The sequence below is a fragment of the Fonsecaea pedrosoi genome (genome assembly GCF_000835455.1).
Source record: "Fonsecaea pedrosoi CBS 271.37 unplaced genomic scaffold supercont1.6, whole genome shotgun sequence".
Lineage (NCBI taxonomy): Eukaryota > Fungi > Ascomycota > Eurotiomycetes > Chaetothyriales > Herpotrichiellaceae > Fonsecaea > Fonsecaea pedrosoi.
This window is the reverse complement of record NW_013550610.1, coordinates 1,183,778-1,250,648: the sequence shown is the minus strand read 5'-3', so window position 1 is coordinate 1,250,648 and position 66,871 is coordinate 1,183,778. Positions and strand designations below refer to the sequence as shown.

At 53.0% G+C, this 66,871-nt stretch overlaps 24 protein-coding genes across 24 annotated transcripts in view; 11 read left to right on the top strand and 13 right to left on the bottom strand.

Annotated features, from left to right (window-relative positions):
• Positions 1-216, top strand: part of Z517_09331 (uncharacterized protein) — a gene marked incomplete at both ends in the record, with an annotated part of 729 nt that extends 513 nt beyond the window's left edge. Inside the window, one exon of the mRNA XM_013425241.1 lies at positions 1-216. This exon is cut by the window's left edge and continues 513 nt beyond it. Coding sequence (XP_013280695.1) covers positions 1-216 — 216 coding nt within the window.
• A 2,345-nt stretch (positions 217-2,561) lies between these two features.
• Z517_09330 (uncharacterized protein) lies at positions 2,562-2,786 on the bottom strand (the record flags this gene model as incomplete). Its single annotated transcript, XM_013425240.1, has 1 exon — positions 2,562-2,786. One exon carries the CDS (start codon positions 2,784-2,786, stop codon positions 2,562-2,564), a length of 225 nt encoding a protein of 74 aa, XP_013280694.1.
• A 143-nt stretch (positions 2,787-2,929) lies between these two features.
• Positions 2,930-3,166, bottom strand: Z517_09329 (uncharacterized protein; the record flags this gene model as incomplete). Its single annotated transcript, XM_013425239.1, has 1 exon — positions 2,930-3,166. One exon carries the CDS (start codon positions 3,164-3,166, stop codon positions 2,930-2,932), a length of 237 nt encoding a protein of 78 aa, XP_013280693.1.
• Positions 3,167-3,198: 32 nt separating this feature from the next.
• On the top strand, positions 3,199-3,946 carry Z517_09328 (uncharacterized protein; the record flags this gene model as incomplete). The annotated part of the gene is made up of 2 exons (XM_013425238.1): positions 3,199-3,513; positions 3,620-3,946. 2 exons carry the CDS (start codon positions 3,199-3,201, stop codon positions 3,944-3,946), a joined length of 642 nt encoding a protein of 213 aa, XP_013280692.1.
• A 5,835-nt stretch (positions 3,947-9,781) lies between these two features.
• Positions 9,782-10,063, top strand: Z517_09327 (uncharacterized protein; the record flags this gene model as incomplete). Its single annotated transcript, XM_013425237.1, has 1 exon — positions 9,782-10,063. The coding sequence occupies one exon, from the start codon at positions 9,782-9,784 to the stop codon at positions 10,061-10,063; it is 282 nt and encodes a 93-aa protein (XP_013280691.1).
• Positions 10,064-11,632: 1,569 nt separating this feature from the next.
• Positions 11,633-12,665, bottom strand: Z517_09326 (S-adenosylmethionine synthase; the record flags this gene model as incomplete). Its single annotated transcript, XM_013425236.1, has 3 exons — positions 11,633-11,942; positions 12,209-12,374; positions 12,443-12,665. The coding sequence occupies 3 exons, from the start codon at positions 12,663-12,665 to the stop codon at positions 11,633-11,635; spliced, it is 699 nt and encodes a 232-aa protein (XP_013280690.1).
• Positions 12,666-12,952: 287 nt separating this feature from the next.
• On the top strand, positions 12,953-13,347 carry Z517_09325 (uncharacterized protein; the record flags this gene model as incomplete). Its single annotated transcript, XM_013425235.1, has 2 exons — positions 12,953-13,010; positions 13,043-13,347. 2 exons carry the CDS (start codon positions 12,953-12,955, stop codon positions 13,345-13,347), a joined length of 363 nt encoding a protein of 120 aa, XP_013280689.1.
• An 8,644-nt stretch (positions 13,348-21,991) lies between these two features.
• Z517_09324 (uncharacterized protein) lies at positions 21,992-22,468 on the top strand (the record flags this gene model as incomplete). The annotated part of the gene is made up of 1 exon (XM_013425234.1): positions 21,992-22,468. One exon carries the CDS (start codon positions 21,992-21,994, stop codon positions 22,466-22,468), a length of 477 nt encoding a protein of 158 aa, XP_013280688.1.
• Positions 22,469-22,661: 193 nt separating this feature from the next.
• On the bottom strand, positions 22,662-23,388 carry Z517_09323 (uncharacterized protein; the record flags this gene model as incomplete). The annotated part of the gene is made up of 3 exons (XM_013425233.1): positions 22,662-23,018; positions 23,067-23,226; positions 23,285-23,388. 3 exons carry the CDS (start codon positions 23,386-23,388, stop codon positions 22,662-22,664), a joined length of 621 nt encoding a protein of 206 aa, XP_013280687.1.
• A 5,637-nt stretch (positions 23,389-29,025) lies between these two features.
• Positions 29,026-30,062, top strand: Z517_09322 (uncharacterized protein; the record flags this gene model as incomplete). Its single annotated transcript, XM_013425232.1, has 2 exons — positions 29,026-29,747; positions 29,816-30,062. 2 exons carry the CDS (start codon positions 29,026-29,028, stop codon positions 30,060-30,062), a joined length of 969 nt encoding a protein of 322 aa, XP_013280686.1.
• A 704-nt stretch (positions 30,063-30,766) lies between these two features.
• On the top strand, positions 30,767-32,216 carry Z517_09321 (uncharacterized protein; the record flags this gene model as incomplete). The annotated part of the gene is made up of 2 exons (XM_013425231.1): positions 30,767-31,908; positions 31,955-32,216. 2 exons carry the CDS (start codon positions 30,767-30,769, stop codon positions 32,214-32,216), a joined length of 1,404 nt encoding a protein of 467 aa, XP_013280685.1.
• Positions 32,217-34,619: 2,403 nt separating this feature from the next.
• Z517_09320 (uncharacterized protein) lies at positions 34,620-35,186 on the bottom strand (the record flags this gene model as incomplete). Its single annotated transcript, XM_013425230.1, has 2 exons — positions 34,620-34,788; positions 34,846-35,186. 2 exons carry the CDS (start codon positions 35,184-35,186, stop codon positions 34,620-34,622), a joined length of 510 nt encoding a protein of 169 aa, XP_013280684.1.
• A 2,262-nt stretch (positions 35,187-37,448) lies between these two features.
• Z517_09319 (uncharacterized protein) lies at positions 37,449-38,341 on the bottom strand (the record flags this gene model as incomplete). The annotated part of the gene is made up of 2 exons (XM_013425229.1): positions 37,449-37,883; positions 37,943-38,341. The coding sequence occupies 2 exons, from the start codon at positions 38,339-38,341 to the stop codon at positions 37,449-37,451; spliced, it is 834 nt and encodes a 277-aa protein (XP_013280683.1).
• Positions 38,342-39,407: 1,066 nt separating this feature from the next.
• Positions 39,408-40,011, top strand: Z517_09318 (uncharacterized protein; the record flags this gene model as incomplete). Its single annotated transcript, XM_013425228.1, has 2 exons — positions 39,408-39,437; positions 39,466-40,011. 2 exons carry the CDS (start codon positions 39,408-39,410, stop codon positions 40,009-40,011), a joined length of 576 nt encoding a protein of 191 aa, XP_013280682.1.
• Positions 40,012-47,251: 7,240 nt separating this feature from the next.
• On the bottom strand, positions 47,252-47,633 carry Z517_09317 (uncharacterized protein; the record flags this gene model as incomplete). The annotated part of the gene is made up of 2 exons (XM_013425227.1): positions 47,252-47,405; positions 47,497-47,633. The coding sequence occupies 2 exons, from the start codon at positions 47,631-47,633 to the stop codon at positions 47,252-47,254; spliced, it is 291 nt and encodes a 96-aa protein (XP_013280681.1).
• A 654-nt stretch (positions 47,634-48,287) lies between these two features.
• On the top strand, positions 48,288-52,465 carry Z517_09316 (uncharacterized protein; the record flags this gene model as incomplete). The annotated part of the gene is made up of 6 exons (XM_013425226.1): positions 48,288-48,596; positions 48,649-49,013; positions 51,153-51,306; positions 51,335-51,525; positions 51,778-51,925; positions 52,004-52,465. 6 exons carry the CDS (start codon positions 48,288-48,290, stop codon positions 52,463-52,465), a joined length of 1,629 nt encoding a protein of 542 aa, XP_013280680.1.
• A 679-nt stretch (positions 52,466-53,144) lies between these two features.
• Z517_09315 (uncharacterized protein) lies at positions 53,145-54,166 on the bottom strand (the record flags this gene model as incomplete). Its single annotated transcript, XM_013425225.1, has 4 exons — positions 53,145-53,208; positions 53,292-53,395; positions 53,449-53,616; positions 53,684-54,166. The coding sequence occupies 4 exons, from the start codon at positions 54,164-54,166 to the stop codon at positions 53,145-53,147; spliced, it is 819 nt and encodes a 272-aa protein (XP_013280679.1).
• Positions 54,167-54,209: 43 nt separating this feature from the next.
• On the top strand, positions 54,210-54,623 carry Z517_09314 (uncharacterized protein; the record flags this gene model as incomplete). The annotated part of the gene is made up of 1 exon (XM_013425224.1): positions 54,210-54,623. One exon carries the CDS (start codon positions 54,210-54,212, stop codon positions 54,621-54,623), a length of 414 nt encoding a protein of 137 aa, XP_013280678.1.
• Positions 54,624-55,381: 758 nt separating this feature from the next.
• Z517_09313 (uncharacterized protein) lies at positions 55,382-56,855 on the bottom strand (the record flags this gene model as incomplete). The annotated part of the gene is made up of 4 exons (XM_013425223.1): positions 55,382-55,534; positions 56,211-56,550; positions 56,649-56,741; positions 56,794-56,855. 4 exons carry the CDS (start codon positions 56,853-56,855, stop codon positions 55,382-55,384), a joined length of 648 nt encoding a protein of 215 aa, XP_013280677.1.
• Positions 56,856-56,909: 54 nt separating this feature from the next.
• Positions 56,910-57,236, bottom strand: Z517_09312 (uncharacterized protein; the record flags this gene model as incomplete). The annotated part of the gene is made up of 1 exon (XM_013425222.1): positions 56,910-57,236. The coding sequence occupies one exon, from the start codon at positions 57,234-57,236 to the stop codon at positions 56,910-56,912; it is 327 nt and encodes a 108-aa protein (XP_013280676.1).
• Positions 57,237-57,279: 43 nt separating this feature from the next.
• Positions 57,280-58,193, top strand: Z517_09311 (uncharacterized protein; the record flags this gene model as incomplete). The annotated part of the gene is made up of 3 exons (XM_013425221.1): positions 57,280-57,333; positions 57,402-57,875; positions 57,966-58,193. 3 exons carry the CDS (start codon positions 57,280-57,282, stop codon positions 58,191-58,193), a joined length of 756 nt encoding a protein of 251 aa, XP_013280675.1.
• Positions 58,194-58,276: 83 nt separating this feature from the next.
• Z517_09310 (uncharacterized protein) lies at positions 58,277-59,598 on the bottom strand (the record flags this gene model as incomplete). Its single annotated transcript, XM_013425220.1, has 2 exons — positions 58,277-58,815; positions 58,920-59,598. The coding sequence occupies 2 exons, from the start codon at positions 59,596-59,598 to the stop codon at positions 58,277-58,279; spliced, it is 1,218 nt and encodes a 405-aa protein (XP_013280674.1).
• Positions 59,599-61,271: 1,673 nt separating this feature from the next.
• Positions 61,272-61,457, bottom strand: Z517_09309 (uncharacterized protein; the record flags this gene model as incomplete). The annotated part of the gene is made up of 1 exon (XM_013425219.1): positions 61,272-61,457. One exon carries the CDS (start codon positions 61,455-61,457, stop codon positions 61,272-61,274), a length of 186 nt encoding a protein of 61 aa, XP_013280673.1.
• A 3,704-nt stretch (positions 61,458-65,161) lies between these two features.
• On the bottom strand, positions 65,162-65,908 carry Z517_09308 (uncharacterized protein; the record flags this gene model as incomplete). Its single annotated transcript, XM_013425218.1, has 1 exon — positions 65,162-65,908. One exon carries the CDS (start codon positions 65,906-65,908, stop codon positions 65,162-65,164), a length of 747 nt encoding a protein of 248 aa, XP_013280672.1.
• Positions 65,909-66,871: the final 963 nt, after the last annotated feature.

The following is a 66,871-nucleotide window of genomic DNA, read 5'->3' as shown; positions in this document are numbered from 1 at the left end:
GGCGACAAGGAGACCGGGCTCCGGCGTCTGCATTTCATCTTTGTACAAGGCCTGTGTTTGGTTAAATGGTCATCTTCACAGAATCTGGTACATTGCATTGACGCCACGAGAATGGACAATGGTGGCAGCCTGAGGGAGAGACGACGAATCATTGTTCATTGTGATCTTCTGGTGGCGTGCCAACGAATAGATCAGACGTGCGGTTCGTACGGCTAACCGCGCACCTCGAAAACTTGCGCCTGAGCAGCGCCTCGCCAACATTACACTCTCCCAACTGAAGGGGATATCAGAGCATTGCATGATATTTGTTCACCAGATCAACATCACTCGTGCCAATTGACAAGTTTCCAGACTCTGTGCTTCGGCTATCTAGCGGGTATCCCCTATCGCAACCTAGAAGAGGAGCCTCGATACCCCGTCCTAGCAGCCATTTGAACGTGGCCACTGCATCCTCGATCTGTGTGGGAAAACGAAACTGGGATGCCAGGTGGAAGTCGGTCAACAACAATTGGGCGCCGGCTGCTTTGGCCAGATGGGCAGCCATTTTCCGGTGGCTCTGCGGCGACCCGGCAAAGCAACCTCCCCCCGTGCAGGTACAGAATGACAACACCAGATGGCCGGTCCCACGGTGTCAGGACAGAGAACCTTTCTCGTAGGTCAGCAAGGCATCATATCCTGAGACCCTGGCACTGCTTTGACGCCTTGTCGTCTCTACTTCGGCTCTAGATCAATGCACGATGGAATGTGGCTCGCGATGGAATGTGCCATGGCGTTGTTGCGGAGTGATGACGACCTGTGGCGAGTGATATGAAAAATGAAGCTCACGGCACCACTAGGAGCAGCAACACGGGTCCACTGAAGAGCTCCAAAACTGTTGGTGCTCCCATTTGGAGACTGCCATCATTGGACCCCGTCATGAATCCTCTGGCGGCTCGAAGTTTCAAGATTGGCTGCCTGGCCTCCAGCTCAGCCCGTCCTCTTCCCACCCAACTGCCTTGCGCCCCGAGAACCATGCCTGAAGCATTGACGCTCGATCGAGATACATTGTCATGACCGGACATACTGGATGAGTGGCTCTTTGATGCGGGTTGGCCAGGTATCAAAATATTTTGCCACCGCAATGTCGCCAACATCCTGGTCAACACAAACACCAACTCCCCTCTCGGCCATTCAATATGCCGTCCAATACCTGAAGGTTAAGCACAGCATTTCGAGACTGAAAGCTTCCGTGCAGGCAGCGGTGGCAGGTAACATTTACAATTATTAGCCACAATGAGCGCACGCTGGGAACTTGGAGGTTTCTGCGGCAATTCGAAATCGCAGCAGAGCAACAGCGATGAAACGGACGGACGCTCAAGGCGATACCGGTGGTCCAGAAGCATTCTGTTCGACTCCCTTACAGACGGGGTCATGCATTCCCGACGGAGGGTCTGTGACGGACTCAACGATATGTATCTCATTCTTGAATCCTGGGTTGTTCCATTCTCTCATTCACAGTCCGCGTCGGGAATTTGTCAAAGTCTGTTTGGAGAAGCAAAGAGGAACATGGGTTGCAAGTCCTTGTCCTTCAAAGTCTTGCAGTCCTGCTCGTGACCTCTCTTGGTCCAGCCATCACTCCGGCAAGTCTCATGACGGAGTCAGCAGTTGAAGTGGCGAATAGAGATTGGGAGAATATTTAGTCTGAGACCTGTCAGAAAGGGCCTCTTCAAGATCGGCAACGTGGGCAGCTTCACGACCGAGACGACTCAACCCAGAAGTCTCCGCCTTCCGCACCCACAGAAGCGGCAGACAGAACCTGTTTCTTCAACGGCGACCATGGCAGTGCGTATTTCCCGATGATGTTGAGCGACCGCTTGAACAACATCGATCTACCTTGCTGCAGTATCAGAAGAGGGAGCACTTGCTACATTTTCGCAACGACTTTCTCCGTCCACTACACCCATGATACCTCCGTTCTCCATTGACTTCGGCAAAGTACCGCTGGACTCGGTAGTTCAAATGAAGTGGATCAGTGAGAGGGACCGGAAGATCTGCTTGTCAAGGAGTCAGAGACCGACGGAAAGGCAGCGAATATGAACCGGCAGACGTTACATTTACACCACTGCAATCTTCCAAGCTAATCCTCATGGTCATGTCCGGGAAACCATGCTGCATCGCTTACAAGACTGCCATGGCCTCGCCGAGCTTCACCTGGTGCCAATGGCATGTTTCTACTCCCGGCTCTGCAGATAAAGACTATTCTGGACCAGATTACGAAGGCAGATGTCAGGCCAGCATTACTTCATCTCTCAACTGATTTGACTCATGCCTTCCAATTAACCATTCAGAGATGTCTTACCCTATCCAAGGCAAGACGCGACCTTGCGTTCAGAACATTGATGTGGGTGTCCCACGCTAAGAGACCGATGACTGTGCGGGAGTTACAGTATGCTGTGGCATTACGGCCCGGGGACCGTGATCTCGAAAGGGACAATCTCTCCTCTGTGAAGATGCTTATCGACTGCTGCTGCGGGCTAGTCAAGGTGGACTATGAGAGTTCAATTATACGGTTGGTGCATCACTCACTTGAGGAATATCTTCGTGAGCACGACCACGGTCTCATCACTGATGCTAACCTCGTCATTACCAAGATCTATCTCCATTGCGGATTGTTGACCATCATTTCGTCCAAGCATGATGAGACTCGCCTGTTGCACACCCCAGCCTCTGCGTGGCTTCTCCTCATCCTCAGACGCCCCTCCGACAGACTGCGTGTCAGCATCAACTCTGACCAGTTGAGTTGACATTTTTCGATCCTAAAATTCCTCGACGAGACTCAAGATACTGGGCGAAACACCTTGGACGAGATCAACTTTCAAAACAAACGACCCTGTCACGATCCATGGATGAGGTTCGGCGTAATAGTGACACTCTGAGCGCAGCCAAGGATCTACGCACTCAAGGAGGGTCTGATCAACGCCCTCGCTCGACCCTCCACAGCGTGGATGTAGAGAACGTACAAGCCTGGGTAGGACATATGAATTGGCCCTTGGTTACCGTGGCTTGCCAGGTCGAAAGTGATGGCAGCCTCTTGTTCAATGGAAGCATCGACAGGCGGGCGGAATGTCTCACTCTTCTTCGTCGCGGCGAACATGGAGTCCCAAGACCAATCGTCGGCGCCGTCCATATCAGCCAGCGCACGGGACGGGTCGTTTGACCATGTCCACGCCATATATTGAACGCGGAACGAGCGAGTTTGCTGCTCTGGCCGGTGCCAACAAAGCCGAGGACGCAGCTGGAGCAGAGGAAGAAGACGCCTCTTTCGGCCTGAAAGATAGCCGCCCAGAGGTGTCTACGGACCAGGGACCGGGCACGAACAGCCCGCGCGAGCCCGATGATAGTTCCTCGCTCATGTCGACTGCGACAACAGGAATACGGTTAACGGCCAGCATGGAGGCGACGGCCTATACTGCGGAATGTCCTGCCAGTCCGCAGCATACTTCGGAAGATGTTGTCCACGAATCTTCCTGGACAGTGAAACATTAGTCTCTTCCCACTTACCAATATTCCCATTCATCTCTTCTCTCTTCCTCGCCCCTCGTCGCGCCCTACGCAAGAAAGGCACCTTCGCGCGGTGCAGGGCATAAGTGCCCAGCCTAGCTGGGGAAACCAAGACCTCTCTACCGTTACGAGACGCGACATCGTGGCGAACTCGCCTGAAAAGGTAGAGTTTCTACGACTGATAGAAGAACCACCAGAAGACGATGATGCCGAGGAAGATCTGTACACTCTCATTTCAGATGCTTGCATTGCAATGTTACGGGCTCACCATTCGCTCTCGATCGATCCACGTCAATTTTCTCTTCAACAATTCTACGTGTCCGAGACACTTTACTTTATGTTGGCGGAAGATGCGGGCAGCCTCACATACTTAAAGGCATCACCTACTGAAGCACGCCCTCTATAACAATCAACTAGACAAACTCCTCCAGCCCCGACAAACCCGGCGCCTGACCCGCAAACTGAACGCAGAGTTGAGCCTGATAAGAAGTCGCTCGAGGCGTCGGACCAATCTCAACAAGTACAGGTCAATCGTTTCTCTTCACTTACCGAAAGGAAGACAGTGTATTCACTCGTCACGACGGCTCTAAAGCCTACTCCGTCGATGAGTCTAGATGGCGGATCACTGGTCAAGCCGGTTTATACAAAGCGGTCAATAGATCGCGCTACGATCGATGAAGTGATTCAGAAACAGACGACAAGACTCCAAAAGTGGACGAGCGAGTCCACTAGAGTGTTTCTCCCGTTGCAGAGTCAGATACCAGCCGCCCCCTTTATTCTGCCTGAGCTCCGCCTAGCGAGCCAATGCCGGAGCCTATTCATCCAAAATTCCACCAATTCGACCGTGGTGTGCATGGGGATTTGGTCCTGAAGTGTGAATGCCAGCTACTTCTCCCCCCCCCTTCTTGGTCCAGCTTTGTTTTCTTTTTTGAAAATGAGTGCTTCTTGAAAGCTGCGAGACCACTCCAAAGGGTTTGTCGGCGCCCAACTCACGAAAACAGCAAACAGTATATGACGCAGATATCTCCCAGCTCTTTGGCTATTGTCCATCGTCGGAAAACTAAAACCTTCGGGCGTTCACCCCAGTCAGCTCCGTGTGAGATCGAAATCTAAGTTTCTCTGTCGAATTGTCTTTCCTCGCCGTCGATCGTCTGGGGGAATAATATGGAGGAATAACATATAGGGGACAAGAGAAGGCCGTGCAGATACACCAAGTGCCACGCAGTCGATGTTCTCATCTCGACGCTCGCTCGGATAGTGGATAATTTAATGTTAAAAGGCGCAGTCCAGAAAGACAAACGCATCGAGCCAAAAGTCGTTGGCCGTCTCGATCACAATTGAGTTTCAGGCCTCAGTGTCTTCTCTGAGACAGGGCGTCCCAGGTAGTCCGAGAGTCATGGCGCATTGCGCTCGGATGCCACTGCTGTTGACTACGTCGCTGGTAATGGTCTGATCGCACGCATTTGATCGTCGGAAATTGTACGACTTGCAACATTATTCTTGCCCTTGATAATGACGGTCGGAGTGCCATTCAGCTGAGATCCAAGACGGATGCAACCAAAGCAGAAGAAGTCGAGACATCTGAAGAAGTTTGAGGGAAACCAGTGCGCGCGCAAAAGGCAAAGAGCCTCTTGTCAAAGCCAATACGGTAGAGGAGATGAAAATTGCGGTTGAGTTGGGCGCGCCTGATCAAAGAACCCTTGAAGGTCCTCCGCAATCTCGAACTTGCCTTTTGCGCGGATGGATTTTGGTTTTCTGTGATCAGGAGGCTCCGAAAGGAGAATGCCGTCGAAAGTGTCGGCACTGTGGTTGATCAACGTTGCGTACCTACGTGCCTTACCAAGACCTGGAGAACAAGGTGCTGATGGATGGCCTGCTGGACACCGCTGAGTTCGGAGGACATGGGCTTGACCGTGGTGGTGCTGGTTGGGGCCAAATGGGTTCAAGTACAGGCTTGTCGACTTTTCGGGAACATGCTTGTTGTGACCAGGTGGCGGGCGACATCTTTGGGCTCATTTGCAGTTTCAACGGCGATTTCAACAGCGTTTTCGACTCGAATCCTCGCTGCAACCCGACATTAGTGCGGTCTTTGATCTGAGCAACGACAAAGTCACGCTTCAGTGGCAAGATCTTCAGCTTCATTTGCCAGAGCCTTGAGATTTCTTGTACGCGTGTGGGTTCTTACAGAGGTGATAGAACAGCGCCCTGATACATCCGGTGATACTCTTCCTACGACCGAGCAAAGAGAAGAAGGATCCTGAGAAAGATCCCAAGAAGCCTTGTCTTCGTGCATGTGTTTCTTCGCCAAGCCGTTCTGCTCGGCAGACCTTTCCGCTCCTGGTCACCTGCAAGGTCATTTCTGACAGGTTGCCGAGAATATCGTTGTTTACGGTCTTTGGTCTTTTGCTACCTGGCATCGCTCTTGCAGAAGAGTGAAGGCTGCGCATAAAGCGATTTGGAGGAGGCCGACCCCCTGGTGGAGGTAACCCCTGTCACGAACACCCACGTGACACTGGACACTCGGCTAAGGCCACCAACTAAGGAGTCAGGCCGCCAGCCAAGTAGCTGGCGTACCGCATGTATATAGCAAGAGGGGTCATACCTGTCAACCTTGAAGCCTTCTTCAAGCGTTGACATCTCTATCTATAGGCTAGTTATCTATCATTATTGATCCCATAGTACACACATTCACCCTCCAGTTAGATAACGGGTCGGATAACCCCGTCATGACGCCGCCCGCTCTATCGCACTTCTGCCGATCTTCACTACGGCTCTCGCCAATGCAGATCGTCGGTTGTGCCTTTGAACCTGACACTCTCCTGTTAATCACCTTTACGGCGCCATCTCATTGCAGGCACCCCCTGCACCCAATCCCCCCTGTCCCCCGCCCCACTCAACCACCTCATTGTTGAGCCTTTGTTGCACTTTCCGGTTGCAACCAGCCCGTCTCCAACCCTACACGACATCCAGAACCTTGGCCACCTGCGACGTCAAGAGGCAACTGGAAATCCATCCAGTACGGAAATACACGAGTCCGCTCGAGGTCCCAAGTGGACATTCGATGACGATTGTCAGCCCCTGAAGCGTTGCCGCTCGACACGCCACCACCCAATAGAGCTAGCGCAACACCTTGAGGGCCTGGATCCGACTATATTTTGTCCAGCAGCGCACATCTAAACACGGACTCAACCAGGAGACGTTGTGTTGTCTTCCCAGTACCAAAAGGATAACAACAAGACCAACACCGCCCGGGCTGGTCCAGAGGTTTTCTCTGCTCGTGCTTCTGCTCCTGATCGTCTACTACCACCACTGTTCAGCACGCGCAGCCTGGCTTCTCGCGGTCGTACGGATCTATTCCACCGAGCCTGTACGCCGAGAGCTTTCTCACCGGGACTGCCATGTGGCCCTCCTCGACTCTCCGGGGTCGAGCTCCGCTCCAACACGTCTGGGACTGACGATGGCAGGTCTCACGTTCAGCAGCGGAACCCCTCGTACCATGTCTACTTATCTAGGCGCCGATGTACCCCCTGTACAGCCATTGCCACGACAATACCAATCTTTCACTCCAACAGTACATTGACAGCTATGTATAATACCACCACCTCAACAGCAACAGTAACAGCAGCAGTAATAACAACGACCACCACCACCACAACCACAACGACTACCACTACTACCACAACACCAACGCCAACACCAACAGTAACAACCGCGCGCCAGTGTATGTTGGAGAGATCCAAGTACCAGCCTGTCTTGCGACCGTTGTAAAAGGCGAAACTGAGCCAGCGCAACTTTGTCTGCGGGCGGAGGTCGGCTTCTTGCTTCTCCTTCGTGGCCTAGCTACTCGGTCGGTGTAGACCAAGTGGCGAACCTCGCGTCGAGCGGAGTTGGCTGGTGGCAGTCGCCAAGATCTGAGTCTCCCTGCCTGATTGTATTTAAAGAGCTGCCTTCTGACGAAGTACTTAATCTTTCCAGTCCCGGCTTGAGACCTGCGAGCCAAGTGAGCAAGCAGACGAACTAGGTTGTTCCTGTCGCTTAAGTCGACGTCAGGGTGGATTGTTTCCTGGCACAACGACTTAGGTTCGAGGTGTTTGAGATTCAGAGAGCATCATCATCATCTTGACCGATGGGTCAGTAGGACATGTGGGCAGCAATGAAGTCGAAGTTTTACCATTTATTGATCGTGGGAGAACATCCGCGCCAACGCCGACTGTGATGTCCTTGACACCAACCACAACACCAACCACAACACCAACCACAACACCAACAGCAACAACACCGAATGATCGAGGCCTCCTGTAACCAGGTACCGGCCGGAATTGTGCCACGAAACTGACAGCACGCCAGCCCTGTGCCCGTCTACTCCCCCTCCACAAATTATGATGGGAGACGCCCTGCGCGGCGAGAAGCATGGCCGCAGATCCCATACTCGAACTTGGCCGTCCTGTGAGGCGGTGGCGAAAATCCATGGGTAGCAAGGATGGACTGCGATGTCGTTGATGTTTGCATTGACATGCTGGATCTGAAAAGGAACATATCAATATCGACACAGAAATGTGGATAGTCGCATGTCCATGCCCACCTCATAGGATATCATATCTTAGGTCTCTTTCACGCGATATGGTAAGTTCTGACGAATAGATTAGTCGATTTCGAGGATGATCCAAGCACGGCTTTGCAAAGAACCAACATATTGGTCGGTCCTTTTGTTGGGTGAAGCCAGAGGAAGCTCTGGTGGAGGCTCGCAGTGGTTCTGACGTGCAAATCGATCGTCCCCCCCTAAGTCCACCCCATCTCCACCCGTGCCGACTGAGAGATTGGGCCACGGGATAGCCATAGGCACTATCTAGAGACGCGATCAGCACACCGGAAATCCGTGGGGAGTGTCAGCTCCAGGCCAAAGTCGGGGGTACTGTACCAACAGCAACAGCAACAACGATAACGACAGTAACAGCAACAGTAACAACACTAACAACACTAACAACAACAACAGCAATAACAGCAACACCGCCCGGGCTGGGCCTGGTTCTTTCTCTACTGCTGCCACTGCTGCAATCACGACCACCACGACCACCACAAAAACCACTGGGAAGGTGGCAGGGTCGCCTGCGAAAAAGTGTCCAGCTCATCTTCTCTTGCACAATCGAGAGCGACAATACGTCAGTGACGGTCAACGATCATTTGAGCTTTTCTTAACCCGTCGACATGCTTACCACTCAAATTGCCAACGTCGTCACGTTCTTCTATCCGCTCGGGTTTAATAACGCGTCAAGACTCAAGTCAAGTCCCCGTTCATTGCTTGGCCACTTTTCCTTTTTAACTCGCGTTTGTCGCTTCTCCTCTAGTTTGATTCCTCCACAAATGCAGGAAATGGCCACTTCCGCCGCCGATACCGTTCGAACCATTGGAAATTCAGCCGCCGAGTGTGCGTGGAGCCCGTTCCTCGTCGCATCCTCTATCGCATTCCCTACACCGCCCCCCCCCCCCCCCCCCCCCCCCCGGGGGGCCGAAATTCGCACAAAGAGAATGCATCTGCCTTTGAAGATGAAAAAACTGTTGGGGACTCGGATGACGATGCCCCAAAGGAAATGGTTCTTGCGCAGCCGCAACAGGGACGGACCCTTCTGCCTGCGCCCACGGCCACGATTGTCAGTGGCGTTACCGGCCTGACTTCGTTCTCGTTCCTTGAAGATCAGGTCACCCCAGCCGTATGTCTGACTTAAAATCTACCCCCGTAGAAACAAGAGGATGTCCTCCTTCTCGGTAGTGGGCACCTCCGTCATGTTCTGTTCACAATTCATACGAATGGTCGGTTTCATACTTTCTACCATACATCGGCAAGATATGTCTCGCTCGTCATTGACGACTTCGAAGGCACAGGGAATACTCTGATTTAGAATACCTACCATCACTCCCGGATCGACGAAATTCCACTTTAACTGCTGCAGAATCAGGTACGGAAGCTGTACGCTCTAGCTGTTTCTCTCGGAACCTGGTACAAGAGCAAATATGGCGGCTGATCAAACTCTGTGACCACGAATGTCTCGAAAAGATCCACGAGATGTAGGAGTTCTACGGGATCGAAAGAGGGGGAAGAGAGCTCTCCCGGTTTGGATAACACCTTGACGCCTGCGTCCGGAAATCAAACCAACACAAGACCCGGCTAGGAAAGGGTATAAATCTCACAGGGTTGAGATCTTCGTGTCCTGCGTCTCTGCGCTCAATTGCCGAGCTGGACACCATGCACAAGCCCTACTGGCAGTATGGCTCTACCGATCTCAGTCGTTCAACTCGGTCGCTCGCCACCCATGCCAACCTAATGTTCGTTTCTTTAGTAGACAACGTTATCATGCATTATGTGACCGATCCGCTACTGGGCTTCCTCTTAGCCACTACCCACGTGCCCACACCACCACCATTGCCCTTGTTTCTATCTCGGGCAGGTTCAAGTCCTCAAGAGCACGCGGACGAGGCGGCGGTTCAAAGCCCGAGCTACCACAGCGCCCGTCACATTGTTCATTGAAAGAAGAACCAGACACTAAGAATTGGACAAGCCATCTCCCCCGCAATGACTGAGACGGTGGCCGGTAGATGCTGGTTCTGTCGGGATCTGACAACCTGTCATTCTATAGTCTCTCTGCTTCCCTCGCAAATTCATCACCTCCAATTTCGATAGACTGATATTGAGAGTCCGATGGTAGGCTGGGTACCACCCTGGGACGTCAAAGCTGGTCTCAAAATTGCTGTTTCGTCATTCGTTCACCACATAAAACGATGATGCTTCTGTTCGCGCCAACCCTTTTAGCCACTTCGGTGTATGCAGTCAACAATGGTCTGGGGGGGGGCTCTCAATTTACTTGTCGCAACCGCACCACTTCTGGCACACGATGATTCTGCCACTCTTCACACCGAAAAGCTTGTGCGGTTGAATAGTACGTACAGTAGCTTATTTGATGGCCTCCTTTGTGGCTCTTTACCAATAGCCTCGATGCTGCTCGATTTGACCCAGTGGATTCCGTGACGAATACGTCTGCGCTCTCTAACGGCGACGAGCTCCTGCTCGATGCAATGATTGAACGCTCAGGAGCGAACTCGTCCGAATCTACGCAGTTATTTGCCAGGATTGCATGGAAGCTGCCAGTATGTATGTACGACGAATCAACACAGAGGAAAGCTCAGAGCGAATACATGTCGACCCCACCGGCCTGGCAACGATCCTCTACCATGCTTGCTTAGCTTGCCTAGCAAAAGTCCTTCTATCCCCTCAAGAAACTGGACGACGAATCGACTGTCAGGACTTTGCCGAGCTTCCAGGGGAGGTTCACTGGTGTGGAAGAGCTCGATGGAGAATACAAGCTCACGTTTCGCGGAAACAGGTGAGGAAAGTCACCTCACAGGCGGCAATGTTTAAGAATGAAGATGTGACACAGATGATGTCGAACACAACAACGTTCAAACTACCAAGACCCTCACCGTCAAGTCACCAACGTGTCACCAACGTGTCAGCTTCGTTGTCTTTGTCGGTTTTGTCAGAACCAGGATGAGTGCGAACTGAGAGAAGACTGTCGAATGTCTCCTCAGTCTCATCGAAACCAACGCCAATCACTTGATGACGAAGAAGTACATTCAGAAACTGTATGTTTGGCTCCGTCTGCTCGACGTCTACTCTAGGGAGGCCCCAAGATCTCTCTTCAATTCCCTTGGTGGCGACGCTGACCAAAGACTTGCGTAATTTGAAGGACATACCTTTCGTCATCAGTGTGACGTTAAAGGTGCCCCGAGAGGCTGCCAGTTTTCACTGATGGACATGTCGCCAAGCGTGGGCCTCGACACCACCAGTGCGTTGTCTTATCCAAGGCTGCTCCGCCACACGACCATGGCAAAATGTTTTCGGAGCTACCCAAATGGCCTTCGGCGAGGTGGAGTGCCATGACACTCGATTCAGCGCTTCTTTCGAAGTGGACATCATTGATGACAAGTCTGCATGGAGCGGAAAATTGCCGTTGCTGAGGTCAGAGGCTTGGGCTGTTCCCAGGTGAAAGTCTGATCGGTGAATGACCGTTTTTGCCGGTCTTGAAGTAAATGGGGTTGGTCAGGTTGAGTTCCTGACAATGACGCCGGGTCTTAGGTGGAAGTTCTTGTTGATAATGTCGACTAGCTCGGCACTAGTTCTGGTGCTGGTGCCGTAAATCTCGATGAAGAGCGAGAGTGGCTTAGTAACACCGATGGCATATAAGAGTTGGACTAAGAGACTACGAGCGAGTCCTGCGGCGACGAGCGATTTCGCGATCCAGCGGGCCAGATAAGCGGCCGAGCGATCGATCTTGCTATAGTCCTTGCCGGAAAAGGCACCACCACCGTGAGCACCCCAGCCGCAATAAGTATCCACAATGATCTTGCGGCTGGTGAGACCAGCGTCTCCTCTCACAACAACGGACAGCTTCTGTGGAGTTCGGCATTCAAAGCACTCCCCAGGACACAGCAAAAAGGCTCATTGCTGAGGGTTCCTGCCAGCCACCGAACAAACCTCGTGATCGTGGCTTCGTTCACAACACATGGACCGCATGACAACACACCATCGGCAACACCTCTATCGGCATTGGAGGTCGTTGGAGCACTTTCCATGTGGTCTACATGTGGCCTACCACTTATCCAGCGAGTCACCTACTACGCTTTGAACACAGTCTTGGTCTTGAGCTCATTGTCTACCGAACCATCCTTTCCGATGCCGAGCATTTCTACATGCGCAAAGGTCTGCCCAACAAGTCCAGCGTTTTCTCCTTCTGTAAATCTCCGGAGCCCATGTCGGAAGAAGGGCCAGCCTTGAAGGCAAACTTGACAAACTAGCTCTTAGAGTCGTCACACTTCTACACTGCGTCGCCTCCTACCCGCATAGACTTACCTGCAAACGCGACCGTCACCGCTACCGTCGACTCGAGGACAGCCACCACACAAATCTCGCGAATGGCATTCAATCCCGCCGCGGCTACCTCTCCAGCAGCGGCCCCAGATACAAATTCGTTAGCGATCTTCTGTATCAAGGGCTCCAGAATATCCGGCGGCGAAAGATTATGCGTGGACTGCGCTAGCGATGGCCAAATACAAGCCTCGGACGAAAGCGCCATAACGAAACAACTTCGGAGTATAATAGATCAACTACGGGAATTGAGGCCCCCAGAACCGTCGTTCTATGGTAGCTTAGAACGTGGTCCAATCCCCTACTTCTTGTTCGATTCGATGGAGCCCAATCCTACAATAGACGGACCATTCGTCAACGAGCATGCCTTCATCTAAGCCCTCGTACACAATTGGAGGACTATCGATGAACTTTATTACCGAGACAATTCCAAACCAGATTTCTATGAGCAGAATCTCCTGTCCTGCTTGCGCCTTGAACGGCCAAAGCTAACTCATGGCGACATTCAGAGAAAGAATACAATGGTTCAGCAAACGGGTCTTTAGGTCGATGGGTGTGAACCCGCTTTGAGTCTCATAATCATAGATCGGGAAGACTCCGATTGGTATCCTGCCTACTGGGAAGTCTTCGTTACGTTCATATCCGTCCGCTGGGACGATGATTGGGGTTCAATGATTCACGAGGGTTGGACCGACCAGACCGACCAGACCGTTCGGATCCTGGCTTTGACGATTACGAGCGACATGCCTGGAGGTATGAACGGCTGGATGGCTCAGGCCATGGCACCCGTAACGAGCGAGGGTGCTGTCGAGAGCACGACAGGAGAACTCCATACGATCGATCTCCTGCGCATGAGAGAGATCGTCCACCCGTGCGCCCTCCCCAAATAGAACGTAAGCGGGAAGGCCATGGAGCCGCTCCAAGACGAAGACCTCCATCAGCTCTGGAATCCTCTAGACCAGAACCACAACGTCCTCAGAAGAAGGACATTGTCTCGGAGCCTCCACAGACGATAGTTAATCCACCGCGCACTTCGTTGATTGGGGACAGCAATAGTGACCGAAGATTGCTTCCAGGTCCACGACTTTCTTGTATAGTCGCGTGGACATCGTTTCCACCGATTGCAAAAATGTACTACGAGCGGGTGGACAGGTCAACTCCGTCTCAAAAACACCCTTCAACTTTGCTGTATACCTTCAACCGGGATCCGAATTCACGACGAATACATTCACGTGCTGGAGTCAGGCCTCAAGATCACAGTCGCACCGAAGTCTTCATACACCGAACTGGTTTGTCCAGTCGCCGATGGCGCCGACTGGCCCTCATTCCAATCCTTCGTGTACCCTACCCTCATCGACACGGAGATTGTCACCCTGTGAGCCGGAACGATATGTATTAGTTAACAGTGTGGTCACAAGGAAAGTGTTGGTGCTAAATCCAAATCAATCTTTCCAACACCATTCTCAACCCACCTCTTTCACAGGATACAACCATTCCGGTAACGGGACACCACCATGGCTGCGGCTCACAACTGCGAGGTTCCGGCTGGGTACAGTGTCCGTGTGCGGGTTATCGACACCACATCGCAGATTGAAACGAGGATTCGCAGGGTCAGTTTCGGCTCACAGTCGTCACAAGCAGAAAGATTCAAGAGGCTGCCGCACAAAGCAACTTGAAACGCGTCACCTTGGAGCTTGGAGGCAAGAGTCCAGCCGTGATCTTCGAGGATGCAAATCTCGAGAATACGCTCACATGGACAATAAACGCTATCTTGACGCGCAGTGGGCAGCTTTGCGTTACCGCATCGCGGGTTGGGCACTGGAGCTGCTAGTTGGGGCTGAGATCCCCCGTTCCCTCCAAGCCTGCGAATGATCGTCCCTATGTCAATATGTCTACCGTTTGACGCTGAAATGGGCATGAGCATCTCCTAGTGGTGGCGGTGACAGGAACCCACAAATCCTCGCAGGGATACAACAAAGTATGGTCCTCCCGTTTGGGGCATCAATGGACGAGATGCAGATACTGTCGACTTTTTCTTCAACAACGTGGTTGATGTTCCCAGGCGCAGTGCGGATTGTCATACGTGTTTGAAAAGAAGGGTCAAGTGCGGTACGCGAACCGTGCATATCTTATTCTTTGTGTCCTTCTCTTCGACTCGATCTATCAAACCGAACAGTCGTACTGGACACGGCGGTATTGATACTTCACGACACCCTGATGTTTCGCATCGTCTCGTTTCTGAGGGCACTGACAAACAACGCTGGCTTTGTGTCAGATCCGCGCCACGGAAGCCGAGATGCGCGTCTGGAAACAGGTACCTCCAGTGCTCGTCGAGCGTGGCAGGACGTGGTCTCACAAGACTGAATGCGAGTATCTGACCGACCTAACGACGAGTACCGCTCTCCGTCGACAAGGGACAAAAGCTATCATGTCCATGTGGTGACGGCATCATACCTCCTGGCCGTTTGACGCTAGTCTCAGATGAAAAGACTGGCCACCTGAGTCTTCCACCTTTTCACTGTTCTAATGGTACTGGAACTTGACATCGTTCAGCTTCCTCAAGTACTTATCCACCCTCTGGTCGGCACAGCGACTTCACAACGCCGCTTGGTTATCCCCCTGGATCTCCGTCGTTGGAACCTGTTTGCGTCCGGGTTCACGCTGGAACTAGCTCAAGTACTCGGTTAACGGTCAACGGCCTCTTTCGTCACATTATACCAGCGGATGTACTCCGCCTCTGTCGACACGCAATTAGCGTTCGCCAGCGTCAATAGATACCCTGACCGTTGACTTCGTTGTCCGTTATCCGCCGAGTATCTATAGCCCTCGTATTGGCCATCGATCTACCTGCCGGTAACCGGCTCGGTTTCCTCTTCCTTTGTCTAGAATATCGACAGGAGAAACTTTCAGAACTCATGAAAGACCGACCTTTTATAATCTTCTATGGTTTACTCATTGTTTTCTCACTTCCACGCGTGAGATTCTATTCTCGAACATCAACAGGACACAGTTTCAGACCAAGGAGTCGGTGGCACGAAGAGCATTGTGTCGGCGTCGGGCGGAACGATAAAGCTCCAGGAGACCTCCCACTCCATCGACCGAGGACTCGGTGGCACAAAGACCATCGGGTTGGCGCCGTTTCCATCGACCCAGGACTCGGGAGCACAAGGAGGTACTCGAGCCCCAAAGTCCATTGCTGAATTTGACACGGAGGTCAGAGAACCTTTCCCTGAGGGCTCCACAGCTTCCAGATTTACTCTCAGTTGAGATGGACCATTGCCGGAAAAAGCACAAAGCGGTTTGCAAGGCAACTCAGACCACCGCGTCTGAGTCTTGAGTCATCTACGCGAATCTGAAAGAGAACCTGGAAGCCTGAAGTTCAATCCAGGAGGAGGCAGCGGTTATACCACTCCTTTCTTGAGGACATCTACCAGACGTACCAGGATAACCTTTATCCTGTGAAAGCATCAAGGGTGGTCTTCGTTTTCCTCGTCTCGTAGGGGTTACCCCAGGTTCTGAGTCCGTCCAGAAGAGACGCCCCAACGCCTTGCTCACTGGAAGTTGCTGGAAATGACTGAGACCTGTCAGTCGTCATCGGTGCCGGATTCGTCGTCGTCATCATCAGTCGAGTCTCTTTCCGTTGGCGTTGAAGTCTCAACGGCGTTTCCGGCCCCATGGAAAGCGAAGCAGAGTGTCGGCCCAGACCTTCGAATACTAGCATCCCCAGACAAAAACAAGAATGCCAAATGCCAAACGTCAAAGGTTGTGCCGTACCCCGACACGAATCTCTTCTACAGCGCTACGACAGATCCGAGTACGAGTGCTGGCTGTTCTTGTTCCTCCGCTCGGCCTGGTCTGGACGCACTTGTTCGAGCCGTGTTGGTGATAGTTAAGCCAGAAGTATACGATCACTCTTTGGTTACAAGCTACGAGGTATCAGAAACAGACTTGGACAATACTGACCAGAGGATGAATGCATTAGGGCCAAGAGAACCCGAAGCACAACGTATCGCTATCAACTGCATCCCTCACTTCTTCAGCGCCGTCACACTGGGTCCATGCGGCGGTCAAGCAGACTGTACACAGAAAGTAGATCTGTGGAACTGTGGAATGAATGATACATCATCCTCGCTAGTAAAGCTACGCAGCTGTTGAGCTATAATTACAGACATCTTCTAAAGTCTACCTCCAGACAGATGAGCCGTCCTGGTCAGATTTGCTTGACCCCTACCTCCACTCAGGCGCACGGAAATCTTCGCCTCTGCTCTATATATGGGTTATGAGTATTGTATCAGACGGCCGAAAAGGTTCTGCGACACGGGACCCATGACAATGAATGACACGGCAATTCTGACCGCCAACTTCATGTCCCTTTGTTTCTCACGACTGACGAGGCCTTCTCAGGGCATCTTTAATTTGCCTCCGCAGGGCTGAACAAAGTCATCAGCCAAAGGTTCAAACCAACCAGGCGATCTTGACGCGGGACTGCACAGCCACACGATAAGTGGTCAACAGCAAGCCACAACGGACACTCTTGACTCGTGCTTACATCTGAGGTCAAGGGCCCTTTTTGAGAGTTGCTCCTGCTCTGGAAAAGACTCGCCCCTGCCAATCTATCATGAACAGGCTGTCCCGATTTCCTTTTCCACCTTTTCAAGGCAAACTTGGGCTCCTGTGTTATCCTGGGACTTCATTCACGATATCGTCTCACAATTGTAGGGGTTCAGACCCTAACCTGTGCCGAGCCGACCATGCCAACGGAGTAACCACTAGGTGATTGAGAGACCTCCTCCTTCTAAGCTGAACTACCTCGATCGAGGATCGAAAGACGAAAAAGACAATTCTCAGACGTCGACCACCTTACGTCGAACGTGTGGCTCAAGTCACTCGAGTGCATTCTTTCCAAATACAAGTCGGAGCCCGCGTCATCTTACGACTCTTGCTACCCGAGTCCATTCGTCTGTATTTGACCACAAACCTTCCATATCTGGTATCACAAAAGAGCAGGAAGCTGAGGTGAACCTCATGAAAGGATCGTGCTACTTATGGAGGAGAAGCACCCTCCTACGCCGCCTCAAGAAAAGGGAGTCGAAACGCTAGTCGGGATAACCCCGAGGTAGACAGGCCTAAGTCACCTTAGGCCGCTGGCACACCGAAAGAGAAAAGTAACACAGTTTCAGACCAAGGAGTCGGTGGCACGAAGAGCATTGTGTCGGCGTCGTGCGGAATATGGAGATCCGCATTGTGACGAAAACTACCAACCAGCATTCCGTGGCGTTCAACAGGCTCACTCTCAGTGGGAATTACCTTCGTTTAATTTTAGACCACTGTCCTTCGGTTCTTACTCGTCTGGGTTAAAGGAACGACCAAAGACATCTGGCGACATTCGTTCGAAAGATCACCCCGAGATCTTGTCGCCAATGCCCGAGCGGCCAATGTCATCGCAGAGTAGGAAGCGATTCAGTCGCATTCTTGAAATTTCTGATGGCTATATACCTGACCAGGGAAAACCGGCTCATGATCCATACGCTACCGAGGAAAAGCACTGGGACCTGTATGAAGGTGTCGACACCGACCTCCCCCCCTCCTCGGCTGGATGCCGTTGAAGAGCATCCGGTCTTGAAGTCCCTTGGGGCGCTGGACGCCGCCGACACCCAGACTTATTACTCGAGGCGCTGGACGCCATCGACAATTAAACCTATAGTTACTCAAGGCGCTGGACGCCGTTGAGGAGTATCCAGATTTTCAGTCCGTCGTGGCGCTGGACGTCATCGACAATCAATCTATGGTTACTCAAGGCGCTGGACGCCGTTGAAGAGCATCTGGACTTGAAGTCCTTGGGGCGCTGGACGCCACCAAACACCAACTTATAGTCACTCAAGGCGCTGGACGCCGTTGAGGAGCATCCAGACTTAGAGATACTTGAAAGAGTTGAAAGAGTTCTGTCACCACTGCGAGATAGGTCAGAATTAGGCGCTGTCGAGGAGCAGAGCCAGTGGGAGGCTGAGCAAGCACTCCCCAGCACTAACGCAGACGACAGTCAGATTACCATGCATGGAAGGTTCACCATCGAGTCTCTTCTCGAAAGACGAAAAAGATAATTCGCAGACGTCGACCACCTCACGTCGAACGTGTGGCTCAAGTCACTCGAGTGCATTCTTTCCAAATACAAGTCGAAGCCCGCATGATCTTACAACTCTTACTGCCCGAGTCCATTCGCCTGTATTTGACCATAAGCCTTCTAGAAATATCTGGGTTGATGGAATGTGGAGATCCGCAGATCGCTTCCTACTCTGCCACACCATTGGCCGCTCGGGCGCTGGCGACATCTCAGGGTGATCGAGGAGAAGTATTGGGATTCGTATGAAGGTGTCGACATGAAGTTGCAAAAGAGGGGAATTCACAAACAAGGAGACCTCGCAATCATGTATGGTGGCATGGAGAGCTACCATCACATGTGTCGCTTCTACTCGGGATTCTTCTACAAACACGAGCTGTTGGACAAGTACGAATGGTACTGGTGGCTGGAACCCGAAATCAAATACTTCTTCGATAGCCCGTCTCTCGGCTGGATGCCGTTGAAGAGCATCCAGACTTGAAGTCCCTTGGGGCGCTGGACGCCATCAACACCAACCTATGGTTACTCAAGGCGCTGGACGCCGCCGACAACCAGACTTACAATTACTCAAGGCGCTGGGCGCCATCGAGAATATCCAGACTTGCAGTTACTCGAAAGAGTTCTGTCACCACAACTGCGAGATGGGTTAAAGTCAGGCGCTGTTGAGGAGCAGAACCAGTGGGAGAAATGGCCACTGAGCAAGCACTCCTAACGCAGACGGCAGTCAAATTACTATGCATGAAAGGTCCAACATCGAGTCCCTTCTCGATAGACATATTGAATGTCTAGGACTGAATGATGACGGGACCGAATGGACTGCTTCATCCTTCTGGACTGGCTGCTTTGGTAGGGGAGCTGATAGCAGGTTGGTAACACAAGTCATTTGCGGCGGAGGGGTCGCATGCGGCGGAGGGTACGGCATTTGAGCCGGATGCTGAGCTCCACGAGAAGATGGAGGATGCAGGGGGTAGGAATTGCCTCGAGTCGCCGGTCTGGCCATATCCCGCGAACCTGATCTGGGCGGTGCTTCTCATCCATTGATCCCCGGAATGAGATGGAAGCGTTACTGAGACATGAGAATATGGACTCTGTTGGAATTCATGTTCGTCAGAAATTACGAGGTTGAGTTAAGGGTCAATGGACCGTGATCCCCTGGATCACTCAAGTCGACAGGTGAATTCTTTCAGCTCCGTACGATAGCGAGGATCTACAGAAACTATCCCAAATATTTCTTCCCATGGGGGAACTCTCGTTTAGAGTCTTGCCCTGATATCATCTCTGGATGTTGCCCGGACTGATCATTCCGCACAGTCCAGGAAACCTCGCGAGGAAGCCTCCCTTTCCAGATCCCATCAAAGGCCCGGGCGTCTGGACCCTTCTGTCTCGGGAATACGATGGATCGAGTGTACATTGGACGTAATTGATGGTCTTCCCTGCCATCTGATTGACATATTTGCGGTATCGAGACGCCGCTTTTCTCTCTCCATATTTTTCCGTCAGAGATCATCCAGACGACAATACAGCATTGTAACAAGCCTGCGATGCTACCCGATGACTGGGTCCAACCTTCGTGACGCTTTAACCAGCAGGGGAAAGCCATTGTCTGCACAGCGTAGACTACGGGCGACCCCCTCTTTCTCTTCTTGTGGTGCGAGGTACTGTTGACGGATGGCCTTCTTCCGTCTTGCCGATGTCTTCTCATTCGAACCGCCAGAGTGGACGTGGGGAGGTTGCTCGATAAGGGCAGGGAGGGACCGATCGACCGTCGCCTGTAGTGCTCGTTAGAGTCATCGTTGGCAGTCAAGAAAGGCTTGAACAATACGTCGGGGTTGACGCAGCGTCGCCTGCAAGCCGAGGGCCGGGGTATTTTCCGTGCTTTCGTACCTTATACCTCTCGGCAGTTGAGGGCACTGCGCAGCTGAGCTTGGTGCACCCTCTCACCCATAATCGTGATTGGGAGTTTGGTGGGGATTTGGGTTGTGTACAGTGTTTTTGGCGCTGTTCGAGATCCCCTGCGGTCACTGCCTGGTCGTCTGGCGTTTGCAGTCATCTCGTCTTGATAAATGGCGGTCAAAAGCCGGGGGCCACTCCAGCAACATTGAGCATCGTTTGTGTGTTACAACCAGCATTTTGGCCACCGAGCGAGCTGCAAAGAAGTCGCTCACAGAACAATGGCCCAATTGGAAGGCTTGCTCACAGGTCATAACTACGCTACCACCCTCCAGACGCGAAGTAGCAAAGGGAACGTTTGCATAATAAGGAACTCTTGTCGGGACGGAACAACGTTGACCCAACTGCGCCCTCCAGCCGCCCTGCGCGACCGACAAAAAGGCCCTCAACTCGCCTGTGCGCACACTCTGTGATATGTCCCGTTGATTCCTGCAATAACGTCACGCGTCGAAGCCAGCGAGCAGACCTCAACCCACTATCCGTCGCCGCAAGTGTCGCCTGCTTACTATCTCTCGGCCTGCAGAGCACAGAATACCTTTACACATTCTACACCGCATGCTGAGATCAACACCGGTACCTCGCCCAGATCGCAGACCAACTCGGCGTCCTTCTCCAATATCTCCCCAGTTTCTCAAACAAACCGTACGTACTCACACGTGGCGGCCCGCCGAGCAATCAACTATACAAAACATTGAAAGATCCACCACTCGGAGTGAGGACGCTCTATACGTGTTATACTCTCACGAACGACTCCATCTTTGCATAGAGTCCGCCACCTCGGCCAGACAGCTTCAACCAGATCTGGCGGATCCCGTGTTGGACATCGGAGATCAAGTTCCGGGCATCAGTTCGCTTTTGGCCGCATCGCTCGACCGATTTCAGTGTGCCCAAAACATTGAACGTCTGAATTCAAGCTTCCGCAGGTCGCCCCTCCGGTCAATGACTCATCGCGGCGTCAATACCACTTCGCACGGTCATATCGAACACGCAACCTCACCGCAATACACGGTTAGTACAGTCTCTCGAAACTACCCCAGGCACGGGCACGAGAGTTTGACGATCACAATTGGGAGTCAAACCAGGGCTAAAGATCTGTCATCTGCATTCGAAAAGAGATTGGATGTACAAGAATGTGCAAGACTGTACATGAATATACAAGAACAACCAGGAATGTATGCGAACAAGCATGAATCTACAAGAACAAACTCTGTCACTTGGAATCTATTCTTCAAGAGTGTCGGAGACGAGAAATGCTTCGAGCCATCAGACTTTTGGTCACCAGCCTTCCTCCAACAAGCGGAACTCGGCCCATGGGCAGTACAAGGTCATTGTGAACTTCGAGCGGCGGCTGCTCTGTCACCGCATTCGGTTTCGCTCCGGCGTGCTTCATGTGGCCTGGCGACGGTCTGCCTGATCGCTTCCTTACGCTGGCAATGGTCATCAACGAGCGTGGATGTGAGGTCCCCATGGCAACGAAGCCTTCGAATATCACTGAACATTCCAACACCACTGAACATTCCAACACCACTGAACATTCCAACACCACTGAACATTCCAACACCACTGAACATTCCAACACCACTGAACATTCCAACAACATTGAGAGTACCAACATCAACATCACTGAGAGTTCCAACACAACCGAAGGGAATCACAATAATAGCGCAGTCAGTCCCGGAAGCCGTGTTGTCAGAAGAGGGTATACTGAAGTCATGAAGACTCGAAACGCTCGACACGGTCACACCTCTGAAGCCAGATTGTTCATGTACCGCCAGTTCATATTCAATTCATACCCGAGACTCTGGATTAACTCAGAGATGTTCAATGCAGAAAGGGACACAACGATTTCAACTCCCGGCTCCTCGGGGACTACTGTCCATGGTTTTCATTCCAAGGATGGCGATTACTTTGCACTGATCATTTATCAGGGCTTCTCTCTCTAGCTGCCATGTTGATGTCGCGCATTCGATGTCTTCTCTGCGCTGGAAGCTTCTAACCAAGGCCCTCATTCACTATTCAGTCCGGAAACTACTCTAGTCTTTGAGCACCAGATCCTTCCGGTCCGCCTCACTGATCTCCTTTGTTTGAACGACCGAGTCCATCAGAAACGTACAAGACGTTCCGAATATGGAGCTTCTACAGCGCAGAGAAATTGTAAGAGATGGAGCTTTGATTAGCCATCGCCAAAGACTCCTGTCCTCCCGCGATCAGCACCTCCTCATCCTGTCTGGGCGCAAGGCTGATGTGCTCAGCAAGTTCCAGTCCGATAACCCAGATCGAGTCATAACGAGGGCGGGAGACATGGCTGACCTTGAATTCGTCCAAGGGATGCTGCGAGACATGCAGTTTGACGGCCGACTCGACGGGCTCATTCTGAACGACGGTATCTCGTGGAAAGCGAACGCCGATCAGAGTCTTGGTGAAGGACGTCGAAAGCTGCAGTAGGTGGACGTCTCGGGTTCGTGACCGAATCAGCAAGACCAGCTCGTCGGACTGTGGTCTGAGCGTGCATGGACGCTGTAAGATGGACTTCTATCCAACCGGATTTTGTGTTACTCGTCCCATCAGGTCGCCTGGAAATGTTGCAGCGTTGTTGAATATGACCGATGTCAGCAGCATCCGCGCGGCCAAGGCGATGACGACAACGATGATGTCCGGCGACGACCAGATCTCAGAAATGCTCCGATTCTCCTCCTCGATTCTGTTTCGGTTCCTATCTGTCTCTCTCCGAAGACTCCCGAGTTCATGGTGACGGCGACATCTCTCCCTTCTCCTTCTCCTTCTCTTTCACGGTGTCTCCGTTCGCCTGAACAATCTGTTCCAGCTCGGCGACTCTTCTCAACAACGCCGCCTCGGTCTTCATTGCTGCGGCCTTATCCTCAAGAAGTTCCCCGATGCGGTCCACAAACGCAGCCTTCTCGCCGCGCAGATCCGGACGGTGTTGCTGAGGGCGTCGATTCTGTCATTCCGGCCGCCACCCAATTTGGATGAGCTCGCCGGCGCATTTGGCCCAGACCGTTGGCGGAAAACCCCTCCACGGCGCTCTGAAAGGAGCTGTCTCAAACTGCGCGCAGGATCGTCAGCAGCATCTTCCTTTGGTCGAATTTGGCCTCAGCATTGCAGACGAACCTGGTGGCAGGCCTTTTGCTTTTCTCAGCTCTACCACCCGACTAGCGTCCACCGCAGAATGGACTTTCAGCGTTTGAGCGCCATCTTTCTCGTGTAATTGAGCTCGACCGTAGCGAACAGGCAAACGGTTTCTTCATCGAGGGTTATTTCTGCGCCATAATGTTGGTGCAGAAATTGCCATCAACCGACCATCGTCTTGAAGTCCTATGCTTAACAAATTCGGCCCCTCAGAAGAACTACAAAGCGTGTTCTTTTTGAACGTCTTGGACTTCTGAAATTGAGCTACTACAGCATCTCATGTTCTTCTTCAGTACTCGCCATGCAGGGTGAAGGTGAGCTGACAGACTCCACAAATTTTCGGACGGCACCATCCCTCAGCCTGAGTCAATGGGACATTTACAACTCCTCCTGACCACCCGCGGATGCTGCTGCAGGCGCATTGTGATACCGTCCGCATTGAGCATGGATGTCCACTCCGCGCTCGAGGGGAGATCTACACCACCTCCTCGTAATCACTAGCTGATGCCGCGCAGAGTCCATTACCATCTTGTCCTCCTTCGGCATTAAAATTCGCTTCATTCGCAAAGAGCATCTGTACCACCTTCTCGTGAGTATAGAATGATGCTACTTGGACCGCCTCGCTGCATACCGCCGTTTGAAGTGCTTTCTCACAACTTCCCACTTTGGACTACCAACTTCGTCCGCTATCGAGGAGCTGTTTTTGAATTCCAACTCACCTTGGATCCAGAGTGTATCTGCTTTCGATTATTATGCTCTCGAGCATGTTAGAACATCAACTTTGCTCCACAGAACCAAAAACGCCAGACACGAAAGAGAGAGGTACGGAGCTGTTCCGCCGAGCAAATGTCGCACACTAGACCTGAAAGAAAGAGGGACCATTTCCTATCACCTTGGGTGTGCTCTGGCCTGGAAGAAGGGCTTCCTGACTCCGAAGCAGTGATAAAGGCCACGACCAGACCATTTGGTTTGAGTTTCACACGAAATTCCCGTCCTTGTCATTGAGCCCAAGACAGATCAATGACAAAGAACGCCGGAAAGCGATCTGCTCGCTAAACCCTACCTCGAGATTCACTATTTGGTCCGGAAACTACTCTAGTCTTAAGGTCTGAGAGCATAACCCCATCTGATTATGTCTTTGGAGATGGCTGTAGCCACCGCCAGTGTCGACATTCAAGCGACATCGGAAGACGCTCGTCAGTTCGATATGAGAAAGCAGAAGGACACTGATGCGCTCACTTGGAACTCAAATTCCACAGAAACCATGATCATGGTGACTTGAGCTATTTTCTCTTTGATGGTTGCCCTTGCTGCTACCTAAACTTACTTCGGGACATTACCTTTGGGCTCGGCAATGTTGTCCTCGAAACCAAGGTAAATGATGCCGTGCCAGAGAAACGACCGAATCCCCGGTTATCACAAACAGAGCAGGAAGCCGAAGTGAATCGCACGAGAGGAGCATGCTACTCAGAGTGGAGAAGCATCCTCCTACGTAGCCTTCAGTAAGAGAGGTTAAAAGGCCACTCGGGAGGACACCGAGCCGGACAGGCCCAAACCACTTTAGGCCACTTACAAACCGAAGGAGCAAGGCATACTCCTCGCACCCGAGAAAAACTCTTCTCTCATCCTTCTCTCATCCTTCTCTCATCCTTCTCTCATTCATCTCTCATTCATCTTTCATCCTTCACTCATCCTTCAAGTCTTGTCACTACTATACGCAAAGGGATACTTATTACTACAGAATCTATCTATTGCTGAGTACTGCCTATCTCTAATAAGGCATTCCTGATACCGGTCCAAAGGATATCTCTGCAGTGGACTCGACATTTATCCGACACATGAACCGTGCGCGTGCTACTCGATGGCTATGATTGTAAGGGTTTGGAAAGAGTTCTGCAACTAGCTAGCCAACCTAGTAACAAGGAGGATAAATCTGAGGAGAGATGAAGAAGGTACGTCCTCTCCCTCTCTCCTTCTATCGTACGTTCCTCCGTAAGAGATACCAATTATCCTTCCCTTTCTCCCTTTCCCTTCCTCTTCCATATCTGCCCTACATTTCTCCTTACTCCTTGTCTCTCTCTCCCTTACCTTCCCTTACGTACGGTGTCTCAGTTACCAGGATCCTGTATCCCTTGCACCGCGCGAGTCTTGTCTAATCTTGAGGCGGCGTTAGTCCCGGCGTTAGTCTTGGTGCTGGTTCGCCAGAACCGAGCCTTCTCCTGGGTTCAACCTATCCTAATGATCCATTCTAGATTCCGAGTCTTGTTTTCGCTCGCAAGATGCCAGGCAACCGACTGGCATACGGGGGTTGTTCTAGCGTCGAGAGCTCAACTGGCGAGTCATGACATTCCAGCACACGCAAGTGGCTGCTGTCGAAGGCGAAGAAGGCCCAACGGACAAGGGAACATTCCAAACTTAGGAAGTCAATTACTGGGAATATCGCACAACATCAACATCATCCTCAGGCAAAGCCGGCCATTTTGGTCCAGTCGCCATCACCGTCTTGCCTACGGAATTCGACGCCTAGTAGCCAGCATCACTCCATTGTTTCATGGTATGGCCATCGAAGGGCCGCCCGTTTATTGCCCCACCATCCCTAGCGATCGGCCTTACTCTCTCCTCGACTGACCAATATCCGGTTGAGACGATGAAGCGGCACGTCCTCGTCGACCTGTTCGATGTCGAGGTCGAAGCTGAAGCATATCACACATGGCACATAGAAAAATGGCGGACATCGTTCCTTGGGGCGACACGAGCTAGAGATGGAGCCACTGGAAGACGCCTGCACCATTGATACTGGGTGTCGTTGTGCTCGGACCCATCCACACCGCCATCCCTGAGCGCTACGGGGTTAAAGGGGGCGTCTCCCTCCTCCCTATGATGGCCTCCTCACCTTGACTCCAGCGTCCGATTGGAAGATCTCTGTCAGGGCAGTTGCCTCTTCAGCGGGTTGCGAAGCGTTGTTGGAATCCATGCTTGAGCTGAACTGGAGAGATGATTCTGAGTGACTGGAGGTATTTGAGAGATTTGGGTATGCGCCTCTGCGTGTGTTTGCGTGTTTGTGTGGGCGAATTTTGTCTTGAGTTAACCAGAGAAAAAAGTCACAGAGCGATTCGTTGTCCTTTAACGTGTGACCGCGACCTTTTTAACATGAACGTTCATTCACCGACGATTTGGAAGTGATTGTCTACTGCACTCGGCCTCGTGTCGGCCGTGGTGGCTATTCATCCAGGCGATTTCCCATAAGAAACCGTTCTACTACACGACATAGATAAAGCGGGCTATTGTGTCGGCGTCGCTTAGTTGTTGCGCGTTGAAATGTTGGCGCACAGCGCTGGCGAGACGTGAGGGTAGCTCACGAGGACCGGTGATTGCAGTGACAGCACGCTGTAACGAGCGGCTCATCAGAATGGAGGAGACTTTTGTCATTGATCGTCAGCGGAACAAGAACGACAACGAAGACCAGGCTCAACAAACATGGATCAATATCCCCGCCAAGTGACAATCCGCGAGAGTAAAGGTCCGACATGCGTGCGTATTGGAGCTGTGGTGCCAGCAAGATCCGGTCGGGATTGTCTCTGGGCCGCCCACGTGGTGTCGCGATTGTCGGTCAGACCACAGACGAAGCAGATGCCGACCGTCGCGTTACAGCCTTCGTGGAGCACGGTGACTCCATCTGGCAAGGGCCGGTGGGTGCATGGTACGGCAACGGTGGCCGCGGCCTCTTAGCCTCGACTCGCTGCGGGATCGAGGCTGGTTTGAAGAGTTTCTTGAACGGTCGCATGACGGCGATCTGTGTCCTGTAGACCAGAGCGCGAGCACCGCGTCTACCTGGCCACCCATGCTTGGTTGTGGACTGGAGAAGCCGTCAGTCGCATGGTGAGGCTAAACTTGGGAGAGGTTCGAATGTTCAGCTGGTCATTGCGCCAGTCCACCGTCCCCAGGGCAGGGTCGTCGTCCGTGAGGACCAGTGGAGGAAGCGAGACGTTGACTGCGGAGAAACCGTTCAAGGGTCAAGCTTGCTCTTCTTGCTTGTCTGAGGACTTGATTGTGTCCAGTTTTCAGGGACCGAGCGAAATTTGTGTGTTTTTTTCATGTGTGTGCCGCATCCGACTATATTTCCATCTTTTGAATGCTAACGGCCTCATCGGGGGCGTCGATCACGAGATTTCCCCAAGTATGCACTTACTCCCTCAACATCCAAACACCTCGTCTGAGGGGAGCAGATCGATTTCCATTGTTTCAAACCTCCTCGTATAGGTGGTACCGCATCTCGGGTAACTGCGCAACTGGCAGCTCCTTATTGACGCGAGAAGTCCAATTGTCGTCCGATTGTCGTCCGAATGGTGACATTGTGGAACATATACAAGGCGTACAGGCAGGTGAGGAAGGCAGTGAAGCTGCTGTGAGAAGTGGTGCGGGCTCGAGAGGAGACACTGGCGGAAGATCATCTATCGAGGTAGAAGGGCTTCGGGGCACCCGCGTTGGTGCTTATAGGGAGGAAACATGTTCAAATGCGGCCTGGAAATCAACGGGTCTTACGTAGCATCACTTTGGCTTAGTATCTATTTCTGAACTGACAGCGGGGATGATGACAGTCCCCAATGTGACGTGGCAGTTGTCAAAACAATCTCGCTTGTTGAAGCTGTGATGGGTGGAACCCAGGAGAAGGCTCGGCTCTCGTGAACCAGCGCCAAGACTAACGCCAGGACTAACGCCACCTCCGAGACCCGCACGGTAGCAACGGAGACACCGTACGTAAGGAAAGGCAAGGGAGAGAAACAGAGGTGTAAGGGGAAATGTAGGGCGTGGACGGAAGAGGAAGGAAAAGGGAGAAAGGGGAAGACAATGGGTATCCCTTACAGAGGAGCGTACGATATAAGGAGAGAGAGCGAGCGGGTGTTCGTCCTTCTTCCTCTCTCCCCAGATTTATTACAGATTGGCTGGCTAGCTACAGAACTCTTTCCAAACTCTCACAGAAGCATTCGTTTTCCCTGGCATCTACCCATGGGACTGATTCTTGTTGGTTGACTCGAACAACTTTCGGTCGACGTGAGGAGCTTCACGAAACCCCTTACTGGCCCTAATCTCGATCGGGAAGTTTTCCCGAGAATTTAATTTCCCCCTGCGACAACAACAAAGAATTCCGCAGCCGCGCCATATATATATATATCCGTGCCTCACCAATCAAGGTATTTCACTTACAACCTAGTCATCCAGTTCAAATCAGCAAGTCGGCAGCAAATTGGCCAGCTCTGCAAAGACCATATACAGTCCGGCGCAGGACACCAGACGACAACACTTGAGAGTCCGCAACTATATATACATCCATTCCAGCCCTCAATTCCTGAAGATGGACCGCAGGTCAATCCCTTCTCCTAACGAGGAAATCGAGGCCTCGTCACACGCTTCGCCCACGTCGCCCAGGACAGGCAAGTGGTCGAAAGAGGAGGATGAAAAAATACTCCACCTCCGCAACAATGGTTTGAGATGGGGCGATATTGCGAAGGAAATGCCCGGTCGATCTCTCCAAAGTTGCAGGCTGCGCGCCCAGAACTACCTCAACATCAAAGAGTTGCTGGATGATGAAACATTGAATCTCTCGCGGTATGAACGCAAGGTCAAGTGGTCGGAAAGGGAGGATGAAAAACTCATCAACCTCCATAAAATGGGTTGGTCATGGGAGGCGATTGCGGACCAAATGCCTGGTCGATCTCACTTCAGTTGCAGGCTGCGCGTCGACTATCTCACCAAGAAGGACCAGCAGGACCAGAAGGACCAGCAGGACCAGGAGGACCTGCTGGATGACGATGAAGAATCCAAGGCCTCGCCACCCACGTCGCCCCTCACATCGCCCCCCACGTCGCCCAACAAACGCAAGGTCCAATGGTCGCAAGAGGAGGATGACAAAATCCTCCACCTCCGCAATAATGGTTGGAGATGGGATGCGATTGCGGCGGAAATCCCTGGTCGAACCGGCAGGAGTTGCCGGCTGCGCGCCCAGAACTATCTCTTCGGTAAAGATCTGCTGGCGGATGAAGAGCTGAACCTTCAGCTCGCAAAGGCGTATGCACGGTATGTCAAGTCCCTGAACGATCTAGGTTTCACAGTTCACAACAAGACCCTAACTCGGTCCATTATAGAAAGAAGCAGGCATTTTGGGAGGATATCGGTCGAGACTTGAATAGGCCGTGGCAGATTGTGGAACAGATGCACTGGCAGATGGGGAAAAGGGACATGGAACAACTTGCTGGAGGGGAAGGATCCTCTTCGGAGAGCTTTATTCCAGGTTTACCTACTCGGCCGCCGGTACAATTGCCAGGCGTGGAAGCCATGATGGCTGGAGCCACGGTAAATCCGTATGCGCATATGGATCGTCCGCCTTGTTGATGATGGTATAATCTTCGATGAAACCAGCTCTCAGCCAGCAGACAAACAAGATCCAGGCCCAGCTCGACGACAAGACGCGGGAAATCTGCGAGCAGCTGCACCTGTCATCTATGAACAAACTTAATTATAAAGGAAATTTTCGACGCCCCGATGGAGAAAGATTACATTGAACGTTTGGACAATGACGAATTGGCCTGTCTTTTGATGAAATTGGTATCGCTGGGACCGACCGTAAATTGCGGCTTAGAGAGAGGTGATTTACTTGACTTTGCAGGCGACATACCCGTCCGCCTTACCCGACTCGGCTATTGCCCGGGTGCTATCTGTGAAAGAAAGTGGCAATACTATGCGAATAATCTTCATACAATACAATGTGTGTCAAAGTGAAGGACCATTTTCGGGGACCACTGGGGGCGGATGGTCCTCCGTGGTTTGGCATAGATTTTGGGGCTCTTACACCTCACCGAAGGTGTGGTAGCGCAAGTAGGCATGTTACCATCACGTAACCTGTACACTTACATCGTTCCCGGTTGGCCCCTGTCAACTGCTACAATCAGGAATCACTTGGTCCTCTGTGCGACCCTACATGGGTCGACATCACACGAATGCCAAGATGGCCGGCCTTACTCGTGGTTGACCGCCTATTAATTCGTCAATCACCCCCTTGACAACATCGCACCTTTGCAGTCTCGTCAACCCTGATGATGGCAGATACCGAGCAACTCAAACACAAGGCGGGAGACCTCGATGAGGTTGATGCCCGCGCATCCGCTGTGGACAGTCCAAGACAGAGTTCTGGCATCGATGCTAGTCGCTTTCCTGAGCCGCAGCCGCATCAATCGGCTTGCGTGTCCGCTGTGGACAGTCCAAGTCAAAGTTCTGACATCGATTCTGTTAGGCTTTCGCGGGCCGAAAAGCCGAATGATGCGGCCGCGGCTCGGGAAAGCGACCACGAAGAACCTCCCGACGCGAGCGTACCGTGCCCACCCTCGAGGCCTACCTCTACTCAAGACGCAAACCCAGCGCCGTCCGACACATCGGGCTCCTCTGGACACCGGGCTGCAAGGGCCGTTGTTTCGATCTCGGACTTACTTTGCGGGAGCCCCCCGAGGGCTGTCCCGCCGACCCCAGCGTTACCCTGCGCGAGCTCTTTGACCACCAACCTTTCGATTGATTCCTCCCCATGGGTAAACACACCTGATGTACCTATCTGGATACGGAAGAGAAAGGAGAGAAAGGAGAGAAAGGAGAGCCAGGAAGATCCGCACGCCTCCCAAAACAAGAGGCTACAACTGGGCCTGCAGAACCCAAGACAGTGGCGCCATAGCTATATTGGTGTATGGGCGTCGATGGTTGGGGGAAGGGGTGCTTTCCAAGAGTTGAGGGATGCCTGTCGTTATTGGCTATGTGCTCCTCAATCGAGAATTTCACCCGTCTTCAGCACTAACCCACGTCAAGTGCTGCAAGCGGTCAGGGATCTTGACCAGACACAACACTTGAATTGCTATCTCGGGCGGATTGGGGTCGCTCAAATGGCCCGACTCTTCGACGAAGCTACCACCCGAAGCCCACGGCCATGGCCGGAAACCAAAGCGTACAAGGCTGTGATCGAACAGTATTGGAACATTCCGTTTCCAAGCGACGCCCGGCTTGGAAGGGATGGCCTGATCAGTACCGCTGTCCGTGGGGCAGGCCGATGGAATGCGGCGAAAAGGTCTCTGCCCGATTACATCAGAAGAGGACGGCGATGGCTCGACATCATCGAAAAGTTTGGACCGCTTGCCATGCTCCTTTTCCCTGTCAAGTGGCCCAACGTGAACGGAATTGAAATTTCCGTGAATGCAGAGTCAGTCTTCTTCGATCGATTCCACCCCGTTGCTAACCGCCCGCAGGTTCGAACGACAGACCTTGGAGGTGCATATGGGATTGATGGAAGAAATCGAGAATCTGAGGGGGGAATTTCTCCGACAAGCTGGACGTGGAGGGTTGTTTGACAGGCTCGCGAGGAAGGCTTATGTACACGAGGTGGACGCGCGCGTCCCACTCTTGGAGATGGGCGACGACGACATTAGAGGCCTTTGTGATGGTGATGGACGCTTCGTCGACATGGTGACAGTCAAGGCTGGTGTGTTGGTACCTTTCACCCAATCGTGACTCCCACAACGGGAATGAAGTGAGAAAAGTCCATGTTATTATCCGCGAATATCATGTCCTTTGCTAGCCTGTTGGTAATTTCGTCGCCGTCCCCAAAGCTTGATGGATATGAGCTGCGGCGTTAGCTAGTTCGTTCCTGATGGTGTGAACCGGCGGCATCAACTGAGATTTCTCCTTGTCAGGCTCTGCGATCCTCGCCACAAACCGCTCTCTTTCTAGATTCTGTATGTGATGGGTTAAACCCGGGAGAGGTTACGTGTACAATGTATAGGTAAAATGTGGCCTCCTAAATAGACGAGACAGACGGTGTGAGGGATACAGGATCCTGACAACTGAGACACCGTACGTAAGGGAAGGTAAGGAGGAGAGCGCACGTAAGGAATGAATGAATGGCGTGTACGAAAGATGAAGGAAAAGGGAGAAAGGGTAGGATAATGGATACTCCTTACAGAGGAGCGTACGATACAAGGAGAGCGAGAGAGGAGTGTTTTTTTTTAGCTAGAACTCTTTCCAAACCCTTATAAGACCCCCTAAAAGCCCCTAAAAATCATCTGAATGTCCCCTAAAAGTCCCTAAAAGATTTTTTCGTCGCACTATAGTTGAAAATGGCGGAAAAAAAAGGCCCCAAAATTTTCTTTCGTGTACTATCGTGAACCTCCCCCCTACCTCCCCCCCAACACCCAAGCTACTACTATTGCCGGACTGAGAAGGAAATTTCATCCCCAGTGAGGCAGGAAATCCGGGCAGAATACCCTAATAGTTGGGACGGAATTCTGTCACCCACTGGGTCCCAGCTTTGACCACGCCTAGTTCGGCGGCAGAAGGAGGAGAATACACTCCAAAGGTCCGACCCGGGCCCCCCCACCTCCGGGGAGGTTCCTGCCGGTGAGCCCGTAGCTGGCCCACACACTGCCAGGATGCCCCGCGCAATATCCATGATGAACATGTGCGGTAATGTCCTTGAAGGCCTCGAACTGCTGACCATCAGGCCCCAGCGCCTCCCGCACCACCTCAGGCCGCTCTCGCGTTCTGGTACCCACCTGACTGCACCGCCATGTCGAGTGCGGTCAGAATCTCGAGGGGTTGAACTGAAGCCCACACACCGCTCTTTTCCCACCTGTCTTCGTGTTCAGGCCACAAGGGGGTGGGGTCCGAATCGGTCTTGGGGGCCAGCGTTTAACCAGGAGAAACGATTGGATGCCTGAATTGGAGGTTGATCGGGAGACAGGACGACTGGTCACATATGTCTTGGTCCGTACCTATAGTTGATGCCACGTCTCCGGCTGAGTAGTTCCAGCTCCACATCAGGTCTCTGAAGCTGGTCCCGTCATCCGTAGAGACTTCCATTTCAACCATCGCAGCGCGGGATTGTACTGGCGTCGAGAGAGATCTCGCCCCCAAAGTTGTCGAAGGTCGTACTACATGATTTTCCGGGCGTGAAAATCTCTTGAATCACGATTGTAATTTCTGTTGATTCCCCCAAGCACGACATCTTTCATCGCTCCACTGGAAGCTGGAGTTGTCGAAGACTTTGCTGGCATTGTTGTCGCTCTAGGAACTGCCCAAGGACGAATTGTAGTAGCTCGTTTTTCAGTCGTGCATCTGTGAGTTTCTGAAATTGCTCATCTGACATCCGTTCCCGGAAGGGGGGTTCACCATTAGTCTTTAGGCTGGAACTCTTTGACTGGACTATGCTGTTCGCCCCAGAACAAAAAAAATGAGGCTGAGAATCCGTGCATGTAGCATTCGCTATCAAGAATCAAAGTCCAGCAGATTCTGCTCGGGCGCAGTTCTCCTCAGAAGCCTGCTCCTCCGGGATCGCAGTGATGGAGAATGTGAGGAAGAACTCGTCGATCACCCCCTTGTCGGATTTGTCTTCCTTTTTCCACCTGCGGACACATGCACGCTCCCGTTTGTCAAAATTACTCCCAAACTGTTTCAGCGGCTGGTCGGGCGTTTCTTCCAAGACCGCCTTTGATTCTTTCCAAGGAGACATCCTAAAACTTATCCCAAGAGCAAGGTTGGGATCGGGGAGCTTTGTCGCGGAGGAGGATCAAATGATCGGGTCACCTCGTGGTATTTGGTATGTGACAGGGTCAACTAAAGGACTTGAAGACACGGTTTGTGGGAAGGTGGGCAGTCACTCTTATGAGGACCTCGTTATGCACATCCCTTCTCCCCTTTTGATAGAATTGTGAGAGAGTGGCTTGGACATTCATCCAAATTGGGACGAGCTGCTTTACAGCTTACACTTCGTGACCCTTTTTCCAAAACCAGCAGAAATACAAAGGAAATGCTTCTGGCTCTTGTTGTCAAAACCTGTCTCACGCCAGTGGGAACCCCCCTGCTAGCACTTTTGGCCTTCGAACAAAACGACGCGGTGTGTGTCCTTGCCCTCAGTGGCTACGCCCGGGCAGATTCATTTCCCGTGGGCGGATGGGGTGCTCCCGCTCCAGAGGCACCGAGATTTTGTCCCATCTGCGGGCTCCCCGAGCCTGGCAAGACTTGTGAATCAGGTCTGCCGTTTTCGATTGGTGGAAGAACTGACAGAGACCTGTCGTTCGCGGGCGTGCTGGACAGATAATCAGCGAGTGAAGCAACAAATGAAGATCCAGAATCTCCCAATTACCTGAGTCTCTGCCTCTCGGCCTTGCGTTTTTGGTAGCTATACCAACTCTTGCGGACCACCTGCAATCGGTCCCGAATACTGCTTCTGATCGTGTATGAGTTGTTCCCAGAACGTAAAATGTTCATCTGGACACATTGGATCCACACCAGCCGTACCATTTCTTGAATGTCTTGCTCGGGGATCAGTCCCCAGGTCAGATTGAGATCGGCCCATTTCGACTGTGGGTGTTCTTCGATCCAAGCCTCCTGAACAACTCGACAGATTTGCTTGAATGTACTAAACTCTTCGATGGTGAGGCTAAGCGCCTTCCGGGTCTTTTGGGGTTCTGAAGCACGACCCATATCGATGTTGCACCGTCGAATTGAGTGTGAAGCGGACAGAATGGCTCGGGGTCAGCGCCCGGAAATGAATGGCTTTTCAAGTTCAGGATCGGACTTTCGTGTAAGTGGAATGAATACCTTGATTGATTGATGAGGCGGGGAAGTCTCTCGAGCGCAGGCACCAGCGAATTTTTCTTGTGTGCCGTTGTGGAAGTTATTCGGCTAACCTTCCCGATCAGGGTTAGAGCAACATCGCGCTCAGTCGGTCGGGACATGCGGACGAAGTGACCATCCGGGAGGGGTCCCCTGCACAGCTGAATGCAAGGCAACTTGACCTCCATGCTTCTTGAGTCTCACCCAATGATCCTCGGCCTCTGTGCAAGTAGAGATCAGGCGTCAAGGGGAGCGGTGTAGGGAAGACGGAGCGATCAATGCAAAGAAACAAGATTGGAAATTCCGCCTCTTTTACGCAAGGATGGAGAGGGAGTTTGGTGATATCCCTTGCAGAGGTGGGTATTGGACAAAGTGTAGTACGAGAGAAAATATCCAATGATAACAAGATTTAACCTGAGACCAGGGGGCTGATCACGGTTCGTCGATGTGATGTGCAAAAAGAACGGAGAGCACGGAAGTCACGACAAAAGCATTGGTCAGAGTGACCACGGCGTTCCACGTGCTCAACTCCGCACTATTGCCCTGGTCGAAGATCAAAGCTCCTTTGTAAGGGAATCGTCAATACCGTCGCCGGAAGTGAAGGCTCGAGTGAACGAGGGTTGAGAGAGCATCATACCGTCCAGAAAGCCGTTGTAGGATGACCAAGAACAATGTATCTTAGATTCTTCAGACTTGAACATCGTCGGGTCACGATCGAAGAGACATGGACTTTCAACATACCGGGCTGGATGAATCGTATTTCACTGCCTGCCTGCGTGTGTAGTTTGGGAAATCAATAGTAGCTCAGCCTATTGTTCAACGGCTCCGTCAGTCCATTTCCCAGCTTTCCAGATAGGCATTGCCCATATCGATGATAACCATATCTTCTCCATCCACCGCCCAAAAAAAATTTCACACGCACACCAAAACCGTTGTGTTCCTGTTCTCTGGTGAATCGGTTGTGCGACAAAGTTGGATGGAAATTGCCTCGCAAGTCGAATGGATTGGATTCCCCCGACGGATCGTACCTCGTGGTTGACCGCGCGAAGGGATCGTCGTCACCGCCATTTCTCAGTTGGGTGAGTACCGGATACGCCCAAATTTCGAGTCGAATAGAAAGGACATTGTAGGTCTCCTTGACAGACTGCAGCAACGGACCGAATTTTGATTGTGAGATGTCATTCAAGTCGCAGGAGATTCCCGTGCTGATTTTCCTGCAGGATCGGTCTCAAGCCGTCGTCTTTTCGCGGGAGGTGCAGATTCCACGTCGGACTGCCTGCGCCCCTCCAAAGCGGTGGATAAGGCTGTGGACACTTCTTTGAAAAAGGCAGAGGGTTCCTTCACCTCTGTACTTTGGTGTTTACCCGACCTTTCTGGCGAGTTGGGAGGGGGCGGAGGGCCCTGCGCGTCTCGGGGAGTTGTCGTCATCGTCGGCGAACCGAAGTGGTGAATAAGGCGCCTGTCGTTCTGCCACTCACTTGCCAAACAATGGCTGCAGACGAGAAAAAGAGCGAGGACGATCAGCCAGAAGAAAAATACCAAAATTGAAAATGACAACGGCCTTGACCAAATCCTTACATGTGATGATCTCCGCTCTGGGCGGACTTGCCCTCCCTTTACAATCCGGGCACGGGAAGAGCCTTCGACTTGAGTCGGCTGGGAAGGGTTAAACGATGATGACGCTGATCTGTGAATCACGTCGTCGGCTGGCCAGAGATCAACTCGAAGAAATTGCGGGTGAGGGATATCGCCTTTCTCGTGCCTTTCCCCGTGACTGTAGGTCCCGAGACATGCACTCAAGAAACACTCGTTCGTGATGAGACCTCGCGAGGACGGATGCCAGCATTCTACCCATTAAGCTTGTTCGTGATACTTTCTAGTGGTCTGCTAGGCTATGATCTGCTAGACTAAAGACCTCATACTGAGGTGCTAGCTAAGCTTCCTCGCGTGAGGTAGCAGAAAGAAATGTCCCCCTAATGAAAACACCACCGGACTCCAGGAGATCCATCGTCACAAACTTCCACCGATTCTGCCAAATGAAAAAGCAAGAACGCTCGGTCCCACCCAAGGTACGGTTGAGATCGTACAGCCTAACCGACGTGTTGAATATCTCGTTGCATTGGCTCCTCGTCAAAACAACAGTGGTCTGCCATGCCGAGTGAGTACCATTATATCTGGCACTCCACACTGCACACCCAGGCCACGGTACAGCGCACCACGTAACCCGGGCTTTTCACCCTCAATCTTCACTCGTGTGTACAACAAGATTCTCCGAATCCTAGTGGCGTGATTATACGACCACCAATGCAGATCAACCCCCGTTGGTGTCAGAGGATTGTAGTTCTTTTCCAGCGTGAGGTTCTTGTTGATCACCAAGTCGAGGTCCTCAACGTGACTCGTGAGGACCGCCAGCTCCCAGGTGCCATCAGCCAGCGGACAGATAGAGACTACCCCGGGAGGGATTGGAAATGGCCAATCTCTCGATGCGTCCTCGTTTGGCCCCGGCTTCCGTTGTCCCGGCACCTCGTCTCTCCAAACCCGGACAAATTGGTACTCGCGGCGGATCTAAAAGGGGAACGTCAGCATCACTGAGCTTCCCAGAAGACGGAACAGGGTCCAATCACGCTTTGTTGACCCATGCTTGACTGCTGAGCGGGCAGGGTGCTCTCCGCGGCTCTGGATTTCTGCTTGGCATCAGGCTCTTGTTTGACACCAGGCTCTTGTTTGACACCAGGCTCTTGTTTGACATCAGGCTCCTCCTTGACATGAGGCTCTTGTTTGATATCAGGCTCCTGCTTGATGTCAGGCTCCTGCTTGATGTCAGGCTCCTCCTTGACATGAGGCTCCTCCTTGACATCAGGCTCTTGTTTCACATGAGGCTCTTTTTTCACACCAGCCTCTTGTTTCACATCAGGCTCCTGTTTGACATTAGGCGTCGTTGGGTGGCTGGACGGAAGAGGCTCCTCTATCGTGACGATGACATTTGGGTAGGGAGTCCACTCGATAATCTGTCTGAGTGACATTGTTTCGGCGTCGGAACATGCAATACACGGCGAGGACAGTGCGGCGCAGATTGAATGGTGCCACCAGGCACGAAAGTAAATGCAGGCCACCTGGTCAAAAGACAACCGTAGTAATGACTGTGCACAGTATGTGTTGGGGACAAATCTCAAAGCAAACGGGGAAAGACATGCAGTCTTAAGGAAGTTTGACGGTGGCTGGCGGGTCGAGCCGCTCCTTCCCCTTGACTTTTGAACTAGTTGTGGCAGCTGTGGCCAGGTGGCTGTGGTATGCCAAGACAACGGACGGACATTCCTCGAATCAGATCAGGAGAGCCAGACCTTCGGGAATACCGACGCTCGGACTCCACATACCACCCAGACAAATCAGACCATGGCTGGGAGGTCAACATCCTGGTCGAATTCCGTGGAAAATATCTCCAAGGGGTTGAACACGATGGACGACATGATGGACAACACTGACCCCGTGATTCCGGCACCTGAGGATGGATATGCAAATTCAGTCAATCGTCTCCCTGCTCAAGTCGGGCAATGAGGAGGGTCCGTCGTATCAGACGTTGCTGAGTTCTCTGTTGCAATAACTTTCCGAGACCTTCGAAGATGGTGCAAATATCGTATAAAAAACGAGTTTTTGAGAATATGGTGGGTAAATAGGTCTTGCTCGGGATGTATAGCCCAGTACGAATACTGGAAATGCGACAGCGCATCTGAACGCTTCCAGTCAGGGTATTCGGACGACAACGATCTGAACAAACTCCGAGAACAGCGAAGATTTGCCCCCCGTCGTGAATGAGATCGTGAATAACTTTGTTCTTTCGGAAGGAGTTAATGGGTTGGCGGTCATCCAAGCTCTCGCAGGTACTTGTCGGCGAGACACTTTGCGTTTTCATGGCCGGCTAACTCCAGCCAGTGACTGGTGACAACCTGTATCACCTCCGCCGCAAGGGCAGCTGACGAAGTCGGGGAAGGGCCATTGCCGCCGGCGGGTTGTACGGTTCCGTGTCGTGCAGTCTGGCTCACCCAACTCACAATGACAAGGTATGGATTCTCTCATTGCTGCCCGTCCAGAATGAGTGTTGACTCTCATAGCTTCGAGCAGGTCTGCACACCGCTTTAGCTTGTGACAGGATGCTTGCCGTACCGGTCTTCCTCTCGCGTTATTCCAGAAGATCTGGTCTCCCTTTGCGAAAATACTCGAGCAGGTGAAGCAAGCTCCGCCAGAGCAGCAGCCAGCGAAGCAAGATGCAAATGTTTTGAACGATGAGGATTTGGCCAAGAGATGGGAGTATCGAGAACAGAGATTCTCCGAGGCAATGGACAGACTCCGAACTTCATCTGGCGAAGCCGCAACATCTCCCACAGCACCGTCCGATTCTTCAACGGCGACGATGTTGGAACACGTTGATTGCCCTGCATCCCTGTCCTGGGATCCTGCACCAGTCGAAGCGAGCGTGTCGTTGATGCCGCTGACTCACGGGCCGAGGGCGAACGAGACGCTCGTCAATGAGCATCATCGGGAATGTTCAGATGATCCCACGCCAGACTTGGCTTCAGATGCGACATTCGTGCGAGTTGCCCCTGGTCCAGTCTGCGGCGCTATCGGATTTGATCTCTCCGAGTTTTTGACAAGTGATGCAATCACAGACGACGGCGCAGTGGACGTTTCGGGCTGACGTCCGACCCTCGACTCCTCAACCGAGTACCGGAGAAGGATCGCTGAGAGCAATCCATGTGTCGTATGTAGTGTATCTATCCCTTCCAGGATAAACAGAGACTCCATTCCCAACGATGCCTGCTCGTAATTGATCCAGATCTGTGTCGAAGTCTTGGTGAAGCTCTCCACCTCATTCCACAGAGTATGCACTTGTTTTCTGTGAGGGTTTGGAAAGAGCTCTGCAACTGGCTAGCCAGCCTAGTACCAAGGGAGGATAAATCTGAAGAGCGAGGAAGAAGGAAGAACACTTCCTCTCCCTCTCCTTATATCGTACGCCCCTCTGTAAGGGATACCCATTGTCTTACCCCTTCTCCGTTTACCTTCCTCTTTCGTACACGCCAGTTGTCAGGATCCTACGTCCCTGCACTGTCTGTCTCGTCCAATCAGGAGGTGGCGTTTGGTCTTGGTGCCGGTTCGCCAGAAGCAAGCCTTCTCCTGGGTTCAACCCATGACATTTTCCAGATTGAGTCGACCTTTTTGGTGGAGCCTACCGCGACCATGGATGTCTTTCCATTCATCCGGCCTCTGTGCCAAAGCCGTGGCTTGTGCACATGGTTTCTGGAGTTCTGGGAGGACGATGATCGCCATGACAAATCCGGCCTCAAGTCGGAGACTCTCATTCATCCACAGGAGTTCCATCGCACCGTTCCAGCGGATATCCTGACCCATGTTCACGGTAGATTGGTACAATTCGCTTGAACTGTTTCCAGGATTATTATGGTTGAGTGCTGTGGATTCGATGCGTGCCTCACCCCTTCCTTCGCTGCGGTACCCCTGGAGGGGTTCCTGTGCAAATTGTCCCATGTGTGTGACATCTCCCAGCCGCCAAAAGCCTCCACGCCGTTCCACTGCTTCCATCGCATCAGCGCGTAACAGGACGCGCTCTGCGGCGAGTTGGAATTCCTTTGAGATGGGGATGCAGATAGTCCGTTGCTGATTGGCGACGACGGCCCCCTGTGCCCGTTAGCAGTCTGGGAAGATCCCGCAATCGTTTTCGTTTGGCATTGGGGGGTTCGAAGACATTCTGTGGAGAGTCAAGTCACGCCGGTGGTGGGGGTGCTGTGGTGGCAGTCGGAAACAGTCTTCGAACAATGGAATGGCGAGATTTGAACACGGATGCTTGAGAGACGAGATGGTAGACCATGTTTTATTACTTTTGCTCGTCACGACTGCATTTCGCGAAAAGTTCGGCGATGATCGGATGGTGTACCAGTATTTTGACGAAGCACCAGGACGTTTAGAAGAGAAAGCGGACCAAGTCCTCGAAACAACGAATTGTGCACGGAGAGAGTTTCGCGCATGAACCCAACGGCTGTGTTTTTCGCTTTGAAATAGAAAATGCGAAGCAATTTGCGAGTATCCTATTTCCTCGTGCTTTGAGTCTCCTCCCCAGAGAGCAAACATATGGGCAGTCAGGAGTTGATGCCAGGTATTCCTTCAAAGGAGCCAGTGTCTCTGGTATTGGCTTTTAGTAACTCTCTCGCTAGCCTCCCAAGAGCGAAAGCGAGCCGACATGATGGATTTCCGGGAAGCATTCTATGTGAATGCCGTTTTCCGGTCCCGGACGTGCGATGTCGATGTCTCGATTTGCGATCACAATTGGCCTAAGAGAGCACTCTGTGACTGACACGCCAGATATAGGGATATACTCTCATCGAAAAAGGTGACTGATCGGTATGGTGTGTGGTGTGTGGTGTGTGGTGTGTGGTGTGTGGTAATCCTTGCCAGCAGGACTCGTCAAGAGACAGACTCTAGGGAATATATAACCACAATGAAATCCATTGCGAGACCGCGGTCGGTGCTTCCGCCATTTTCTGCTGAATATCAACATGGTGCTGCTATGCTGCTAATTGTCGGCCCCTAAGCCAGCCCAATAACCCGACGGATCGGGTCAACTACCCCTTAAACCCGACCCGACCCGACCCATGTCAAAGCCTAGTGCCAGTCATGACACACCTTTTTCGATACCGATGTTGCGTTTGCAGAGCTTCAACAATCCGTCTTCAGGGCTCAAAAAGACTGTTTCTGAGTAGGGTGAACACCGAGGAGGATCGTTTCGTTCGTCTTCGATCGTCGCACCGGGTGCCAGAATGATTGGAAAGGTCGCCAACCTCTCGTGCTGCAACTGCATGTTTAAGTTTGAACGCATCATACACTAACGCACATAGACCACAACCGGCAGCAACTGTATTTTGTATTGGTAAGATGCTATCAGAACGTTTGAAGTACCATCTGTTCAATTTTCCAGGCCTCAAAACTGCGGCTCAGAGTCCGAGACGGTGGATACCTTCGCCTGTAGGTGGTGGGCGATATATGGGACGCATATCGCCTCGAGCTTGTATCCAACCCCTCAGTAACCTTTCAGGCACTGCGTATAGCCAGGATCCGCAGGCAGGCCTCATTTCGAGTCAGATCGCAGCTCCATGAGTGTTCGGGGACGTACGGTCTTGCTTTCGGCGGGCAAGTCGAGGGTTGTGAGGATGGAATATTTGGTACAAGTCAAGATTGCTGCAAGTGTCACATGGAGCCGTCCTTCCGAGAAGTTTGCCATGGAGTGACACGGAGTTGTGGGAGAAGAGTAAGGACTGATCTTTCAGATACTGCAAGGAAGGGAATGTTGATACTTTTTTCAAAGTGGAGGATTTGTATAGTTCGGGGCTGCGTCAACTCCAGAACTTCAGTCTGAAATGGAGACTGGCGAATGGATTGGGCAGATTTGACAGTGCAAGCAAGGAGAATGCGCGTTTGTCAAACCGTACAATGATATTTGGACCTTGTCCTTGGACCTCGTCGTGGACAGAGATAATCTTCCAAGAGCACGAACAACGCACTCGCAGGACGGTAAAGCACAACAGATGCCTTGACACCGATAGTGGCCAGGTCGACCGGTTAAAGAGCACCGCCGGCAGATTCGAAAACTGCAGTCCTCAGTCACAGGCTATAAATTCCTAATAATTAGTCCCTAACCTCCCCCAATTCCTCGTCGCGAGAAGGCCAAGGTAGAGTGACACACTGGACATCATAGCCCGATGTTAGGGACGAGTGGTTTGCAGCATCGTTGGGGCTTCCCGGCGGTAATTTCTCGGCTTCACACCGGTTCGGAGAGTATGACTGGCTTCATCACGGGCCTCTACCCGCCTATGGTTTTCCCTGGATGCATCGCAATTCGACGCGCTCCATCTTGGCTTCCCTCTTCCTCGAGCTATCCGTCATTGTGGTTTCAGTTGCTCCCCCCTCACCCTCTTTCTTTTCTTGAATTTTCCGCTGTCCCAGCTCCAGTCGCTTTCACTCAGCTTCTTTCTTCTGAGGATTTCCCTGGTCCAGCTCTGCTTGCATCCGCTTCACCTCTTCCGTTTTTCGAGTTTGCCCCCGATGTTGCTCCATCTGCTTCAATTTTACCTTTCTCTTCTCCTCTACAGCTTTCTGCTCTGCAGCTTTCTACTCTACCTCCAGTCGCTTCCGCTTCGCCACATTCTGCCCGCGAGCGAACTATGGCTCTCTCTCTCTCTGATTCTACTTTCCCTTGCTCTTCTCTTCGGGTGGATCTAACTCCAGCTTTACTCCTGGTCGCGTTCCCTCGCCATCTAACTCCTTCGTCTGTTGGATCTCCTGCTCAATACATTTCTCATGCTAATTATTTTTAGCTCTACGGGTTGCGGCATATCGTCTTCCTTTCCCTGAGCTTCAACTGGCACCATAGTTACGTCGTCTGTGGCTGCTTCCCCTTGTCTTGCATGTATTACTCGGCGACTGTTTTGCTGGCGCCCACTTCCGCACCGCTCCGACCGCACTTCGAATTTCCACAGCCGCACATTCAGAAGCTCCAAGTCCCTTCACTAGGATGGTCCTGAAGTGCGTACCACGCACTCGACTCACCGACCGGCCGGGTTCGATATCGAAAATCTTATCCTTGCAATAATACATGATGAACATACTTTATGCGCACCGTGCCGCCACCGCCACCGATAGCTCCCTTCAGAATCCGTTCTTTGAGATCTCGGCAGTTGGACTGTTTTGTCTTGCTGCGGATGTTAAGAGGAGGTTTTGTGACAACGATAGCTCGACGGCAATCGACCGGAAGCGGCATTCATAGATTTGGAACACTCTTTGGAAGATTTGCCGGATCTCGGAGTGTTTGTATTGCGATCGCTGTACAGAGTACCCATCGCCAAAGTCAGTGTCAACAAGTCATGTCGTTCTGCCCAACGTCGAGCGAGCTCGGGGGGATCCGCCTGTCCAAAAGACTAGACAAGAAACTTCTATAATAGCGGTCTTGAATCTGTCGTCGATTCGACTCAAATCATCACAGCTACAGTATTGTACAGGATTCCAGGTTTTGATGGCAGACTGCTGGCCATGAAGATGGAAAGACCACGCAGTGGCAGTTTCTGGTTTCGTCTTCAGAAGTATGGAAAAGGCATTGGATTCGTCAATAACCAACAGGACAAGCAGGTTTATAAAGGACAGTTTTCGAGCAGCTGCTTGTTTTCTTTGTCCGAAGAGATGTGAAATTTCTTCTCCTTGCGCAGTTTATGCCGGCTTGACCCCTAAAGTCCCTTTGCGAGACAGGAACGGTCTCTGTGATCGTCACACTATCATCCACCAGTCAATCGCACTTTTGCCGAATAACACCTTCAGTGTGGCTCCGAGATTGAAGATGCGGTGATGACAGCATTGGCACGGTGATCCCACGAACTGTTCAAAGTCGGTGTTCTTGACATAAACCGTCATGCTTGAGGCCTGATCCATCCAGCGGTTTTATCAAGATGTCTTTCCGGAAGAAGACCACCCAGACGTTGCCTTGCTTTGCCTTGCCTCGCCTGACCGAAGCGTGCAGCCCGAGACACCATATATCTCCTCCTCGTGTGTCCCTATCGAAGAGGTACTTGGATTGCAAGGCACAATCTGGACCCTGCAGCTGCGTCTGAACCTCGACTGCACCGTCGTGCAACGGGCTAAAGAACACAACAAATTGGCCTCCACCCGCTGCAGCATCCCGCCACCATAGCGACGAGTCTTCTAGAGAATTTGCTGGAGAAAAGTACAAGCACCCGTGAAATGAAGTGGAGAATCCAATACCACTGATTTCCCGGCGAAGCTACAAGTACAGTTCACGCTCGACGTTGAACTTGGGTGCAGGTCTGATCCCTCTGCAATCGATGTGATCACGTATGCGATCCATCAAGCTGAGCAAACAGCATGCCCCCCAAAGCACTCAGCTCAGCGTCAGAAAAAGTGCTTGATGGATCATGTTCTACATTGATTGCAGCATTATGCCACAACTGGCTGGTCCATGTACAAAGTCATATTCAATTCAGAAAGATTGCAAAGACTAATTACTGTTCATACTCCGCAATCTACGTCTTCCCGCTTTGGATTTGTTTGCGCCGTTTCTTTCTTTCGCTTTCGGGAGGAAATGTGACCACATATTCCCCATTTACGATAGTGTGCACGTCTTATCCTCTGACAACAGGAACATGACCGTACCAGTCCATTTGGTTTTGCACCCCAAGCACTACCAAGGGCGGGAAAGCTACAGAATGTACGTGCTGCGTACTAACCACCTCCTGTTGAGTCTGCCTTGGTGAAGTTGGACAGGGGAGAGCGGTTCGAAAGGTGCAGTCGGTGGCGGAATGGCTTGAACAGAAGACGGCATCAGTGAACAGAACAGGAAGAACATCATTAGCCAGCACAAGTAAAACCGACCACTGCGATGTTCGTGCAGACCGTGGCTGGGCCATATCGCGCATACGAGTTGGCAGACGCGAGCAGATACGGGTTCGGGGGCTTGGTCGGGGTCGCGCACAGACACAACTGCATAGGGTGCAGTAGAGACAATTATGTACCGAGTACCTGAATTTATCTTATGCTCCCGCTCAAGCCTGGTGAGATGGGGAGCCAAGTTCTTTCAACCGAGCATTCAACTGTCTGCGCTGCCTTGCACTTATGGGCGTCAATGAACCGTTCCTGGCTCTCTTCTGGGACTCCGCCTTCGCCCTGCGTTTGTTGTCTCTGGCCACCTTCTTGTCATACGTGTCCTTCTCGACCTCATACGCTTTCAGGCGGGTTTCGGACTGTCGGAGTTGGTGGATATTAGACTTGATGGTGATATGGCCATAGTGATTTTATCGTCGATGTTGTCTTCACCGGTCGTGTCCTCATCGATATATAAATCAGTTATGCTATCCTCTTCCTCTTCCTCTTCTTCTCCAGTATCACTTTTATAGTCGTCAGAATCAGAGGAGATGTCGACGGTATCCTACTTGGGAGACTTGGAGGTAGACTTCAGGGTAGATTTGAGAGCTATAGTCCTGTTAGTCATGGTCACTGTTCTGAGGGGAAGGTTCCGATCCGCAGTCAGAGTGGAATGGGACTCACTAGGAGTACTAAGCTTCGAAGAGGAAGACCTTGCTGGAGCAGTCGGTCCAGGGGATGGTTTGACGCGGGTTTCGGATCCAGAAGAGCTGCGACTGCTAGAGCTAGTTGTCGCTTTACGTACCGAGGTCACGTCAGCTTTGATACAATTAGTGAGGAGGGGGCGGGGAGCTCGTGTCCTCCCACCACGCGTGATCTTGCGAGTATCAACACTACTGCCACCACTACCAGCCTGGCTTTTCCCATTGCGGATGGGGGGATTTACACTATCTAAAGAAAGTGAAGATGAAGAGGATGCCTCGTCCTTGATCCTCGACAGGTTCGTGCCGTGACCGACGATCGGGACCTGCGTGCACGTCGAGTACATCTCTCCGCGCGCGGACTCGTTCGCGTCCGTCTCCGCGCTGTGGTTCAAGCCCGTGACCACGCCCCCATCCGCGTCGAAGTGCCTGGCGGCGCTCAGCGTGATTCTTGATACTGTATACAATGCTAATGTGAATCAGATTGGGTGTGTATCACGACGATACTCTTGGCACTTCTGTATGTCGAGATTATAACAAAAGCGAAGACTTTTCGCCGCTTGAAGTTTTTCCTTCTACTAATCACCATCGCCACCATCATCAATCGTACGTACCCAGTCCTCGATCATGAGACACTTACTAACTACAATGGTGTGCCACAGTACGATCCGACCCTCTCCCCCTACAACAGCGAACGATATGGACACAAGAGTAGGATTGACACAAGAGTAGGAACAACGATCAATTAGCTGTGGTCCGCTGGGATCCTAGGCCTCTGCCGCCCTTACTACTGCCAAGCTGGCTTTACAGCGAGTACCGTTGAGGAATGGTATTGCAATCCACGCTGGCGGCGCTCCTCATCGCCAACAGCCTCTCGTTTGTGGTTGAGGCGTCGCGCGCGAGCAGTGGCAACTGCGGCACGATCGGAGCGTTCATGACCACGTCGGTGATGAAGTACCTGATCCAATGCGAGTGCATGAACTCGGTCTGTCAGTGTACTTGCTGCGGTCCGTTTTCGAGCCATGTGCGGGACGATCGTCATCTTCTACTCCGGGTTCTCCATCGCGTGCAGCAACCTGAAGGTGACCGTGTCGACCCCCGTGACGATCAACTTGGTCACGGCCACGCAGACGATCATGTTCGACTCGGTGTACATGCGCAGGTGGTTCATGTTGTCGGCGTACATGATGGAGTTCCTGTACCTCATCAGATCGTGCACATCTCCACGTTCATGTCTGCGCAGTCGCTCTCGATTGACCATTGATCTGCGGGTATCTGGCTTGGTTTCCTCTTCCTTTCTCCAGGCGTGGGATTTCTCTTCTCGAATATCGACAGGACACACTTCCAGAACCCATGAAAGACCGAGGACCTTTTAGTCTTCTGTGATTTACTCATCATTTTCTCACTTCCACGCGTGGGATTCTATTCTCGAACATCGACAGGACACACTCATGAAAGACCGACCTTTTATGGTCCTCTGTGGTTTACTTATTGTTTTCTCACTCCTACGCGTTCGACAGGACCCACTTTCAGAACTCATTTAAAGACCGACCTTTTCTTCTTTCTCACTTCGCGTCATCTTCAACCACCACGAACTTGTGGGGCGAGCCTACTTTTACAGCTGAAGAGCGGGCTCGACATACATCGAACTCCCACTATTTCCATCAACCAAGGACTCGGTGGCACTCGAGTTGGCGCTGTGCGAAACGATAAAGCTCCAAGAGACCTCCCACTCCATCAACCAAGGACTCGGTAGCACAATGACTCGGTAGCACAATGACTCGGTAGCACAATGACTCGGTAGCACAATGACTCGGTAGCACAATGACTCGGTAGCACAATGACCATCGAGTTGGCGCCGTTTCCATCAACCAAGGACTCGGTGGCAAAGAGGTACTCAAGAGCCCCAAAGTCCGTTGCTGAACTTGACACTCCACGTTACTGTTCAACTCCGCGTCGCGCATATATGATCATACAGTTGGGCACGATCACCACCTTGTCCGCGCACCCGGACACGCTCCTCCTCGTGATCACGCTGGATCGCATCTCCACCATCGTGATCACCCCCGAGAACATGTTCGCTATCGTGTACAGCACCATGTGGATGCACATGTACTTGTCGATGTTCCGGCAGACGGTGTGGTGCCCGGTCAGCTCTGCCTCGAGTTTGTGCGCGTGGACAGCGACATCAACATGGTCAGAGCTTGACCGCAATCCCGTTCCTGCTGATGTCCACGTCACTCTCGGTGTACGTGAACCAGTGTGTGTCCGCAACCAGCCTCATCTTCATGTCCATGATCACCTCGGGGTTGCATATCAAGTTCACGTACGAGTACCGCGCCTTCTCCTTATCCACGGCCCTGAAGATGGACGGAAACACGTCGCCCGCAATGCTGATGACGGGGTACTCGGACGTGTTGTCGCCGCCCCTCGAGATGGTTGCGCGCCCGATCAACCTCGCGATTACCCAACACGATCCTGGACTCGGGCATGACGATGGCATCGAAGGCGTCCTTGTACACGCGGTGGTACACGCATCTGAGGCCGTCACAGAACGTGCTGGTGTGTATGCCCATGTTCCTGCTGTAGGGCAGGGTATCGGTCACCATCAGCATGTACAACCTTTCCGGGGCCACGTCCGTTGTCCTGTTGCTGTGGAGGTTATATACCTGTTGCTATGGAGGTTGCATTCCTGTTGCTGTGGGAGTGCCATTCCTGTTGCCGTGGATGCTACATACCTGTTGCTATGTGTGTTACATTCCTGTTGCTGTGGGAGTGTAATATTCCTGTTGCTATGGGGTGTTACATTCCTATTGCTGTGGATGTCCCTGTTGCCGTGGGTACTTCATACCTGGTGCTGTGGAGGTTACATACCTGTTTCTGTGTTGCTGTGGATGTTCCTGTTGCTCTCTTGCTGTAGATGTACCTGTAGGTGATCTCGTACATCTTGTTGCTCTCGACCATGACGTTGCACAGGCACACGTGTCTCCATGCTCTCGATCCACGTTATGTTGGTGAAGATGGAGTTACATACGGACTGGACTGGTGACACGTTGATGATTCCATACATGCGCTTCTTCGCGTACTTCTGCACGACGGTGTCGGTGTGCCACAAATGTGTTGTTCCAGGGCTTGTCGTTGGCCACGCACCTGTTGCAGTACACGATCATCTACATCCTCAAGTACATGATGAACTTCGACTACTCGTTCGCGTTCTTGTTGCAGTTCCAGGCCATCTTGAACAGGCAGTCTTTCCACAACACGCCTCTGAGGTTGTTGCCCGGGCAGTACCAATGGCCGAGTCACACATGTTGCTGGGTAGGTACACGAGCGTGTAGATCTAAGTGTACGGGGACAAGTAGTTGTTCGTGATCATATTTTCGATTCATGATGAGGTACAGCATCACGAGCATGACGAGCTACATGTTCTCATCATCAATCCCACAATAAACATGGTTTTACATTCAAGCAGAGGTGGTTTCTATAGAGCACGCGCCTTGATCCCTGCGCATCTCCGGCCTGCGCCCTCCGCATGTGAAGCTCGAGAGGTAGCAACTTCGTATACCCTCTTTTTCACCGACTTCAACCTCTATCGCTTGGGTCTGCGCCCACCGCCACCACGGTTGTTCCAAAGTCTTTTCAATGGCTCAGCGAGCAATACCCTGCTATCTCACAGGTGACCGCACGAGACGCTTCCACCTCTTCTCCTGGCTTGCTCTGAGGCAATCTATACTTGTGGGACATAACCGGTGATTGTCCGCCAGGAGATAGTGTGTTGTGCAGGGTAGAAAATTGATGTTGGTGCGGTCGTCTCGCAATAGTTCTTTCAGACGTTGGTCGGAGTCGTAGAAGGGGAAACGCGTTGCCTTTCCGCATCCTGGGCATGGGCATGCGACCCACCGATCCAGCTCCTTGGAGACAAACAGAGGCTTCTCCTTGTCGCCTGGTTGGGAGTATATCTTGTCATGATACGAGCGTGTCCCAGAGGTTGGCGGCGCGGGTTGCTCAGATGGCGCGGAAGATCGATGTTAAGGTGAGGGTGGGTTAACGAAGGAAGGCTTTTCCGGTACAGACGACGGGGTGGAAGGAGGAGACAGCAGCCGACACACGGTAGAGGGCATGGAGTCGAGAACGCAGGTTGCGGGTAAAGTTGAAAAGAAGGCCTGAGAGACAGTTCGAGGGTCTGTTGGGAAGTGTTAACGCGGGCTGGACAACGGGCTGAAAAGACTCTTTCGTGTTGCATTGGAACTTCGACTTGCCCACTAGTCCTGCTGTATCGAGCCTCGTACATGAAGCTCGACACCGTCCCGTCTTGTCGCTGAAATGAAGAGGAAGTATCGTGTAAAGTTGCGAGTGGACTGGGGTGGTGAGGGCTGTCACTCGAATGAGCGAGCCGAGGCGTATGATTTGTTCGAAAGTAGCCGCGGCATTGGGCCGCCTCTAGCTGTCAACAACGCGTCCCATGCCAAGTTATCGAACCTACGGTCAACGTCGTCATTAGGCGCGTGGCTACCTGTAAAATGTCGGTCAACGCACCCATGCACGCAGTTATTCTTCGCGCTCGGACAAGAGACATTGTGTGAAGAGCATCAGTTTGAAGTTTCACGACAAGGAGGACGAAGCAGCTGGGAAGCAAGGGAATGGGGAGGCAAGTGAAACAAAGACATGTGTCGACACGTCCATACTAATTGCGTCTTGCTTGCAGGAAAATCCCCCCGGCGCCTCTCTTCGATGCAGAAAGCGCGTCGGCGCTGGACGTGCAGACGTCGACTGCGCCCGTCCACAACGCCACCACCGTGGGCCAATACCAAATCTACCAGACGGTGTACCGGACCAACTGCACCATCCTGGCCGTCGCGGTCGGCCTCATACTGTTGACCATCCTAGCCATCCTACCGCTCTACTGAGTCCTGCCTAAACCGCGCCGCGTTGTACTGGGTGCGTCGGGCCGCGCACGAGCGCATCGACGCGGGCTCCAAGCTCGACAAGGCCGGGTCGTCCGCTGCTATGCGATTTCTGAGAATTCTCTCATTCTTTCTCTGTTCCTTCTCCTCCGCGGTCTTCCCCCACCAGGCCGTGTGAGTCTGTGGCTGCCCTCGCAGAGCAAAAGCAGGATAAGCTTACCGGATTGCCAGAAGACAAAAGAGGTTTCCGGTGCAACAACCTCCGGCAAATCGAGAATAATGAGGCAGACAGATACATACCATTTACGCCTCCTTCTCGGCCGCCTCTTACCTGTCCAACCAACTTTACTCGGAACCGGCTGCGGGATTAGGGGCGGCATTCTGAGGATGATCATGAATCCCACCCCATCTTGCTGAGATTGGCAGTCCACAAGAATGGAATCTGGGCTGCGCAGAAAATCACTGGAAAAACGAAGACTGGGACAAGAAGCAAGAGGATGCCGATAAGCTCAAGCACGGCCATTGGATACGGAGCAGAAGGGAGAGACTGGCACGCCGCGGACTGAGAACGAAAGTGTGCTCGAGAACTATCGAGGCTCGGCCGCCCTCGCCATTTGTGCCAAATCTATCAGCACCCACGCGTTCACGATAGTACGACGGCTACTGGCTGCTCGGCAGGAAGATCAGCCTGTCGCCCTTTGAGGTGGCTGAGGCGCTGCACTACTCGGCCGTGGTCGACGAGCGAACCGGCACCAGAGTGCCCTACAGTGTCCTCGACGTCGACGACGGGGAGAGGCCTGACCAGGTACCGCAGTCCGGCTTGAACCTCTCCGCCGACGAACCAGTCAAGGTCCCGGGTTCCTACAAAGTGTGCTACGGCGAGATCGCGCCTAATATCCTCGGATTGGCCCTGGTCGAGTATACCGACACAGCCAATGCGGGAAGACTCTACGATCGATTTTCAGAGTTGGATATGGTGTGCACAGTTCGCTCATGTCGAATTCCTCTACAACACAAAGTTCACGAGGCTGTCTGTCGGCTGTCGTGTATCCTTGCCAGGGTTGGGCTACAGGAGAAGGAAAAGGGCATTCGTGGAAACGGCCTGCGTGCTTGAAACCCATCGACGATGAATGTGTTATGATTTGCAGCCGGAGATGGCATGCAAAGCCCCGTCCCGTCATCTTACTTGCAGCGTCTGCCAGCGAGATTTGACCAGCAACCTCGGCATTGCGGTGTATAACGAAAGAGAAGAAAAGGTGTATTGCGTCGATCATTTCAAAACGGACGCCGGACACGGTCTCAGGATTCGCCCACGTCACGAAGTTACAGCAATATGTCTTTTTACTCCGAGTCGAATTGGCAAGCTTGCTTGAGGTGCTATAGTCTGGCGTTCACGGTCATGACTATCTTGCTCTCCTTCATCATGTATAACGGCAAGACCATGGCCCACGACGGGTTCACGTCTATGCGCAGGCCCTTGCATCCTGCTTGACAACGTCTCCCTGAACCTGTCCTTTCATATGCGGTTCCACTCGCCGCCGACCTGCCTCGTCTACGTGCCCACCGCGTCGCTCTTGTCCATGCAGTCGGTGCAGACCACGAACTTGATGGTGACCTCTGACATCGGCTCGTCCGTGTGGCTGTGCATGTTCCACAGCTCGGCCCCGTTGTTAGTCATGCCCCCGTCCGCGAACTCGTGCTGGCAGAGGTACAAGATCTCGTTCGTGGTGTCGCACGCGAAAGATGACCACCGAGTTGCACATCCTCGCGGTGATGGTCAGGTACGTGCTCAACTAGTTGACCACGTTTTCGGTCGAGTACCAGATGATGCTCATGCCCCGGTACATGTTCGACAGACTCTCCATGTTCGTGTCAGCGTACAGCGACTTCTTCGTCCCGATGTCATGAGCGAGTCCCTCCTTGCGCATGGAGTCACGTACCTCTGCGCGAAGTTGATGATATTCCCCGGGCTGTCCTCGGTATCGTAGTATATTGGGAACCCGTGTCCAGCATCAGGTTCGTCATCCCCAACTTGACCAGGTCCCTGCACAAGTTCATCACCCGGGCACGTCGTCGCACACCTTCGCAGGGTCGTACCCGTCCACGGACTCGCATCTGGCCGCACACTGCCCGCAGAACAGGACCTTGACCAAGCCCGTGGGCAAGACCCCATATGTCGAAGAGCGCTACATCCCGTTCTCGAACATGGCCAGGAATCTGTTCGGCAACATGAACGCTGTCCGCAACGTCTTCATGCCCGGGGCTCTACCCGACGTCGACGACACGGGCGCGGGGTGGACCACCGGCGCCAACGCCCCCCGAGAACGCCAACATCAGCGCGGCCACCAACGCCGTGCCGACCGGGGCCATCTTCGCGAGACAGGGTCAACAACAGCAGCATGGTGGCGGTGGTGCCGTGCTGTTCGATTTGGCGGCGAAGGACTCGACCAGGCGCCTGATGTGGACTCCGGATCTGATCGCCATGAGCTCGAGCTCCAACGTGGTCGGCACCCTGTCCCACACCTTTCCTGTAGATCATGTACGGCCTCCTGGTGGCGATCGGCCACTTGTACCTCTTGAGATCCACCGACAGCTTCGCGTTGCCGTTCATGCCTAGCGTGTCGATGTACACCATGGAGCCATCCGCGATCAGCTCCGCCACCACGACGTCGGGTCTGTTGGTCAACTCGGGCATGCCCGTGCTGTTGATCGTGACCATGCACGACAACGCCGTCATCTCCGGGTCGGTCGTGCACACCACGTACCCGGACGTGTAGCACAGGATGTACACCTTCATCCCGTCGGCTTTGGCCATCTACTCCCGCTTGTACCCATTCATGCTCGGGACGTCCATCACGATGTGGTCGGCGGCCCTGATGTCGCTCATAAACTCGGGCTCGACTGCCCCTCTCATCGACGAGATGGTGCCGACAATACCCATGCACGTGCACACGATCGCCTTCACGATGCTGTTGGTCGTCCGGCCCTCTATCTCGAACTCGGCCGCGTACGACTCCTCGATATCGTTGGTGTACCTCCTCACGATGACGTGGGTCGTCGTGTTTCTGATCACCATGGTGGACCTGATCTCGACCATGTCCACGTCATACATCACGCTCTTGATGGCGCCGTCGAAGCCCTACTCGTCCGAGACCGCCAGGATGTACCCGGGCACTATCCTCGTCCTGCCATTCGTCACCTTCACCACCGCCTCATCTTTCGAACGCTTCTTCACGATCACCTTGGCCTCCATCACCGAGCCCGTCCACTAGGTGCACCCCACCTCCCTGATCTCGGGCGTGGTGGCGTCCGGGAACAGCCCGCTCTCCATCTTCTCGAACATAATCCTGGCCAGCCAGGGGCGTGTCCATCCTCACCTCCACCTCTCTGACCGGCCTCTGCGACACGGTATAGATTAGAACCATGTTCACGCTCGGGTGCGGGAGCGACTCCATGGTCATGTTGTCCGGCGCGTTCGTGGTGGCAGCTGTGATGGGTTGAACCCAGGAGAAGGCTCGGCTCTCGCGAACCAGCACCAAGACCAACGCCAGGACTAACGCCACTTCCGAGACACGCACGGTGCAAGGGATACAGGATCCTGGCAACTGAGACACCGTACGTAAGGGAAGGTAAGGAAGAGAGACAAAGTGTAAGAGGAATGTCGGGCGTGTACGAGAAAGGAAGGACAATGGAGAAAGGGGAAGATAATCGATATCCCTTACGGGAGAGCGTATGATATAAGGAGAGAGAGAGAGCGGGTGTTCGTCCTTCTTCCTCTATCCTCAGATTTATCCCCCTTGTTACTAGGTTGGCTAGCTAGTTGCAGAACTCTTTCCAAATCCTCACAGCAGCCGTGCTCGACACCTTCCTGCTGACCGACTCCAAGATCTTCACCATGTTCTTGCACCTGCACAGCACTGGCTCCGGAGGCTCGTCCAAGCCCAGCCTGGCGTGCTCCTACCTGGCCGTGGCTGGGTTCTTGTCCTCGCCCGCAGATCGGGCAGATGCTCGCCACCACATCCATGTTCGGCTAGTCGCGCGTCGCCCAGTGCACAGGTACGTGAGTCCGTATCGTGACGACGACGATCATGAGCGGGAGCACGACCGCGACCGAGTTTACGGTCAGCCGCTGGGACGCCACCGTCGACACGAGGTTGCATGCGGTGTATCTACCAGAGTCGGACTGAAGCCGTCAGCGCGACCCTAGAGGTTTTCGTACCCGTACCGTCTACAGGCACAGACCGGGTACCGCATGATCCAGACGCCCACGATCATGTGCGGGGACCCCGTACCAGTCCATGTGGACGGACCAGAATTTGTACGAGTTCCTGGTGATGGACATCCCGCCAGACCCGCCCCTGCATATGTACACTACCTCGTCGGTGTTGAAGCACTTGTGGTAGACGGCGTACTCGCAGTGGTACATCTCGATCGACAGGCTGCTGTTTCTTTCGGGGTGGCAGGCGGCCAAACGCAGAGTGTGCATGGCGTGTCCTTTGGCTGATACTGATATCTCACGCCCTATTACTCGCTGGTGGTGCCGTGTGGTGTGGTGTTGTACTGTAATGGGTGTGGTAGGGACAGCACAGTGACGTGACCGTATCTCTCGTCGTCTGAACTGTCCCTTGCGGCATGACTTGGGCGTTGACACCTGAAGGTCTGTGCGCGCTGGCTAAGGGGCGCTAATGCAGGGAGGAGGTGCACGGGCCATAACTGACACCCATGATCATCTTATGGTCCGCGCACCTGCTCTTGCATTAGCGCCCCGTCGCAAGTCAACGACCCCTTTGCTGAGATATACATGACCCCCGTTTTCTCTCTTCTCGTGGGCATGGGGCATATGGGCTACCATGACTCACAGTCCACCATGGGCGACGCTCGAGCTGCGGCGTGGTGGGAAGGTCGAAAACATCGGTAACGTCACGTTCATTCACTTTTAGCTCGGCGTCTCGGGTACTCGAATGTCTGCTCTGCGGCGACTTGACTTGCCAGATCGAGAAACCGGACCCTCCACCGCCAGTTGAGTTCAAGTCGAACTCGAGGTCGAGGTCGAGGCCTCTCTCTGCGTCGGCAGATATCTTCTTCCGCCGCGCTGACCAGCGCAAAGGAGCAGAGTTGGAGGTCCCACTACATGATGTCCAAGCCATTTTACTTTCGAGGAAGAGGCGGTTGTTGAGGGTTTTCCGATACAGGTCTTGGCTGATATCATGGTGCTGATTAGCCTCCTCATCGTTCTAGCCCCTATAGCAAGAGGGTAAGCAATTGGTGATGGAGACATATATATGCTGACAGCATACCAGTACTTGCCATCCTTCAAGGCGTGGTAGGTCCGCCCATTTTCTACGCGGTAGTCCCTTATCCACGACGATATAGAGGTGGTTTCAGCCAAGCTGCGACATGTCAACTCCAACCGTGGCCAAAGAAGCCAAAGAGATCACTTACGCTTCGTCTCCATATGCCGGATCGTCGCCGTCTTCGGTCGGTCTGGTCAATGGCTGCGGCATTGTTGTATGTCCGACACCATGACGTTCGCGAGCATGTACTTCCCCAAGTGCGAGTCAGAGCCCGAGCAGTTCTTCGGCTCCATTGTCCAGTGCATCCATCCCCTTCGCCGCGTGGACCGCCGACCCCAGCCTCGGGATGGGGGTGCAGATGGCCAGGCAGGCCATGTCCCTGACGCCGGTCAAGGGCGACGCTACGGTCGTGGCCAACGGCGAGAGCAGACCCCTCGTCATGACCCCGTTCATGTGCGCGCTTTCGAAGATGTCCACGGAGTCGGCCCCGATCGTATTTCCGGGTAAGTACGTCGTAACGGCGTTCGTCAACAGAACGCTAAACACGGAGGACGCATACGTCGTGTCCAAGGAGCTGGCCGAGTCCGGCATGTTCTCCTAGTCCCGCTTGATCTACTACCCCCTACCCAGAAACATGGGGTACGTCAGGGCCGGCATGGTCGTCAAGGACGGCCTATTACCATCAAGGGTACGGTGCTGGAGGTGGAGATAAGCAGGTCGGGGGACCCCATCGCGGTCGTATACGTGGCTTCGAAGGTGCTCAAAATCGGCGACAAGCTCGGGCCCATGTACGGGCTGAAGTTTACGGCGAGGGAGCTGCTCCCGTATGACATCACCGTCACCTCGGTGGTGCCGGAGGACGAGATGCCCAGCATCATTGACGAGGTGACCGGCAAGGAGTTCAAGCCGAATATGCTCATCAGCACGAAGAACCTCGCGAGGGGGCTTGGGGGGGAGATCAGAGAGATGGCCGCGGTGACGAACATGTTCGATTCCATAGAGGCGTTCAGGACAAAGGGGATGCACCAGCCCAGGAAGGCGGTCGTCGTGTCGTTCGAGGACCAGAAGAGGGTCGGGCCCAGGCTCCCGAAGGGGGACGTGGTTGTACGCGGGAAGAGGTCGACGTTCACGGACACCAGCAAGAAGGTGAGGACGGTCAGGGTCACGTACGGGATTATTCGTGTATTACAGCTCAGACACATTACCACGATCAAACACTACCCGTCCACGGTATTTAGGTCGATCACCATCCCGAGGGGGAGGTAGAGGCTGGACACGCCTAGGTTGCCCGTGGGAGAGCTGCTCGCCATCGTGATGTAGAACTGCACGTCGGTTGTGAGGGATGCCATCATCATGGACAACTACGTGGTCCTCATCAGCTGCCCGGTCTACAACAGGACAGTGATCGGCTGGGATTGCCCGTACCCGAAGCCGCCCTCGACGGAGAAGATGGTGAGGTACTCGATGTTAGTTTTGGCCGTGTTCGCGGAGGTGTACATGTACAACACCTTGAACTTCGTCCCACTCGGGATTAAGTTCATCATGTAGACATGATGACGGCCCTGTCCATAATCTCGTACGTGTTCGAGTCTACGGCCCTCCACAGCTCCGGCATGGCGTCGTGCACGAACCTACACCCGAATATGGGGCACCCCCTCGGCCCTGAGCATGTTGATAACCTTGATGTGGCACGAGATACTAAACGAGAACACGGCCGGGATGCTCATCATCGCCATTGTCCTCGTGGGTATAGTGTGGTCGATGAAAACCTTGGACCTGCACTTCGCCCAGAGCACGGTCGTCGCCCTCTTCGAAAGTGAAATCACCTGGTCGTCGAACTTCCTCTTGAAGTCGCAGGGCATAATTGTGGCCCTCTTCATACGCCTGGACAAGTCCTCGACGCTGATCTCGGGCTCGACCGCGATGTAGGAGAACCCGCTGACCATAATCTGCCTCCACTCCTGGAACCTCCCCGCGCCGAAGATGACCATCACCTTCCTATTCTCCTGGACCCGCGACTGCGCTATGGTGTACACGCGGTCGCACATGGCGAACGACATGGCCGTGATGTCCAGCAGGACTGCGTCCATCATTGAGGGCCTCACCATCGCAGCAACCTCTCCTCTCCTCTCCTCGAGTCGAAGCAAACCATCCTCCGCGGCAACACCGACTACGCAAGGCAGGCAGGCCTACTCGAGATGTGGCGAAATAGGTCTCGGTCAGGCATGAACGTGAACACCGGTCTCTGACCGCGCTCACCACGGCGCGTCTAACCACGTGCGCGGGGTCGGGCATCTTCTTCGCCACGCGCTGCCTGGGGTGCACCAGCACGACATTTGACGCGTCCATCCTCTTGACGACATCCATCTCGTACACCGTGCCCTGCTCCATGTTCATGCTCCCGTTCGCAACTGGCACCATTACCCCGTTGTCGGACGCACACATCTTGTCGTCCATACAGAGCAGGTCGACCGTGGGCTCCTTCAACCTCAGGGTTCTGTGGCTGCTCACCAACACGACCCCGTCGCAGGGGAAGGACAGTGCGGTTGCCCATGAAGGTCAGGTGCGTGGAGAAGGGCGTGTTCTCCATGAGGGTGCCGTTACTGGACGACTCACTCTTGGTCCTGTTCACGGTGCTGAACGACTCAGTTTCCTCGTCTCTGACCGTGTCCGTCTTCATCCTCCGCATGCTGAACGCCAGCGACTTGGTGTGCCTCAACGCGTCCGGGTCCGGCAGCCTCGCGGTGTTCCTGTGCCTCTCTCCGTGGGCCCGTCGGCTTTCAAGCGCTCGATCTCGAGCTCCATCTGTGACATGCGCTTCTCCATTATCTCCATGACCCTGTTCGACCCCCCCGATCCCGATCTCGCCCTCATTGTCGTCCCCGCCCTTGCTCGCCGCGCTGCCGCCGACCCCGAACTCGATCAAGCGGTTGTTCTTGGAGTACAACGCCATGACGCTCAGGGTGGGGTTGGACACCTGCATGGAGCACACAACTGTGGATGCCGTGGCGAAAGAGGATGATGAACATGGAGGTGACCGCGAACACCACCTTCATATTCTACGACATGGAGGTGACCAGCACGAATGAGGATCTTGTTCGCCTGATTCGCGGGATAAAACGATGCTGACGTTGCTCCATATGGGAAGAGGCCACACTGCATGGGGGGCGTTGTTGAACACGATTTGACTCACCTGCTTCGGCGAGGATTAGCAGTCGAAGGGTCCATGACGGTGGGGGTGGACTTACACGAGGCATCAGACCGCTGGCAGAGAGGCCACCACAGCCATTGTGAATACCGGTCCAACAACACGGGGAAACCAAGGCTGATCATCATCATCGCCCGTGTTTTTGTACACGACGACGTACACCGGCACGGACCCCAGCATGGTGCGCAACTGGTACTTGGCGTGGTCGTCGACGGCCTCCGCGTCATCCAGATGCACAAGGCCGTGTCCAGCCACTTGACCGAGTACGTGGACTGACCCACGCTGGTGAAGAAGGCCACCGTGTGGTCCCTGTCGATACGCATGCCCGTGTGTGGCCTCCCGCTCGCAGGCGTCACCACGTGTTACGAGTTGATAGATCCGTTGTGCCGCTGGCTGTTCTTCTCCCGGCATGCATACCAAAGATTTGCTCGATGTGGCCAGATATTACGCGATGTTTCCAAAGGTATGCTTCAAACCTGGATTGGGAAAGACAAAGCTTTTTGGGATCGACAAACTGGCTCTACGAAAGACAGTTGGAAAGAAAAGGTGCATACATAGGGGGGGGAACGACTTACAAGGAACCGCCAACATCATGGGGACCCGATGGATCCATCTGGACATGGTTCAAAAAGGACGTTCAATCTTTTGCTTCCGAAGACCAATACCAGAAAGAAGGGAAACCAAGGGTTAACCAAGGGTTAACCAAAGTCGGAACGAGAGAAACGCAAGTGTTATGAGTCGCTTGACACATGAGGCGCCACGACCAAACCCGAAGTCGTCAGCTTCGTTCACAAATAATCCAGTTCCTCTCGGTTATACGCTTTACGTATAGTCCCTTATACTATACGCTTGGTTTCGTCTCTGCCTACTTGGTTCCACTACTACATCACCAAGAACACCACTTCGCGTTTGCTCGTCGCGCCGCACGCGGGAAGCGACTCGCAATACCACGGCGATGTCCGCCAACCCGCTTCTGTGCATGTGGTTCATGATCTTGGAGGCTCTCAGCATATGCCTCGGAATGTTCAGGGGCGTGTCAGCGTGCAACTCCAGCTGGGTGTCCAGGCATGTGCTGGACGTCATGGGCTCGACCACGATCGTCAACCCGTACCTCTGCAGGTGCATCTTCACGAGGCCATCCAACACGCGGGCCATGGACAGGCACAAGTTGTCGTTCGGGCACGAGTCGATCAATTCGAACGAGTACGTGCAACAGGAGCAGATGGTGAAGGTGATCTTGCACATCTTGAGGGTCACGGTTGGGTGCTCGTACAGTTGGCGGTTTGGATCGGCTACGCCTACGTGTGCATGTTGACCTACAGAGTGGTGTCCTCTGGTGTGTATATCTACCTCCATGGCGGTGTCCACGCATGTGTATATCCACCTATATGGGGGTGTCCTCGGGTATGCATGATCACCTACACGGTGGTGTCCTCGCTCGTGTGTGTACGCTCGCAGTTGGTCAGGTCGATGCTCAGCCACGGCACCTTGTTGTCGTCCCCGGGGATGACCAGGTAGACCGTCAAGTTGATGTTGAACGCCATCTTCAAGATCGCCTCCTTGACGTCGTGCTGGTGGTCCTTGTGTATCGTCGACGCGGTCATGGTAATGCTGGCGCCCATGCAGTCGGGGTGGTGCGAGACGATGATTGTCTGCCTGTTGACGCACTCAGTCCGCGCGAAGAGCGTGGTCGCCGGAGTCTCCTCGGTCCTCTTGTCGCCCGGGATGATGCTCGTGGACCCGTTCTTACAGACGAAGCAGACGCCGGTGGTGGCCTTATACTGTGCTGGTGAAGGTGATCGTGGTGGTGTTGACGGTCTCGTCGATCCAGTGCTGGGTCTACTACGACGAATCCATAACAGGAGATGATCATGGACAAGAGGACGATCATCTACAGGCCCCTGCAGGTGTACACGTTCGAAAACGTGATCGCGGGCTGAGCGGGTCCCTGACTACAAGCAACGACATGTGCAAGCACAGTGAGATGGTCTGCGATGGGTGCAGGGTTGGCTACGGTAAGACTTGTCGACTACTGCGACGAGAGGATGTCCGGCGTCAAGTGCGAGGACGCGGGTCAGAAGCGAGTCCACGAGGCTCATCTGCAACAACAACAACTGCATGACCACAGAGATGAACGAGCAGAGAGAGATGATGATGACCCTCTGTACGACCAAGTCGGACAGAGACAAGGTGCGCGGCTTACTGAGGAGTCATGTGGATGGCACCCGACATGGTTTAAAAAAGTTCGCGTGTGAGCAGCCTTTCTGCCTCACATCTGCAATAAATCGCAGAAAGACATCGAAGCAGAGACTCTCTCCAAATTGCAAAATTTCAAACATAAAACGGCGGTCAAGGAAGCCACAGGAACATGCACGTGGCTGCGATATCAGCTTGTGTGGTCGAAGCTGATATACTCCCCTTTCGATCTCCCAGGAACTGTGGAATCGGTTGCCTAACTAGCAACTCCGCCGGATCTGTGAGGAGAGAAATTCAGTACAAGCTGGTCAAAAAGAACAAGTCCCAACCCACCTGGACGTGATTCCACGAAGGTATCCTGGCAATAACGTGAAGCTTTAATGCCTTTGATAGAATTATCCAATCTCGACCGTCCACAAAAATTGGCACCATCCAAAAGCAGGTAGAGTAGGTAATATAGCTGCGGAGCATTGTATAAATCGACAGCGGCTCTAATAATACAAAATGATCCTGATCTCAGGGTGATGCCTTGGAGCTTCTTGGAAGTATACCGAAGAGCGTCTTGTAGTAATTCACGAGCCCCCGTGGAAGTGCAGATATCTTCATTTTCAAGGGCGAGGGATTTCAGATCTTTTACAATGGACAAACGGAAAAAAATTCGACTCGTAGCCACAACATTGTGCAAGGAGAGGTGGTGGAGTTTTGGGAAGTGAGTGTCCAGCTTCCCCCCACCAGATGTGTGCCGCGGCAAAAGAGGCACTGAAGTCCAGCTGCTATTCGATCGAAGAATCTTCAGAGTCTCGTCATTAGCACGATCGGTCCCGTTAAACAGCAAACAGTCAATGTCTCCGTGTGTCCGGTGAATATGTCTGAGATGCCGCTCCATGCATCGCCCTCAATATAGGAGCTGGGTCAGGTCATCAGAATACCTCTTCAAGCTGTCAATCAGACGACAAAAATTACTCTCCCTACCGATATCACCACTGGGAGGGTTTGGGTCGCCGAGGGAGACCCAAGATTTTCTTGTATCAGGAGCGCTGCTGGAGATGTGTCGTTAGTCGAGCCATCCGTTACCGACAAGTCCAACACAGACACGGATTGGGGATTTGTAGAACTCACATATTTTGGTAAGACTACCGGCGTATGGGTCGACATCAGCGGCGTTGACTTCGTCGGGCTGGCCCTGGGAATATCTGTGAAGAGCTCAGACAATGAGAATGATCGGTCCATAGTACAGTTAGGAGGCCTACAAGAAGGGGGCGATACAAAGTATCTGCGACGCTCTTGGAATCCAAGGTTCGATTGACCGCTACCCTTGGAAAGGTCTGTGTATCCACGATTTCCAAGGCAGCTTTATTCGCGTTCTCTCTCCTAACAGTTCCGTCCAACTGCAGCCGAACGCACTCTCAAGCTACTGGAACTAATATGTTGATGAGGTCTGGTCGAAATATTCTATCGAGACCCTAAAATTCAACACTCAGTCCAGCCAGCTGGGCGATGTCTCTTGCATGGCTGAGGGGCGACTCGCTTGTTTACTCTAGTGGCATTGGCACCGACCGTCGTCATGGCGGCGGCATCGTCGGAACTAATTTGACTAAAGCCGTCTTCAAAGGATATCTTCAGCTGTAACAGTGGCCCTTTCGCCCCATCTCCGTCCGCCGATGACATACCAAAATCAATCGTTCGCCGCCTTTGTGCGGCACTTGACCGTTCGACACTCCTCGCACACGGTTCAGCTGTCGGAAATCTCTCGCCTGTTCGCTGGTCTGACTGAGATCAACCCCAACGGCGGTTTGCGACAGATTTGACGGTTAAGACGCTGAGCTACTAGGATTGACGGGGCCTTTTGGGAGCGACGGTCGTGACGCCGGTGTGGTGGCCGAGGAGCTATTCACCGCGGATGCGCCTACGACCACCTAGGCCCAGCTTCGTGTCATCTTGACTTGTTAATTCGCGCTGTTCTTGATAAAGTTCCATTTCCCCCAATTTCTGGGTCTCTAATGCTACAATGCGCTCCATGTTCTTTTGGTATATCTCCAGTAATGCCTCAGTCTTGTTCTCGTACGCCTCTGGGTGGTCTTTATTTCCGACGCGTAGCTCATTGCCGTGCTTTGAACTAGTTGTAGGACTTGGGCCTGGCCAGGGTGAATGTTCCGGGTTTGGACATGCGCCTGTGGTTGTTTTTCGGCAGTTGACCACGCCGACCTTTTCGTTTATGGTCCATGTCCCGTGCTCTCGCTATCAACGCCTACTGTCGCTGAGAGTTCCTTCATCGATCCCGCGAGCGCGTTCCGTTGGCTTCTTTGGCCGTAAGGATCGTTCGTTGAGTTTGCGGAGTGGACGCGCCACACGCGTTCGAGCGCGTCAGAGTAGTTATGGTGGTGGTGTCGTTATGCGATCTTCAGGGAAGATTTCGACGAGCACCAGGAGGCCGTCTAGATCAACTGCGGCGAGAGAAGCAACATCTACGGTTACATGAATTATGACTGCATACCAACCGCCAAACTCCTGGGTAAGAGGGAGCCAGGAAGGTATCAAGTCTCCGTGGTCGCTGCTACACGAGACGTTCGTGATGCAGAAGAAACTCACGATCAATCACGGCATTACGCAAGATTAGGCCTCCACACCGCCGATAAGCTACGACCATGAGGAGGGGGACCTGGAACTCGACACTTTCGTTGGCGCTTTGGGAGCTCCACCAAGCACGGCATGCCTTGTAAGAGGTCGGTGTTTGGTATTCTCTCTCTTGTCGCTGGGTAGAGAGACTTTGCAATAGCCGGGCAGCATGCGCAACTTCTACAGCCGACGCGGCCAGGTTTGTCTAGTGTTTAGGGGGCTACTCTTGCGGGGGTGCTGGCGTGCTGTAGTTAATCGAGACAGGCGGAAGTACCTACCATGCCCCTTAGTCTTGGTCAACGAGTGCTTCAGCTTCTCAGTAAAGTCCATAATCCAATTTATTACTCCTGCCTGCCAATAGAAACATAATAGCGTGGACTTGCCAGAATGTCCTCCCCCCCTCCGCTTTGGCACTAGAGGCACTTGAAAACCATGAACTTGATCCCGCTCTCGTCCATAAGTAAATATACCATCCGCCGCCGTGCTTTCAAAAGATCTAGGTACGAGATGGTCTACGAAATGTCTCCTCACAGTAGTCGTCGAAGCGTTCGCTCCAAAGTCTGATCTGCTTCATAATCTTCTCTGTCAACTCCAGGTGGCGATCAGGTCCGAACATCGAGTCGACAAATTCGGTGCCGGCTCTTCTACCCATTGTCTTTGTGCCATCTCTCTTGGCGGCCTTCACCATGTGAAATTCACACTTTTTGAGGAGGTCTCTGAGCCGGTCCCACAGCCCGCCGCCACGGTCGATGAGGTGCTCCACGATTCCTCGCAGTTCAGCATCGGCAATGCGGCCAACGCGCCCCTCTGCACTTTTCATCTTGCCCGCAAGTTTAATAAGAAGCAGCCACAGCTCTCCAGCCACATCGGTGATGGGATTCGAACGGCCGTGATGCCAGATGGTCCAGTCGTATATCCATTTGCCAAGGGAATTCGCGTCAAAGACACTTCCGAGCAGAATGATCGGCTTTTCTGTGGGATCCCAATGTTTGATTGTAAAGCCCGCTGGGATACGAGCATGGATGGCATCTCCCTCTGTTGCCTGTCGAGTAGGCTTTGAGGCCTCGAACTTGGACTTTGACGATGTCCTAGAGGTGGTCGAAGAGCGCTGTGGTCTGAAGTACTTTGGCGGTCCTTCTCTAACATGCTCCTGTCTATGGTGGAAGTAAGGGTCTTTGTCTGACTCGTTTCCATGCTTTGACTTTGACGGCTTTGGCTCCCGGGAAATATAAGTACGCCCCATATCTTTCAATTTCACCGACGTAGACGTAGATAGGCTGATTCGGCGCCAGTGGTTGTGTACTATAATGATATCTTTGAGGTAGAAATGTTGTTCGAGCAGCCCTCGCCCTCGTTCATATAGTCGTGACCCTGTGATGCGGTGTACTGGACCTTGCGGTCATGTGCCTGTGAGGACACTGCTGAGTGCCAGTCTTCAATTCTTGAGGAATGATGGTAATTGTTGGTGCGTGTGTGTTCATGCCACCTCGGCGTTACGTCGTACCGTGGTACATACGACACATATTCTTCACGAGTATATCTTGAAAATCGACATTCGGTATACCCTAGCGGTACTGTTAGGAACGGCCTATGGAGATAGGTAGAGGGCGGCGATAGGTAACAGGTAGGTATAGGTATTCTTTGATAGTATATCTTAACTAAGACTCAAAACACGAGGAAAGGAAAGGGAAGTTTCCCTCAGGCGGTGAGCATGCGGTGCTTAAATAATGAGTGGTTGTCATGTGCGAGTTATGCGTTGGCGGTTCGTGACAGGTACCCGCCGCCGATCAGTCATCTTCACTGTCCTGAAAGGCCCTTCAGGAGGAGAGATTCCTATACGTGGATATTAAATAATTACAAGGCCATCAGCGCCAATAGACGCAATATTTTACCCTTGATGATGATGCTACGACCAGGAGCGGCTGCACCAAAACATGGAGATCGCCCTCGGTAGGTAGGCTTGGTGCCCAAGGCGGGTGACCGTCCCACTCCTGGGGGAAGCAATCGAGCATTAACCGTCTGAGACTTTTCCGTTTTACACTAAAATCATCTCTACATTGGGAGGGTGGTTCAGAAGGAGCCCAGCTCTCAACACTCAATAGTCACCATTCTTCGGCTTGGCAAGAGACACGGCGAGCCTGTGGGAAAAGGAAAAGCTGGCACAGCGCCCCATACTAAGTACACGAACGTGACCAAGTGGAAAAGG